We start from the raw sequence: 72,089 nt of genomic DNA on the forward strand, positions 1-72,089 counted from the left end.
CCAAAGCTCTGATACCAAATGTTGTGAAACCAACTCACAAAAAGATAGAAAATATAGGTCAACGACTTCAAAATCAGCCTCTTCGAGGGGGCAACCTCCTTTACATTATAGAAATGAACAATTCTTGGATGATACAAATGATAATACCTCCTTTCTTTATATAGGAGTCTAAGTGGTCCCAATATAATCAAAGCTGACATAACAATAATATTGCAGGGGCACAATAATAATAATAGTGGGCTTCTATGGGGTGCAATAATGACAAAACAGGGACTACATGGGCACAATAATATAATGAGGAGGTTGTACTAATAACAATAATGGATACAGTAGTAGCATAGGGACCTAACATAGTATTTCCACTTTCTCACACTTTGCACCAATGCATACAATTCCTTGTCATATGTAGGATAATTAATCATTGCACCATTGAAAGTTTCCGAATGAAAATGGATAGGCCTACCGTGTTGCATGAGGACTGGACCCATGGCGTAGTCACTAGAATTAGTCTAGATCTCAAATGACCATCTCAAGTCTGGAAATGAAAGTATTGTGGTTGAACTGATCTTTTCCTTCAATGCATCAAAGGCCATTTATTTTTTTCCTCCCCAGTGAAAAAACTTCTTCACACTTGTGAATGCATGCAAAGGAGTTGCGACAGAAGAAAAATTAGCAATGCATCTCCTCCAATATTGGGTTGCTCCCAAAAAGATTCTTAGCTCAGTAACTATGTTGGGCCTTGGCCAATTCAAAATGACATCAACCTTGGAGGGATCTATTTTCAACTCACCTCCTCCAATAATATGACCCAAGTACACCAAAGAATTTTTACCAAACTCGCACTTTGACATCTTTAAATAGAACTTTTCTTTCTTTAAGACATCAAGTAATTTTCTCACATGCATGACATATTCATCACGTGACATCCTGTACATGCCAATGTTAGGAAGAGGTTGCTGCAACTGTATTTCATGTTGGATTCCTCTCTTGAGAGGTAATCCTTTCAGTTCCTGAAACATCTCATCATATTGGTGAACAAAATCAACTAATTTAGATTTCAATCTTGAGTCACAACCTTGAAAAGCTTCATTATCAACATCATTCTTGGGTTTGATCATTAGAAGCACAAAATTCTTGCTAGAATTCACTAGTCTTTTCATTTTCCCCACATTTACAAGTGAAAGATTTAGTTTCTTGCTATGGGCTCTTACAATGTATTATACTCCATCTTTGAACAAATGGTATTTATTTTCATGTCTATGGAAGATAGCTTTTCTATCATAAAGATACGGGCTTCCCAAAACTATACCACATAAGTCTAATTACACAACATCAAGTTCCACTTCATCTATGAAATTTGCAGTAATGGTGAATTTCAATCTACACTTTCTAGTTACTTGCAATTGTGCATTGTCACACACCCATCCTAATGGATATGGCTTATGATGTGGAATGATTTCCAAGTTTAAACTTTTGACAATGTTTTCAAAGATGAGATTGGCATGAGAGTCATTACCAAAAATAGTATCAATTTTGTTATGTTTTGAGATTACCCTTATGTGGAAAATTTTGTTGTCACTCACTGCAAAAGAGAGTTCTAGTTTTGGAAAGTGGGAAGAAGAGGTCTAGTCTACCTTGTTTTGGAGAAATTCCCATATTCTCTAAAGTCTCATTTGTTTCAAAAACCCCATTTTACCTTTTATTTTTTAAAACTCTAGCTACGATGACCATTTTTTAACACTAGCCAAAATCCTTTTGTATTTCCAACTCTAGCTATGTTTCCTCATTCCCCTTCGAAAAATATTGAAAACATTCATAAAGCATACCGAAGTCCTTTTAAAAGGTTGGGACACGCAAAACTTTATCGCTATCGGTCCATTTTCCTTTGCAATACATATCCCCTTATCTCCCTTTACCTTTTGTGATTGTGATATCGCATATCGCAAAGTTTCCCGCTTACCGCAATAAAGTTCTTCCCATGGTGATTGTGATATAGAAAAATACGGTGATTTACATATCGTAAGTTCTCTCCCCACCGATTGTGATAAGTCCTCCCCTACTGATTGGGATATTGCAATTGAGGATCGCACTAGTCATGGTCCCTCCTCTACTAAACTCCCTTGTGAATTACGATTGCAATGGACCTAAAGGGTTATGTATTATGATTTTGAGAAATTTCAGGTCCGACGTATTGGGAAATCACCATAAAATCAGTGTTAAAGCCTGGTTTTGCTTTCTGATGGTGATATACGAGTCTTCGTTCTAGATGCGATATTTTACGTGTGTCATGCTTTATTTACATTTCTCATCTAGACAATTGACCAACACTATGAAATATGGTAATAAGGCCCTCTCCCATATTGCAATTGCGATACCAATAGGTCGGGATTAACGACCGAGATTGAATCGACCTAAATCGACAACCCATATCAACGACCATTAAAATCTTTATTTCACTTCCGCTCAGTGGGATGATGAGGGTATTTTTCAGTGTATGGGTCAGCAACTGAGGTATTAAAGGAAGGCATGAAGTAGTTGGAGAGTGATATGGGCTAATCCTATGGAAGCCTCCATAACAAGAAACCCAGAACAACAATGGCCTCAGAAATGAATTTGATTGTTTTGTTGCACACCTTTAGAGAGTAAATTAGGGTATGGGGACTTAAGAATATTAATGGCTCAGCATGGGGCTCCACTGGGGATACACAATGAAGGAATGTTAGGACATTCTCCACTTTTAGTCAGTAATAGGCAACTCATAGGCAACCCACTCACTTCTCTAGAGAATGAGCGATTCAGACAGTTAAGGTGAAAGAGACAAAAACTGGCCAAGCAGCAGGAGGGATACATTATGTTAGAGACATGGCCTAATCAAGGGCCTTCACAAGAACTGCAGGACGATATTTTCCTCAATCATCATTCAGTTTCCTCTTTTCTATTTTTTTTTAATTTCTTTTATTTTGTAATTTCTATTTGTTTTCAAGAAACGAGTCAAATCCTTGGAAATCATTTTGGGCAGCAGAGTTATCATAGGCCTAGACAACTAGTTGATCTAACAACTGGCCCTCAGTGAAGATATTTTGTAAATGTTGATTCAAAGCCCCCCTTATTTGTATAAATAAGTGGGAGAAACACTTAATAGAGTTTCAAGAATTCTGCACCCAAGTGGTCCAATTTATGTGGTTCCATTCGGTTTTAATGGATTTTTCATAAGGGAATTGAGTGAGGCACATGCCGAATGTAATGGATTGGTTATTTGGGCCCTTCAAGTGATTAAAGAAACTATTGCATTGATTCCTACTAGATCAATGTGCAATAGATTTTCTGCTCTATATTCTCATTCCATATAAGTTTTTCTGGCTCTAAAATAGTGTGATGAAGCTATCAATTTCTCCCTTGTTCATGATTGTATATTTGTTACCAAGTAGTAACAGTACTTGTGTTAGCTATAGATTTACTTATGTACCTATAATGTGCACATATTTTCTTAAGCATTTGGATACAAATGTGCCCATGTGTATATGGCCTGAAACACTGACTAGTGCTCCACTATTGCTGCTCTTTCATCTCCTCCGTCTTCCATATTTCTGTTCGAACATTATTGCTTAGGATTCTATTGGTATCCCTATGCATCAAATTCCCTCCCTTCTTTCCTCCTATTCACATTTACTACAACTGCAATATTAAGCTGCCTGTTGTTTTGTGTCAGCCACCAGAACCAGACTTTTCTCTCTGAGGTTGGCCCAATTTACCCCCCCAGCATTTGGACCCATGCATTGGCTAGAGCTTACCTTCATGAAAGCTGATTGAACCAAGCCCACTTTATCCTCTTTTTCCAACTACGTGACAATTGGAGTGCAACTTAAAGCCCCTCTTGAAAATATTCCATGCACTCCTCTATTTAAGATGTCCTAGGCATCGGTATACAATTAACTGAGAGGGTGTCTCTAGGAAGATTTCTATGTCTCCCAAAGCACTCATGTTACAGGTTCCATTAAAAGTGACAACATCTTTTGGGCACCGTTTCTAGGAATGGATTAGAATATTTTTCCCTGCGTATGAGAAATATTTACATTCCCTCTGTTAGGTGAGCAAGGGATGTGTTGATTTAAGATCTCTCACCTTCTCGACTCCAGTGTTTCAATTTTATGGTAAACATCTTGGCGACTCCACTCTCCATATCTCTATTTGATTTCCCTGGCTTTCAAGTAGCCTCATACTCACCTTGATGCTAAAGAAGCCAAAAGTTGTCCCTACCTTTAAAAAAAAGATCACTCACCTAGGTGGATTTCAAAATAGCCATTCTTGCATTCCTAGCCAACCAATTTTCCCCACTAAATTTTTCTTCTATCGCTGGTTATCCTAGTCATGTCCCTTCGTTTCATCAAAGGAATACCTATTTTCATAGATTCAGTGGAAACACAAATAGAGGGCCGGACCAACACCTTAAGGAATTTCATGAATGCATGGAACAACAGGGTATTATTTTTAAAGATGCATGAATGAAATTGTTCATGTACTCTTTAGAAGAATATTTTAGAGTTCGGTACAGAACAATACCTCGCGGAAAGATATCTTCCTTAAAATGTTTTCATATAGCATTCAATCACTATTGAAAAAGATTATATCCACTGAATTCTTTGTTTAAATATTGTTGTGGACATTTTGATGTTGAAAATATCCCCGAGGGTAATGATCCTGATAGAGATGTTTGGGAGACTCCATTCCAAGAAGATATCTACTCACATCAGGAACCACTACCCAGTGATCAAGAAAGAAAAGAAGGAAACTTCATCGAGCTGTGAATAAACCCTCATAGGTCTGATCTAGATGAATTTTATGCTTCTCCTTCTTATGATGAGTATGACTCTGATGGGAAGTTAAGCAATGCTGAACTACAATAGTCCTAGTCATGGGAAGATGCATAGAAAGAAGAGGCGACAAGCCATGATTCCGGGCCTTCACTTGGAGAACAAGTTCAAGAAAATATTCCAGCATATGATTCATATTATTTGGAGGAGGAGGAGATGAGCACAGAGATTCAAAGGCAGTTGTTTACCAGCAAGTGGGGAGAAGACTGTCAACAACAAATTTTTCAAGAATAACCCAAAGTTGAAGGACCAAGCAGTGTTTGTGATTAATTATTGCAGAAAGGTTATTGTCGTGAATTCTCAGTAGGCCCTCCAGTCTATTACTCTTACGGTTCAAAAACTAAATATTTTATTGTAGATTTCCAAGAAGGTTGGTCCATTGGAAAATTGGTAGAAAAATATCAGCAACAAGCTTTTCTTGAAATATCCAAGGCTGAGGAGCTGAACAATGTTTGTGGGTTCCCTGAACAAGAAGATATTGGTCGGTAGACTATTCATGAAAATGAGGCAGATGAAATATTTCCTTGTCAGTTATATAACCCTGCAGCTGATTACATGAACACATTCTTAGGTCAACAACAAAGGTTATTTCTGGAGTATGCATCAATTTCCTTGTCCAAAGATTTTTCATGGTGCATGCTTATTTTAATTTTTAAATTTCAACAATAGGGAGGCATTAGGTCCAGCACCCAAATGTTGGCCTGGCTCCATTGGAGGGTTGAAATCACTTAGGTGAATTGAGCCCTCTACATAGGTAGGAGTTGTACATAAATAAGCTCACTAACTCAACATTTAATTTCCATTTGGTAGAATTTATTTTTCTGCATTTCAGTTTGATGAGGATAGGACTCCTTGCAAACAAATTTTCATGGAGATTTTCTGGTTATGTAAGGTCATTATATTTTTAACTCCATGCCCAATGGTGAAGGCTACTGGTCTACAGGTTCTCAACACCTTACCAGCAAGGCGTTGTCCCCAGTTGGAGCCAATGTTGTCACTCGCTGCAAAAGAGAGTTCTAGTTGTACAAAATGGGAAGAACAGGTCCAGTCTACTTTTTTTTGGATAAATTTCCATATTCTCTAAAGACTCATTTTTTTCACAAACCCCATTTTACCCTTTGCTTTTTCAAGCTCTAGCCACGGTGACACTTTTTTAAAACTAGCCAAAATCCTTTTGTATTTCCAACTCTAGCCGTGTTTACTCATTCCCCTTTGAAATATGTTGAAAACATTCATAAAGCATACCGAAGGCCTTTTAAAAGGCTGGGACTTGCAAAACTTTATCACTATCAGCCCATTTTCCTTTGCAATACATATCTGCTCATCTCCCTTTTCCTTTTGTGATTGCGATATCACATATCACAAAGTTTCTCGCCTGCCGCAATAAAGTTCTTCCCCCACCGATTGTGATATAGAAAAATCTGCAGATATCGCATATTGCAATTTCCCCCACCAATTTTCATATTGTAAGTTATCTTCCCTCCAATTGCGATAAGTCCTCCCTCGCCAATTGCAATATTGGAAACAGGGATTGAACAAGTCATGGTCCCTCCTCCACTGAACTCCCTTCTGACTTGCGATTGAGATGGAATCGAAGGGTTATGTATTATGGTTTTGAGAAATTTTAGGTTTGGCATATTGGGAAATCACCATAAAATCAGTGTTAAAACCCCTTCTCTCTTTTTGATGGTGATATACGAGTCCTAGTTCTGGATGTGATATTTTACGTGTGTCATGCTTTATTGAAGTTCCATGTTGGGACAATCATCCAACACTATGAAATATAGCAAGAAATTCCTCTGCTATATTGTGATTTCAATATCAGTGGTTCCCGATCAACGACCTAGATTGAATCGGCATGGATCAACAACCCAGATCAATGAACATTAAAATGTTTATTTCAGATCCTCTCAGTGGGATAGCAAGGGTATTTTTTGGTGTATGGGTTGGTAATTGAGGTATTACAGGAAGGCATGGATTAGTTGGAGAGAAATATGGGCTAATCCTGTGGAAACCTATGCAACAAGAAACCCAGGACAACAATGGCCTCAGAAATGAATTTGACTTTTTTTTTGCACGTCTTCGGAGAGTAAATGAAGGTATGGGGACTCAAGAAGATTAATGGCTCAACATAGGGCTCCACTGGGGATACACAACAAAGGACTTCCAAGAAATTCTCCACTTCTAGTCGGTAATAGGCAACTCACAGTCGATCCACTCCCTATTTTGGAGAATGAGCGATTCGGGAAATTAAGATGAAAGCGAGAGAAACTGGTCAAGCAGTAGGAGGGATACATTGTGGTAGAGACGTGGCCTAATCAGGGGCCTTCAGAGGAATCGGAGGACGATATTTTCCTCTATCATCATTCAATTTCCTCTTTTCTATTTTTCTATAAGTTCTTTTATTCTGTAATTTATGTTTGTTTTCAAGAAAGGAATAAAATCCTTGGAAATCATTTTGGGTAGTAGAGCTATCACAGGCCTGGATAGCTAGTCAATCTGACAACTAGCTCTGAGCTTAGATATTTTGTAAATGTTGATTGAAAGTCTCCCTTCTCTGTACAAATAAGGGGAAGAAACACTTAATAGAGGTTCCAGAATTCTACCCCAAAGTGGTCCTAATTCTTGGGTTCCATTTTGGTTCTAATTTCATGTTCATGAGGGATCAGAGAGATGCATTTGAATGTAATGGATTGGTTATTTGGACACTTAAAGTATTAATGAAACTATTCTTGTGATTCCAAGTAGATTAATGCACAGTATGTTTTCCCCTTTGTAATCTCATTCCATATATGTTTTTCTTCTTCTAAAATAGTGTGATGAAGTTATTGGTTTCTCCCTTGTTCATGATTATATACTTGTTATCAAGTAGCAAAAGTACCTGTGTTAGCTACATATTTACTTAAGTACCTAAAATGTGCACATATTTACTTAAGATTTTGGATACAAATGTGCCCATGAGTATATGGCCTAAAACCCTGACTATCGCTCCACTCCTTCCAATCTTTCATCTATTCCCTCTTCCATATTTATGCTAGAACATTTTTGCTTAGGATTCTGTTGGCAGCCCTATGTGTCGAATTCCCTCCTTTATTTCCTCCTCTTCACTTTATTACAACGTTAATATTAAGCTTCCTATTGTTGTGTGTTGGCCACTAGAACCAAACATTTCTCTTTGAGGTTGGCCCGATTTACCTCGTGAACATTTGGACCCATGTATTGGCTTGAGTTTACCTTCATGAAGGCCAATTGAACCTAGCCCCCTTTATCTTCTTTTTCAACTACGTGAAAATTGGACTGCAACCGAAAGCCCCTCTTGAAAATCTTTCATGCACTCCTCTATTTAAGATGTCCTAGGCACTTGTCTACAATCAACCTAGAGGCTTTCTCTAGGAATATTTCTATGTCTCCATAAGAAATCATGTTGCAGGTGCCATTAAAAGCAACAACAATTTCTATCCTCTTCTTTTCATTTGGATTTTCATTGTGTAAATTTAAAGTACTTGTGCGCAATGGAGTCCTTACCTTTTATCCCCATGACTGTGATTTTAGTTTGATCACCCAAATTGGATCCCAAATCCTGTTGAATGGTTGTAGCTGCCTTTTGCTTTCCCTTGTTGTTGAATTTCTTTGGCTTCATCTCAGAACAACATAAACTTTGAAATAGGAACTGATACTGTTACCTGTTTCGTAGATATAGCAAAAAATTGACCCGATTTTGAAAAGGGACGATGCAGAACACACATATTTTTTGTAGAGCATAGTTTTTGGCACGTTAAATAGCCAATACGATTACCTGTTTCATAAGGGTAGTAAAAACGTGACTTGATTTTGAAAAGTGGTGACGCAGAATACACTTCTTTTTTTTGGGGAGCATATTTTTGACACTTTAAATTTTCTTATGTATCAAATATAAATATTTGTTTTTAAATGTTAGTGATTTTTATGTTGATTTTGAAACGTGTTGATGTAACATTTTGATGCAACATACCTTTTTTTACAGGACCTATTTTTCACACTTTAAAATTTATTATGCCCATTTTTTTTTGAAATTATGATTATTTAACGAATATTCAAGTTGTATTATTTTTCTTTTTTTTTTTAAATGTTGATTGCTTAAAAAAATATATAAAAGAATATATAAAAAAGGAAAAAAAAATAATAAAAAATGTTAAAAAAAAATTATCTCATAAACCATAAAAGAATTTGGAAAAAAAACATAATTATAATTTTTTAAATTAGAAAAATTAAAAAAAAAAACATTAAAAAAAAATAATAATTAGATTAAAAATATATATATAAAAAAAACAAATATAAAAATATATATAAAAAAATGACAAAAAAAAAAATGTTAAAATGAAAAAATTATGTTATAAACCGTAAAAGAATTTGTAAAAAAAAAAAAAAAAAAAAACAAAATGATATATATATATATATATATATATATATATATATATATATATATATATATATATATATATATATATATATATATATATATATATATATATATATATATATAATTAAGTAAGTAGAAAAAAAAAAAACATTAACAAAAGCTAGAAAAAAAATAAAAAAATAAAATCAAACTAGATTAAAAAAATAGAAAATTAACAAAATAAAAATTAAAAACTAGTAAAATTAATGTTAAAAACATTAAAAAAAAAACTAAAAGAACAAAAATAAACTCGAATTAAATATATATATATATATATATATATATATATATATATATGAAATTTTTTAAAAAATATACATCTTTTCAAATTAAAAAAATAAAGAAACATTTAAAGTTTAAAAAGAAATATTTATTTTTGATTTTTTTTTTAAAAAGAAAAAATGATTAAACCTACCTTTTCTATTTAAAAGCAAAAAAAAAAAAAATTTAAACAAACTTTTTTTTTTATTATAAAAAAAAGAAAAACTTACCTCTGCCTACCTAGCCGCTCATGGTGGCGTGGCACTGGGTGGAGGGTCTGCATGTAGACCCTCCTCCTAGGGTTGCACCAACACCGGTAGGCAGGCGGGTGGAGGTTAAAAAAAAAATTGTTTAAAAATTAAATTAAATTTTTTTAAGTTTTAATTTTTTGTTTTTAAATAAAAAAGGTATTCTTAATATATATATTTTTTTTAAATCAGAAATACATATTTCTTTTTAAACTTTAAATGTCTTTTAATTTTTTTTTCTTTTTAATTTGAAAAGATATATATACTTTTAAAATTTTCATATTTTTTTGGTTTTTTTTTATAATTAGTTAATTTTAGTACTTTTTAATTTTTTTTTCTTAATTTTCTATTTTTTTTTTAATCTAGTTTGTTTTTAATTTTCATTTCTTTTAGTCTTTTGTTAATGTTTTTTTAATTTTTTCTATTTTTACCTACTTAATTTTATAATTTTTTATAATTTTTTTTTTTTTCTTTTCCATATTTTTGTTTTTGTTTTTTCTTTTGACAATTTGTTTATGGTTTACAAGATTTTTTTTTTCCATTTTGTTTTTTAAATATGTTTTTCTTACAATTTATTCTGTTTATAATTTTTAGTTTTTTTTTTTTTTTTTTTTAAGTTTTTTAATTCTCATCTTTTATAGGTTAATTTTGTTTTGTTTTGTTTTGTTTTTCTTTTTCTTTTTTTACATTTTTAGGATTGATTTTTTTTTTGGTGTTCGATTTTTTTGCTTTTATATATATATATATATATATATATATATTTTGTTTTTATATTTATTTTAATTTATGTTTTGTTTTTTTTAACTTTTTTTGTTTTGTGTTTTTTCATTGTTTTATTTTTTTTATTTTTTATTTTATTTTATGTTTTCATTATTTTTTTGAAATTTTGATGTTTTTCGGTGTCATGATAAAATATTTTACGCCATTATTTCGAAATCTTAAAATTTTACCATTGAAAAAAAAAATGTTATCTCAGCATCAACACTTTTTGTTTTAAGGGTGTTTTTGGCAGAAAATTTACCATTGAAAAAAAAAAAGTGTTATTCAAACATCAACACTTTTCATTTTGAGGGTGTTTTTTGGATAGTTGTTGAACAAAAAATTGGTTTTCATCGCCATTTTTAAAACATGTCAAAAATTTACCCTAGAAAAAAAAGATGTTATTCCAGCATCAACATTTGTTGTTTTTAGCACTATTTTTTATGTTTTTACAACGTTTTTTTGCCAGAGTTCCCGTTTTGAGTTTATATTTCCCATTTCAAAGTTTGCATTGCTTCAGGATGAAGCTTCCAACAATGAGCTTCATCGTGACACTCCTTGGAAAAATGCTTTCATGTTAGCTTTTATCCTTCCTTCGTAATGGTTACATTTTTCTTTCCTTTCCCTTTTGAAACTCTTTCCTTTGTCTCCACTTTTGAAAGGATTCCCTCTACCCTCTTGTGGAATGTTCTTCCCTCTTGATTCAAGATGTGTGGCCTACACACAAACCTCATCTAAACTGGTAGGATTAAACATAAGGATAGTATGCTTGAAATAGTTGTGTAAACCCCCAATGTGCTTTAAAAAAGTGTCTTATGACTGCAAATCTACACCTAATATCAAATACCTTCTTCTAAACTCTTGGGTGTAACTTTGAACACTTTGACCCTTTAGTTGTTTAAAATTCTGCTAGGCCATTATGGCCTTTTACATATATGCTAGAGGGAAAAAAATTCTTTTGATTGCAAAAATAACATCAAACTAAGAGATTGAAATCTTGCCATGTTCTTTCATCTCATCTTGTGTCTTGGATTCCCACCATAATAATGTTGCACCCTCTAGTGTCAAGGAAGCTAGCTGAATCTCCGTGTCATCATCTTGAAGGTTTTGAATCCTGTAGTAGACCCCAAGTTGTCCAACCCAATTTTCAAGCTTTTCTGCATTCACTTCACCATTATACATTGGCAATTCGAATTTTACATCTAGTTTCAATAAGGGAGTTTTACCATGTCCCTTTGAGGTATGTACATGAGTTTGACTAAGGGATGTAGTAGCGTAAGAGGATGAAGATGAAGGTGAAGATGGTGTTGAGGATAATGGTGGAGAAGATGGTGGTTTATCACAGTTTCCATTACCTCCTCCTCTTGGAGAGTCCTCACCTCTTGGAAGCCTGGAGCTTTCACCTTGAACCTTGTATTCCTCTCTTCATGGAGGACTTTCACCATTTCTATCATGTGAAAGAAAGCCTTCCTAAAAACCTTCTCATGCTATAAAATATTTCTAGGCTCTCCTTCATGTGACATGCTTGTTGAAGCTTCAACTGCAATTTGGGGTAGAACTAATGGTGGAGATTGTGGAAATCTTTCTCTCCTTATCCTTGTCCCAACTTGAGGACCTACAACGACAATCCTTCCTTCTCCTCTCTTGAGCTTCAACCTTGTAAGCATCACATTCACTTGTAAACAGTTAAATCCTCCTTGCACAAATAAAACCAAGAGCTCTAATACCAAACTTTATCTGAATGGGAAAGTTAGATTTTATTGTGATAAATTCTATTTCAGAATATAAACAAGTGCTTGAGGATAATGAGGTAAATTGCAAGTTAACCATGAGTTTTTCTATTTTTTTATGTAAATTTCATGAGCCAATTAACATAAGTAAAACATTGGACAACAACATATATCAGACATAAACAACACCATAAACAGTAGCACAACAACAAATGATGGAGGAGTTCACCCATCCTGGGCTACTTCTCCCTGGTTTAGCTTCCAATGACTTGGCCCTCTTAAATTATTCTCAAAAGTGTGAATACATACATTTATATTGCTCAAATGGCTCTGAAACATGTTCCAATGGCTTTAGAAGACCCAAAAATGCATGTCTAGCCTCTTCCTACTCTCAAATTGGTCAAAAACTATGAAAGTTATGAGCTTTTCTCTCTTTTACCCAATTCTATAGTTAATCTCCCTACAATTCAGCCCAAACTTAGCATAGGCACTCCGAATGTGGAAACTACCCTCCAAACCTGGAATGATTCCTGCTCAATGGGCAAAATTGTAGGAGCGATAGTTTGGCAAATAAACCCCTGAAATGCATACACCCTTGGGCACATGGGCCTCCATAAGGCCTATGGTTGCCCCTCTAGAGCTAGTCCCCCACAACTGTTCTTTGTTGGCGGTCTTCCTTGATGGTTTAGGAGACCATTCACATGGGCCATCTTAGTGGAAGGTTGGATTAGTGGTTTGTTGACATTGACAGTCTAGCTAACTGAGCACATGGGCAGTTTGGTAGCATTGGCAGTTACGACTGGAGATGGCGATCAAGTAGGCAGTGTTGGTGTAGTGGTTGGGACATGTTCACATGGGGCGGAGTTATGTGTTGATGTTACAGTTTCGTGCAGTGACAAATATGGTTTGGTTTGCGATGTTACTGCCTTTGGTTAAGGTGATCACATGCATTGTTTCTTTTAACATTTAAATAATGTTTGGGGCCGTGGTTAGTTCGTAACCATGGTCCTTGGACCAAGGTTGGAAGTTAACCACAATCCCCACCCCATAATACATGCACCATACACCTTATTTATAATATCTCCACCTCGATATATCAAGTTACAATGTGGTTTGTTTGTAAAGCATGTGATTTGTTTAGAGGTTATGGGTTCGACCCCCAACACTACTGCCTAAACCCTAACCCAATTTTTTGTGGCCCTCGGGGTACCACGTGGCAGTCTCTAGCTGGGCCACGTGGTAGCCTTTGATTGGCCACCATTCGCAATTAAAACGTGTCATATCACACCAGTAAATAGATGCCACTGATCACCATGTGATTCGACAAAGGAACCGAGTCATATGTAAAGTCACCCTGACATGTAGGCATCCCAGTCAGCCTACTATGTAAGTAGTATAGACTGATGACTATGGAGTGCTGCATTTTTTTCACCAATTTCACATGTTTGAAAAAACAGATTTTATAGGCTAGATATTATAGGTGGGTTTATTTTAGTGTTATATATATATATATATATATATATATATATATATATATATATATATATATATATATATATATATATATATAGATATAAGGATGTTGTACTCAGTACATACTTGACAAATAGAAAGACGAACACCCGACTAATTCTCTCACCGAGAGATGTGAACCACGACCACTACTAAGGTCTTCAATTTTTCCTTATACTTTCCAAGGTGTTTTGTGAATTACAAAACTGACCTCAGACAGGCGGCTCAATAGGCTTCTATATTAAATCAAGCAAAAAGTAGATACCATGTGAATAACAACACATAAGAGAGCTCGTTCTAAACCATCCCCCTTCTCTGTTAAAAACACTTATTTATAGACCAGAGAAGGCTCTTCGGATTTGAAATCTGGATTTGAAACCTAAACTAAGCATCTAGAATGATTGAGGGTCATGCCAGGAATTGTACTCGCATAGTGTGTACTCAATCTTTCTTTTACAAAAGTAAATATTCTTATGTACAATTTTATTTTCTACGACTATAGCCACAGATGCACAGATCCATTCCACAGTCATTGAAATCCTTGTCGACATCTTCCGCCTTTTGTCTTTCTAGAGCCTTTAGAATATATTCGATATCCACTTCCTCTAGAATGGGGTCTGGCTAAGCATCTTCGTACAATGGCGGTGCTGGATCAACCTCTTTAGTTTTTGAATATTGTCTGATTTTGATCTTTTTTTGTTTACCCATCATGTCGTATCTTTATTTTTTACATAGGGCATCTGCATGTGCTAGGTTGTCTACTTCGAAACTTTGAATCCAACTTTTATTAGCATTTAGATGTTTGACATGATTGACAGGTAGTCATATTCCAACAAGATCAGAGAAATCGATTTCTTTATCAATTGAGTGTTTTATCTATTGCATACATTGTATATTTATGTATTTTCCTCTAAGCCACTGATTATCAAACATGACATGGCTACAACTTCCTTAGGTTAACATCAAGCAGATTAAACATAATGTATCATCATTCCAATTTCCTGAACAAATTATTAAAGTGATTAAAGATCTGACATTGATAAATAATCTCATCGTTCTATCTTCTCTAATTATTCATTGTTCTTCTTGGATAATTGCATTTTGTGAGATATTGCTTTTTTTGGAAAGGTTCAAAACCATTCAGAAACACCTTTAATTAATTGTTTATTGCAAACCAGTCTGAATTCTCTTACTGATGCTCCTGCTTTTTCCCATAATTGATCAAATGGGTTAAATGATAAATCATCTGTTAAACCAATGGTTTCCCATGGTGTAGATGTCATCCTTAAATATTTCAGAGATCTTTCGATGTTTTTAGATATTCGTATCTCTCTCTTTTTTGTGCATCTTCCATCCTTTATTATCTAGTCGGCATGAGGTTCCACAATATTAAACATTGGAAAGTTGCCATCTGCTTCATAGTCTTCTCCCCAACTTTGATAGAAAGCCCGATTTCAATCTTCCCAAAAATTTGGGATTCTTAATGACCGAAGCCATTTTTCTATTTCTTCTTGGATATGAATATTTTCTTGATCTAAAAATTTCGCCGAATTATATATCCCCATTCCAAAATCTACACATTTGAGTAATTGATAATAGTTGATGATTTTTAGAACATGTATCACTTGTGGTGTCCATGTGATAGACCACATACTTGTAAGTGATATGAATAAGCTTTTTACCTTCATCCCTTCACAATGATAAATTTTTTAGAGTTTGTCCCTGATTCCTAGTTGAGTACTGATGTTCTTTGCTTTATAACCTCTCATTTTGTTAATCCATTCATTTCTTCTCATTCTCATTCCTACCAACCTTTTTATTTCATCTGTAAGTTGTGGTATTTGTTGTTCTAAAAGATGAAGTCTTTGTGCTAGTCTTGTTTGGCTATTTTCTATTCCCAGCATCTCAAAACGAGATTTTGATTGAGTATGAAATCTAAATCTGATCATCTTGTTCATTTCTCTTGTTAATACATCTACTAACCAGTTTGAGTTTCCTGGTATCCAATGAACTTCAAATTCATACTATTGGAACCATATTTTCCAGGATAGTAATCTGTCTCTAGCCATTTGCTGTCCAATTTTTGCATTTAAGAAAAATTAAAAACTATTGCAATCTGTTCTGATTATAAATTTAACAGGTGCAAGATATAATTCAAATTTCTGGATTCCATTGGATATAGCCAAAGTTTTTTTTTTTTTCTATGAAATAATTCTTCTGACTATGAGAAAACTCACCTAATTTATATGCACAGATTTGTTCTTCTTGATTTTCTCCTTTCTCAAGCAATACCGCTCCTCGATATTCATCTAATGCATCTATCTCAAGAATTAATTGTCATGTTCTTGGAGGTTTGAGTTTTCGTAGGCTTTGTGCTTCCTTTTTTTATCTATTGTACTAATTTAGTTGCTAAATTGCTCCATCCGCCATTCAAGTGTTTTCTAAAAGCTTCTATTTTTTTTAGATAATTTAGGAATATATTTATGTACATAATTTAGAGTTCCCAAAAGTCTTTGGATTTGATTTTTTTCTTGTAATTCATCTGGGAAACTAGTTATCTTCTGTACAATGTGGGGTTGCATCTGAATTTGTCCATTGATGATGATTATTCCTAGAAACTCAATAGTTTCTTTGAATAGTTCTATTTTTCAATCTGATAACACAATCCCGTGTGCTTCTACTTCTTTTATGAATATATATAGATGGAGAATATGTTCTTCAATATTTTCACTATGAATTAATATGTCATCAATATATACAATTATGAAATCATACCTGCTAAAGATGTTGTCCATTCGTCGTTGAAAGAAAGCAGGTGCATTTTTTACACCAAATGGAACTACATTTCATTGGAAGAAACTGGCCAGGCAAGTGAAAGCTATTTTGTGCCGATCTTCTAATTTAATCTGTATTTGATAATATCCACTCTTCATATCAAATTTTGAGAAGATTTTTGACTTCTGTATCTTTTGCATTATAACCTCTTGCCTTGGTAGTGGATATTTGAAGTCCTTTGTGATTGCATTAAGTGGTTTATAATTAATTACCATTCTGGCTTTCCCCCTTACCACTTCTGCATGATTTCTAACAAAGAAAGATGAGCACAAATATTGAGATGTAGATTCTTTAATTAAATTTCATTTAATAAGTTCCTTTATATGAGATTTCATTTCTTGTCCATCTTGAGGTGTGCATGGAATAACATCTCCTTGTACTCCGTTATCATGGAGTGTTTTAATGTCCTGCATTGGACTTGTTTTGTCCCAAAATTCTTGGGGATCATTGGAATAGAATTTGAGTAACTCTCTTTGGATTTCTTTTTGTTCGTCTGACCAACTTTCTCCTCTTATAGCTTTATTAAGATGATGTTGTTTTTCTTTTTCTTCATATGTTTGTAATACTTCATGCCAATCATTGCTATCTTTTTCTGGTTTCCTCATCTTTTGTTTTTTGTTAGTTTTTCTGCTTTTTACCTCTGATTCTTCTAAAGAAATTCTATTTACACAGACTACATTATTCTTGATATTGTAGATAATTTTGTCTTTAACTATTGTCGTTAGGAGGATTGATCTTATAAAGAGCATGCCCTATATCAGACTACTTGACTAATCATAATATTGGATTGCTGATATTTTTATAATGCTCCCTCCTATCTTCACAGGAATATTATCTACATAATGGGTGAGAGTTACATTACCTCCAATGGTTTCCATGAGGATTTGAACAAACTTGGCCTAGCCAAATTGTTTGAACCTCCTGAATCGATGAAGGCATCTACCTCAACGTAATCCTTACATGTTTGAATTTTTACTGTTATGTACAATAGATCATTTTCTCTGACTATTTTCTTCATCAAGTTCACTTTAGCTTCTAAATCATACTATTGGGAAAATTCTGTAGAGTAACCAATGTTCTTGGGAACTAGACAAAAACTTGGAGCTTTTGAATATATGTCATTTGCCTTTTCTTTTCCTTTGAATGTTTCTAGTTCTGCATGTTTCTCCTCTTCCTCTGATTCTTCTGATATGCCATCTGTTTGACTGGATTCTATTTGGCTGTATTCGCTTATGGTTTCTGATCTGATTCTATCTCACAGTCTGATCCAATACAGATATTCATTTTATGGCTTGTATCTAGACCTTCTTCTTCTACATTGTATTCCGTTTCGGATAGAATATATACATCAGAGCATTCATCTTCACTATCTACGACAGACCTATTATCTACAAATTCAACCATTACCATACATTTTTTCAATTTTGATGAAGTATTTTTAGGACATTTAGTAGCAAAGTGTCCTTTTTTCTTAAAGATAAAACAACATCCATCTTTGACTGGAGCATTTCTTCTTTTTATGTATCTGTATTTTGGAAATGGTTTCCTTGGATTTGCTACCCATTTTATCCTGTATGTCCCAAAGTGTCTTTTCTTATGATTTGTTCTTTTCATCAGAGTCCATGGGAGTATTTCTTTACAACATTCTTGTGATGGTTTGGTAGCATTTTCTTGAGCACTTTTCTGCCAGCAAAGATATTTCAGGTTTTGTTTACAATGATTTATGAGATCTACCCAATAGATAGCTTGCAGCTTTCTATCCCTTTCTTCTAGATCTTTCATTAATAAGTCACCTATGCTGTGTGGGAGTTTTGACAAAAATGTGACTTTAGCCATTAAATCATTGCTTAGCTCAGTTTTTATTACCAGCCTGAAATATTTTTTAGAGAAATCTTCTAATATTTTAGCATCTTTTAATTCCATACGGGCCAGATCCACCATTGCTTGTTTCCTAGAGCCCTCTGATTCTATACAGAAATGAGTCCTGAGTAATTGCTCAAACACTTCTAATCCTGCCTTTATGACCTCTTATCTTTCTTCTTGTGGTGGTGTTCTCCACCATGTGTAAACTATTCCAGTCATTTAGTTCTGTAATTCTCAAAAGACCTTGGAGAGTATAAAGTGAAAATGAAGACCTGAGGAGTGGTCGTGGTTCCTGTCTCTCGGTGAGAGAATTAGCTCAGCGTTCGTCTTTCTCTTTGTCAAGTAATTACTAAATCGATTCCAGCATCCTTTTATTGGTATCAGAGCCACGTTCTGTTTCTAGTTACTGTTAACATGAATAGAATGATGAAAGCATTTTCTTTGGTTAATAGAACTCATATAAATGAAGCAAGTAGTAGAGAAGTTGAATATGATATAGAAGAACAACCTTTAATAGACTCGTCCAAGTGGAACATCCCTGAGTTCACAAGCTACCAGGTCTATAATGATACTACTATGTCTGTACTTACAAAGAAAATCATTCTTAAAGAAGTTGAATTAAAAATCCGCATCTCTGGGGAAGCAACCCAAATTATTGGGTTAAAACTTTTTCAAGATAAGGAGCTAGAAAAGTTTAAAGAATATGTAAAAGACAAAAAATATGCATATATTCATTTTGGAGGAGTATGACTTGGTTTAGTTCCATTACTTAGGAATGGAATAAATGCTCCAGTCTTAGCAGAGCTATTCGACTCTAGACATCTAGAATATGAGTAGGCTAGAATTGTGTCCATAACAGGAAACCTGATTGTTGGATGTCAGTATCATATTATTTATCCAAACTACACCATGAGCCTATCAGATAAACATCTAAAAGATGCATGTAAGTTAATGGTGGGATTACAACATCTAAAAATGTTACCGGAGTCTGAATATTTGTCAATAATAATGCAAGCTTCTTTCCAGCTATCAAATACATCTCATCTGAAAATGAAACAACCCATACTTAAAGATTCTGTCAGTATAGGCTTAGTGACCGCAGATGCCCAAGGGGTGACATATGAAGAAGTAGGACTACCGAAAATTGATACTTTGAGTATGAAGCTGCAAATAAAGAACTAAAGGAAGAAAAACATCCGCAAAGTATAGTTTCATTTGAAGGAAAGATTCAAATCGTTCCTTCACATTTAGATCAGATAGAAAGACCTATATTTTGACCCCCTAGGATATATATAGATATCCCACAAAATTTGGTAGACACAAAAAGTTCTAGCAAACCCAGCAACAATAGGTCGAACAGATCTGAAAGTAGCAGCCATCTAATTATTCCCGAAGAAAAACCTTTCATGGCTAAAGCATTCAGATTTAAAGGGATTATATTTCAAGAACAATCATTACCAAAGGGTTACAATTCATTAAAAGATTCTATAAATGAGAAAGCCTTCAGAACTACTAGTTCATCCTCGATAGCCCCAATCGAGGAATAGTAGTTGCAGAACAAAAGGTTTCACAAAGGTGGAAAATTACCACCTAAGACCAAATACCACATAATTAGTGACAATAGATCACATTAGCCAGCTACAAGAGCAGACTATGCTCCTTTGATAGAGCATTCAATGACATCCCTGAATGTTTTAGAAGAATCTTATCAACTTTCAAATCATCTTTTGAATTGTTGTAATCGTGTAGTGGTAGCCATAAATGATTTGGGTTGTCAAGCAGAACAAATTCTGTAGAATCTAAAGTCAGAATCTAACAGATTTGAAAATCTAGGCATATGGCAATCCCATAAAGAAGATTCTGAAGCTACAAGTTCTCAATCTATTGCTGAACCTAGTAGGACAGAATTTTTGTATTTTCTGAGGGGGAGGGGTTAAGTAGAAAGCAACAGGTACTATTTGTATTTTAAAAAGGTGATTTGAAATTAGAAGATGCAACCAAGAAATTTCCAAGCTTTATCAAACCTAGTTTAAACAGAGCACGTGTTTTCCATTCTATACGAAAGTATCCAAAAGTAGAAGAAGATCTAATCGCATCCAATAGAAATGGCTATATTTTAGATTTATATCATACAAACAACCCAGAAGACTCGATCAGGGTATGGATTGGTGCTTTGTGGAAAATGAAAATAACATCCAAACTAGATAATGTTGCAATCTTTAATTTGGCAGAGAAAAGAATGCTGGAATAGTTTACACGTGGTGGAGAACACCACCACAAGAAGAAAGAGAAGAGGTCATAAAGGAAGGATTATAAATGTTCTAGAAATTACTAAGGACTCAATTGTGTATAGAACCACAGGACTCCAAGAAATAGGCAATGGTGGATCTAGCTCGTATGGAATTAAAAGATGCCAAAAGATTAGAAGAGTTCTCCAAAGAATATTTCAGGCTGCTAATAACAACTGAGCTAAGCAATGATTTAATGACTAAAGTGACATTTTTTTCAAAACTCCCACACAATATAAGTGACTTAGTAATGAAAGATCTAGAAGAAAGGATAGAAAGCTGTAAACTATCTATTGGGTAGATCTCATAAATCATTGTAAACAAAAACTAAAATATCTTTGCTGGTAGAAAAATGCTCAAGAAAGTGCTACCAAAACATCACAAGGATGTTGTAAAGAAATACTCACATGGACTTCGATGAAAAGAACAAATCATAAGAAAAGACACTTTGGGAAATACATGATAAAATTGGTAGCAAATCCAAGAAAACCATTTCCAAAATACAAATACATAAAAAGAAGAAATTCTCCAGTCAAAGATGGATGTTGTTTTATCTGTAAGAAAAAAGGAAACTCTACTGCTAAATGTCCTAAAAATACTTCATCCAAATTGAAAAAATGTATGGAAATGGATGAATTTGTAGATAATTGGTCTATTGTAGATAATAAGGATGAATGCTCTGATGTATATATTCTATCTGAAATGGAAGAAACAATAGAAGAAGAAGGTCTAGATACAAGCCAGAAAGTGAATATTTGTATTGGATCAGATTGTGAGATAGAATCAAAATTAGAAACCATAAGCAAATACAACCAAACATAATTCAGTGAAATAGACGATATATCAGAAGAATCAGAGGAAGAGGAGAAGCATGTAGAACTAGAAACAATCAAAGGAAAAGGAAAGGTAAATGCCATATATTCAAAACCTCCAAGTTTTTGTCCAGTTCCCAATAACATTGGTTACTCTACAGAATTATCCCAATAGTATGATTTAGAAGCTAAAGTGAACCTGATGAAGAAAATAGTCAGAGCAAATGATCTATTGTACATAACAGTAGAAATTCAATCAGGTAAGGATTGGGTTGAGGTAAATGCCTTCATCAATTCAGGAGGTTCAACTAATTTGGCTAGGCCAAGTTTGTTCAAATCCTCATGGAAACCGTTAAGGAACATAATCAATTGAGAAACCATTGGAGGTAATGTAACTCTCACCCATTATGTAGATAATATTCCTATGAAGATAGGAGGGAGCATTATAAAAATATAAAAAATCCAGCATTATAATCAGTCAAGTAGTTTGATATTGGGCATGCCCTTTATAACATCAGTCCTCCTAATGACAATAACTAAAGTTAAAATCATCTGCAATATCAAGAATAAGGTAGTCTGTGTAAATAGAATTTCTTTAGTAGAATGAGATGTAAAAAGCAGAAAAACTAACAAAAACAAAAAGATGAGGAAACCAGAAAAGGATAGCAATGATTGGCAAGAAGTATTGCAAACATATGAAGAAAAAGAAAAACAACATCATCTTAATAAAGCTATCAGAGAGGAAATTTTGTCAAATGAACAAAACGAAATCCAAAGAAAGCTACTCAAATTCTGTTCCAGTGATCCCCAAGAATTTTGGAACAAAACAAGTCCAATGCAGGACATTGCAACACTCCATGATAATGGAGTACAAGGAGGTGTTATTCCATGCACACCTCAAGATGAACAAAAAATGAAAGACCAAATAAAGGAACTTCTTAAATTAAATTTAATTGAAGAATCTACATCTCAATATTTGCGCTCAATTTTCATTGTTAGAAATCATGTAGAAGTGGAAAGGGGAAAAGCCAGAATGGTAATTAATTATAAACCACTTAATGCAGTCACAAAGGACTTCAAATATCCTCTACCAAGGCAAGAGGTTATAATGCAAAAGAGAAAAAAGTCAAAAATTTTCTCAAAAGTTCATATGAGGACCGAATATTATCAAATACAGATTAAACCAGAAGATCGGCACAAAACAACTTTCCCTTACACGTACGTTTTCTTCCAATGGAATGTAGTTCCGTTTGGTCTAAAAAATGCATCTTCTTTCTTTCAACGATGAATGGACAACACCTTTAGCAAGTATTATTCCATAATTGTATATATTCATGACATATTAATTCATAGTGAAAATGTTGAAGAACATATTCTCCATCTGTATATATTCATAAAAGAAGTAGAAGCACATGGGATTGTGTTATAAGATCGAAAAATAGAATTTTTCAAAGAAACTATTGATTTTCTAGGAATAATCGTCATCAATGGACAAATTTGGATGCATCCCCACATTGTATAGAAGATAACTAGTTTCCCAAATGAATTAAAAGACAAAAATCAAATACAAAGATTTTTGGAATTCTAAATTATGTACATAAATATATTCCTAAATTATTTGAAAAAACAGAAGCTATTACAAAACACTTGAATGGTGGATGGAGCAGTTTAGTGACTAAATTAGTACAACAGATAAAAAAGGAAGCACAAAGCCTGCCAAAACTCAAACCTCAAGGAACAGGATAATCAATTCTTTAGACAAATGCATCAGATGAATATTGGGGAGCAGTATTGCTTGAAAAAGGAGAAAATGAAGAAGAACAAATCTATGCATATAAATCAAGTGAGTTTTCTCCTAGTCAGAAGAACTATTTCACAATAGAAAAAGAAACTTTGGCTATATTTAATGGAATCTATAAATTTGAATTATATCTTGCACCCATTAAATTTATAATCAGAACAGATTGCAAGAATTTTCAATTTTTCTTAAATGCAAAAATTGGACGGAAAATGGCTAGAGGCAGATTACTACCCTAGAAAATATGGTTCCAACTGTATGAATTTGAAGTTTAATGGATACCAAGGAACTTGAATTGGTTAGCATATGTGTTAACAAGAGAAATGAACAAGATGTTCAGATTCGGATTTCATACTCAATCAAATCCTCCTTTTGAGGTGCCTGGAATAGAAGATAGACAAAAAACATTAGCACAAAGACTTCAGCTTTTAGAACAACAACAAATACCACAGCGTACAGATGAAGTAAAAAGGCTGGTAGGAATGAGAATGAGAATAAATGAATGGATTAACAAAATCAGAGGTTATAAAACAAAGAACATCAATACTCAACGAGGAATCAGGGATGAACTCTACAAAATTTATCCCTATGAAGGGATGAAAGTAAAAATCTTATTCAAATCACTTAGAAGTATGTGGTCTATCACATGGACACCACAAATGATAAAGGTTCTAAAAATCATCAACTATTATCAGTTAGTCAAATGTGTATATTTTGGAATGGGGATATATAATTCAGCCAAATATTTAGATCAAGAAAATATTCCTATGCAAGAAGAAATAGCAAAATGGATTAGGTCATTAAGAATCCAAATTTTTTGGGAAGAATCAAATTGGGATTTCTATCGAGGTTGGGGAGAAGACTATGAAGCAGATGACAACTTTCCCATGTTTAATATTCTGGATAATAAATGATGGAATATGCACAAAAAAAGAGAGATACGAATATCTGAAAACATCAAAAGATCTCTGAAATATTTGAGGATGACAACTACATCATGGGAAACCATTGGTTTAACAAATGATTTATATTTAACCCATTTGATCAATTATGGGAAAAAGCAGGAACATCAGCAAGAGCCTTCAGACTGGTTTACAATAAACAATTAATTCAAGATGTTTCAGAATGGTTTTGAACCTTTCCAGGAAGAGAATTATCTCACAAAAATGCAATTATCCAAGAAGTAGAACGAATAATTTGAAAATACAGAACAATTAGATTAATTATCAATGTCAAATATGTAATCACTTTAATAGTCTGTTCAGGAAATTGGAATGATGATACATTATGTTTAATCTGCTTGATGTTAGCCTGAGGAAGCTATAGCCATGTCATGTTTGATAATCAATGGCTTAGAGAAAAAGCCATAAATTTGCAATGTATGCAATGGATATAACACTCAATTGATAAATAAATCGATTTCACTGATATTGCTAGAATAGAACTACATGTCAATCATGTCAAACATCTAAATTCTGATAAAAGTTGGATTCAAAGTTTCGAAGTAAACAACCTAGCAAATCCAGATGACCTATGCAAAAAGGGAATATATGGCATGATGGGTAAACCCAAAAAGATCGAAATTGGACAATCATGAAAAACTAAAGAGGTTGATCTAGCACTGCCATGGTACGAAGATGCTCAACCAAACCCCATTCTAGAGGAAGTGGATATCGAATATATTCTTGAGGCTCTAGAAAGACAAAAGCTGAAAGATGCCAGTAATACTTGCAATGATTATGGAATGGATTTGTGCGTCTGTGACTGCAGTCACAGTGAATAAAATTGTACATAAGAATATTTACTTTTGTAATAGAAAGATTGAGTAGACACTACACGGGTACGATTCCCGACAAGACCCTCAATCATTCTAGATGCTTAGTTTAGGTTTCAAATACGGATTTCATATCCGAAGAGACTTCTCTGGTCTATAGATAAGTGTTTTTAATAGAGAAGGGGGATGGTTCAGAATGAGCTCTCTTATGTGTTGTTACTCACATGGTATGTACTTTTTGCTTGATATAATATAGAAGCCTGTTGGGCCGCCTGTCTGAGGACAGTTCTGTAATTCTCAAAAGACCTTGGAGAGTATAAGGTGAAAATGAAGACCTGAGGAGTGGTCGTGGTTCGCATCTTTTGGTGAGAGAATTAGCCTAGGGTTTGTCTTTCTATTTTTCAAGTGAGTATAAATAGAAAGAAGAACGTCGGGTTAATTCTCTCACAGATGCGAACCACGACCATTCCTTAGGTCTTCATTTTCACTTTATACTCTCGAAGGTCTTTTGATAGTTACAGAACTATCCTTAGACAGACAGCCCAATAGGATTCTATATTAAATCAAGAAAAAAGTACATACCATGTGAATAAGAACACATAAGAGAGCTCGTTTGGAACCATCTGCCTTCTCTGCTAAAAACACTTATTTATAGACTAGAGAAGTATCTTTGGATCTAAAATCTAGATATGAAACCTAAACTAAGCATCTAGAATGATTGAGGGTCTTCCCGGGAATCATACCTGCACAGTGTCTACTCAATCCTTCTTTTACAAAATTAAATATTTTTATGTGCAATTTTATTCACTACAAATGTAGTCATAGACGCACGGATCTAGAATGGGGTCTGACTGAGCATCTTTGTACCATGGTGGTGCTGGATCAACTTCTCTAGTTTTTTATGATTGTCCGATTTTGATCATTTTTTATTTACCCATCATGTTGTATATTTATTTTTTGCATAGGGAATCTGCATGTGCTAGGCTATCTACTTCAAAACTTTGAATCCAACATTTATCAGCATTTAGATTTTTGACATGATTGACAAGTAGTTTTATTCCAGCAAGATCAGAGAAATCGATTTCTTTATCAATTGAGTGTTTTATCCATTGCATACACTGCAGATTTATGTCTTTTCCTCTAAGCCACTGATTATCAAACATGACATGGCTACAGCTTCGTGAGGTTAACATCAAGCAAATTAAACATAATGTATCATCATTCCAATTTCCTAAACGAATTATTAAAGTGATTAAAGATTTGACATTGATAATAAATATGATTGTTCTATCCTTTCCAATTATTCATTCTTCTTCTTGGATAATTTCCTTTTTGTGAGATAATGCTTTTCCTGGAAAGGTTTGAAACCATTCTAAAACATCTTGAATTAATTGTTTATTGTAAACCAGTCTAAAGTCTCTTGCTGATATTCTTTCTTTTTCCCATAATTGATCAAATGGGTTAAATGATAATTCATCTGTTAAACCAATGGTTTCCAACTGTGTATATGTCATCCTTAAATATTTTAGAGATCTTTCGATGTTTTGAGATATTCCTATCTCTGCCTTTTTTGTGCATCTTCCATCCTTTATTATCTAGTCAACATGAGGTTCCAGAATATTAAACATGGGAATGTTGTCATCTGCTTCATAGTCTTCTCCCCAAATTTGATAGAAAGCCTGATTTAATTCTTCTCAAAAATTTGGGATTATTAATTACCTAATCCATTTTTCTATTTCTTCTTGGATAGGAATATTTTCATGATCTAAAAATTTGGTCGAATTATATATCCCCATTCCAAAATATACACATTTGACTAACTAATAATAGTTGATGATTTTTAGAACCTGTATCATTTGTGGTGTCCATTTGATAGACCACATACTTGTAAGTGATCTAAATAATATTTTTACCTTCATCCCTTCACAGGTATAAATTTTGTAGAGTTCGTCCCTGATTCCTGGTTGAGTAGTGGTGTTATTTGTTTTATAACCACTGACTTTGTTAATCCATTCACTTCTTCTCATTCTCATGCCTACCAGCCTTTTTATTTATATGTAAGTTGTGGTATTTTTTGTTCTAAAAGCTAAAGTCTTTGTGCTAGTGTTGTTTGGCTATCATCTATTCCCGACATCTCAAAAGGAGAATTTGATTGAGTATTAAATCCGAATCTGAACATCTTGTTCATTTCTCTTGTTAACATATCTGCTAACCAATTTAAGTTTCATGGTATCCATTGAGCTTCAAATTCATACTGTTGGAACCATATTTGCTAGGATAGTAATCTACCTCTAGCCATTTTCCCTCCAATTTTTGCATTTAAGAAAAATTGAAAATTCTTGCAATTTGTTCTGATTATAAATTTAACGGTTGCAAGATATAATTCAAATTTCTGGATTCCATTGAATATAGCCATAATTTTTTTTCTGCTATCAAATAATTCTTCTGACTAGGAGATAACTCAACTGATTTATATGCACATATTTGTTCTTCTTGATTTTCTCCTTTTTCAAGCAATACCGCTCTCCAATATTCATCTAATGCATCTGTGTGAAGAATGAATTGTCTTTCTCTTGGAGGTTTGAGTTTTGGCAGGCTCTATGCTTCCATTTTTATCTGTTGTACTGATTTAGTCACTAAACTACTCCATCCGCCATTCAAGTGTTTTCTAATAGCTTCTGTTTTTTCAGATAATGTAGGAATATATTTATGTACATAATTCAGAATTCCCAAAAATCTTTCAATTTGATTTTTGTCTTGTAATTCAACTGGGAAACTAGTTATCTTCTGTAAAATGTGGGGATGCATCTGAATTTTTCCATTGATGATGATTATTCCTAGAAACTCAATAGCTTCTTTGAACAATTCTATTTTTCGATCTGATGACACGATCCCATGTGCTTCTACTTCTTTTACGAATATATATAGATGAAGAATATAATCTTCAATATTTTGACTATGAATTAATATTCCATAAATATATACGATTATGAAATCATACCTACTAAAGATGATGTCCATTCATCATTGAATGAAAGCAGGTGCATTTTCTAGACCAAACAGAACTACATTCCATTGGAAGAAACTGGTGGGGCAATTGAAAGGTTTTTTGTACATATCTTCTGGTTTAATCTGTATTTGATAACATTGCTCTTCATATCAAATTTTAATAAGATTTTTTACTTATGTATCTTATGCATTATAACCTCTTGCCTTGGTAGTGGATATTTGAAGTCCTTTGTGATTGCATTAAGTGGTTTATAATTAATTACCATTCTGGCTTTTCCCCTTACCACTTCTGCATGATTTCTAACAATGAAAGATGAGCAAAAATATTGAGATGTAGATTCTTAAATTAAATTTAATTTAAGAAGTTCTTTTATCTAAGCTTTCATTTCTTGTTCATCTTGAGGTGTGCATGGAATAACACCTCCTTGTACTCCGTTATCATGGAGTGTTTCAATGTCCTACATTGGACTTGTTTTCTCCCAAAATTCTTGGGGATCATTGGAATAGAATTTGAGTAACTTACTTTAACTTCCTTTTGTTCATCTAACAAACTCTCTTCTTTGATAGCTTTATTAAGATGATGTTGTCTTTCTTTTGCTTCATATGCTTGCAATACTTCTTTCCAATCATTGCTATCTTTTTCTAGCTTCCTCATCTTTTGTTTTTTGTTAGTTTTTTTGCTTTTTACATCTGATTCTGCTAGAGAAATTCTATTTACACAGACTGCCTTATTCTTGATATTGCAGATGATTTTATCTTTAGCTATTGTCATTGGGAGGATTGATGTTATAAAGGGCATGCCCAATATCAGACTACTTGACTGATCATAATATTGGATTGCTGATATTTTTATAATGCTCCCTCCTATCTTCATAGGAATATTATCTACATAATGGGTGAGAGTTACATTACCACCAATGGTTTCTGAATTGATTATGTTCCTTAATGGTTTCCATGATAATTTGAAAAAACTTGGCCTGGCCAAATTGTTTGAACCTCCAGAATCGATGAAGGCATCTACCTCAACCCAATCCTTACCTGATTGAATTTCTATTTTTATGTACAATATATCATTTTCTATGAAAATTTTCTTCATCAAGTTTGCTTCAGCTTCTAAATAATATTGTTCGGAGAATTTTGTAGGGTAACCAATGTTCTTGGAAACTGGACAAAAACTTGGAGCTTTCGAATATATGTCGTTTACCATTCCTTTTCCTTTGATTGTTGCCAGTTCTGCATGTTTCTCCTCTTCCTTTGGTTCTTCTGATATGTCTTCTGTTTGACTGAATTCTATTTGGTTGTATTCGCTTATGCTTTCTAATTTCGATTCTATATCATAATCTAATCCAATACAAATATTCATTTTCTAGCTTGTATCTAGACCTTCTTCTTCTATTGTGTCTTCCATTTCAGATAGAATATATACATCAAAGCATTCATCTTCACTATCTACAACAGACCAATTATCTACAAATTCAACCATTTCCATACATTTGTTTAATTTTCATGAAGTATTTTTAGGACATTTAGCAGAAAAGTGTCCTTTTTTCGTAAAGATAAAACAACATCCATCTTTGACTGGAGCATCTCTTCTTTTTATGTATCTGTATTTTGGAAATGGTTTCTATGGATTTTCTACCCGTTTTATCATGTATTTCCCAAAGTATCTTTTATTATGATTTGTTCTTTGCATCGAAGCCCATGGGAGTATTTCTTTACAACATTCTTGTGATGGTTTGGTAGCATTTTCTTGAGCATTTTTTTGCCAGGAAAGATATTTCAGTTTTTGTTTACAATGATTTATGAGATCTACCCAATAGATAGCTTGCAGCTTTCTATCCCTTTCTTCTAGACCTTTCATTACTAAGTCACCTATTTTGTGTGGAAGTTTTGACAGAAATGTGACTTTAGTCATTAAATCATTGCTTAGCTTAGTTGTTATTACCAGCCTTAAATATTCTTTGGAGAACTCTTCTAATATTTTGGCATCTTTTAATTCATACAGGCCAGATCCACCATTGCCTGTTTCTTAGAGTCCTTTAGTTCTATACAGAACTTAGTCCTGAGTAATTTCTCAAACACTTCTAATCCTGCCTTTATGACCTCTTCTCTTTCTTCTTATGGTGGTGTTGTCCACCACGTGTAAACTATTCCAATCATTCTTTTCTCTGTGAAATTAAAGATTGCAGCATTATCTAATTTGGTTGTTATTTTCATTTTCTATAAAGCACCAATCCATACCTTGATCGAGTCTTCTGGGTTGTTTGTATGATCTAAATCTAAAATATAGCCATTACTATTGGATGCCATTAGATCTTCCTCTACTTTTGGATACTTTGGTACAGAATGGAAAACATGTGCTTTGTTTAAACTGGGTCTGATAAAGCTTGAAAATTTCTTGGTTGCGTTTTCTAATTGCAAATCACCTTTTTTAAATCCAAAGAATACCTGTTGCTTTCTACTTAACCCCTCCCCCTCAGTAAAAGAAAAACTTCTGTCCTACTAGGTTCACAACCATGTTGAGAACTTGTAGCTTTGGAATCTTCTTTATGGAATTGCCATATGCCTAGATTTTCAAATCTGTTAGATTCTGACCTTTTTTTTTTTTTTAAGTTACCTTTTCTTCCTTCTCTCATCTTTTGCTTGTTTATCTAAAGCGTGATTATCTTGGATTAACTTTAGATTCTGCAGAATTTGTTCTTCTTGACAACCCAACTCATTTATGACTACCTCTGCATGATTACACCAATTCAAAAGATGATTTGAAAGTTGATAAGATTCTTCTAAATATTTTGGGGATGTTGTTGAATGCTCTATTAGAGGAGCACATTCTACTCTTGTAGATGGCTGATGTGATCTATTGTCACTGGTTGTGCAGTATTTAGTATTAGGTGGCCATTTTCCACCTTTGTGAAACCTTTTATTCTGAAACTGCCATTCCTCGACTGGGGTTATTGAGGATGAACTAGTAGTTATAAAGGCTTTCTGGTTTATAGAATATTTTAATGACTTGTAACCCTTTGGTAATGGTTGTTCTTGAAATATAATCCCTTTAAATATGAATCCTTTAGCCATGAAAGGTTTTTCTTCTGGAATATTTAGATGACTTCTACTTTCAGATCTATTCAACGTACTGCTGTTGGGTCTAGCACTGTGTCTACTAGATTTTGTGGCATATCTATAGATAACCTGGGGGGTCGAAATATAGGTCTTTCTATCTGATCTAAATGTGAATGAACGATTTGAATCTTTCCTTCAGATGAAACTATCCTTTGCAGACGTTTTTCTTTCTTTAGTTCTTTATTTGCAGCTTGATACTCAAAGTAACAATTTTCTGGTAGTCCTACTTCTTCATATGTCACCCCTTGGGCATCTATGGTTGCTAAGCCTGTAGTCACACAATCTTTAAGTATGGGCTATTTCATTTTCGGATGAGCTGTATATGTTAGCTGGAAAGAAGCTTGCATTATTATTGACAAATACTCATATTCTGGTAACATTTTTAGATGTTGTACTCACACCATTAACTTCCATGCATATTTTAAGTGTTTATCTGATAGGGTCATGGTGTAGTTTGGATAAATAGTACATACCGACATCTGGCCATCAGCTTGCCTATTATGGACCCAATTCTAGCCTGCTCATATTCTAGATGTCTAGAGTTGAATAACTCTGCTAAGATTGGAGCATTTATTCCATTGTTGAATAATGGAACTAAACCAAGTCTTATTCATCCAAAATGAATATATGCATATTTTTTGGCTTTTACATATTCTTTAAACTTTTCTAGCTCCTTATCTTGAAACAGTTTTAACCCAACAATTTGGGTTGCTTCCCAAGAGATGCAGATTTTTAATTCAACTTCTTTAAGAATGATTATCTTTGTAAGTACAGACATAGTAGTATCTTCATAGACCTCGTAGCTTGTCAGCTTAGGGGGGTTCCACTTGGATGGGTCTATTAAAGGTTGTTCTTCTATATCATATTCATCTTCTCTACTACTTACTTCATCTGTACGAGTTCTATTAACCAAAGAAAATGCTTTCACCATTATATCCATGTTAACAGTAACCAGAAACAGAATGGGGCTCTAATACCAATAAAAGGATACTAGACTCAAGGATGTTGGACTCAGTACATACTTGACAAATAGAAAGACGAATGCTGGGCTAATTCTCTCACCGAGAGATGTGAATCATGACCACTCCTAAGGTCGTCATTTTCACCATATACACTCCAAGGCCTTTTGAGAATTACAGAACTATCCTTAGACAGGCAGCCCAACAGGCTTCTATATTAAATCAAACAAAAAGTAGATAGCATGCGAATAATAATACATAAGATATCTCATTCTGAACCATCCCCCTTCTCTATTAAAAACACTTATTTCTAGACCAGAGAAGTCTCTTCGGATTTGAAACCTCAACTAAGCATCTAGAATGATTTAGGGTCTTGCCGGGAATCGTACCCGCTCAGTGTGTACTCAATCTTTCTTTTACAAAAGTAAATATTCTTATGTACAATTTTATTCACTGTGATTGTAGTAAAAAACACACGGATTCATTCCACAAACATTGCAAGTCTTATCGGCATCTTCCGCTTTTTGTCTTTCTAGAGCCTCTAGAATATATTCAATATACACTTCCTCTAGAATGGGGTCTGACTGAGCATCTTGGTACCACGGTGGCACTGGATCAACCTCTTTAGATTTTTATGATTGTCTGATTTCGATCTTTTTTTATTTACCCATCATGTTGTATCTTTCTTTTTTGCATAGGGTATCTACATGTGCTAGGTTGTCTACTTCAAAACTTTGAATCCAACTTTTATCAACATTTAGATGTTTGACATGATTGACAGGTAGTTCTATTCCAGCAAGATTAGAGAAATTGATTTCCTTATCAATTGAGTGTTTTATCCATTGCATACATTAGAGATTTATGTCTTTTCCTCTAAACCACTGATTATCAAACATGACATGGCTACAACTTTCTGAGGTTAACATCAAGTAGATTAAACATAATGTATCATCATTCCAATTTCTTGAACAAATTATTAAAGTGATTAAATATTTGACATTGATAATTAATCTGATTGTCCTATATTTTCTGCTTCTTGATAATTTCCTTTTTGTGAGATAATTCTTTTTCTAGAAAGGTTCGAAACCATTCTGAAAGATCTTGAATTAATTGTTTATTGTAAACAAGTCTAAACGCTCTTGTTGATGTTCCTTCTTTTTCCCATAATTGATCAAATGGGTAAAATGATAAATCATCAATTAAACCAATGGTTTCCCACGGTGTAGATGTCATCCTTAAATATTTCTGATATCTTTTGATGTTTTTAGATATTCATATCTCTCTCTTTTTTGTGCATCTTCCATCCTTTATTATCTAGTTGGCATGAGGTTCCAGAATATTAAACATGGGAAATTTGTCATCTACTTCATAGCCTTATGCCCAACTTTGATAGAAAGCTTGATTTAATTCTTCCCAAAATTTTGGGATTCTTAATGACCTAAGCCATTTTGCTATTTCCTCTTGGATAGGAATATTTTCTTGATCTAAAAAATTGGGTGAATTATATATCCCCATTCCAAAATATACACATTTGACTAACTAATAATAGTTGATGATTTTTAGAACCTATATCATTTGTGGTGTCCATGTGATAGACCACATACTTATAAGTGATCTGAATAAGATTTTTACCTTCATCCCTTCATAGGGATAAATTTTTCAAAGTTTGTCCCTAATTCGTAGTTGAGTACTAATGTTCTTTGTTTTATAACCTTTGATTTTGTTAATCCATTCATTTCTTCTCATTCTCAATCCTACCAGCCTTTGTATTTCATCTGTAAGATGTGGTATTTGTTGTTCTAAAAGCTGAAGTCTTTGTGCTAATGTTGTTTGGCTATCTTCTATTCTCGACATCTCAAAAGGAGAATTTGATTGAGTATGAAAATCGAATCTAAACATCTTGTTCATTTCTCTTGTTAACACATCTACTAACCAATTTGAGTTTCCTAGTATCCATTGAACTTCAAATTCATACTATTGGAACCATATTTTCCAAGATAGTAATCTGCCTCTAGCTATTTGCCTTGCAATTTTTTCATTTAAGAAAAATTGAAAATTCTTGCAATCTATTCAGATTATAAATTTAATGGGTGCAAGATATAATTCAAATTTCTAGATTCCATTGAATATAACTGAAGTTTCTTTTTCTGCTGTGAAATAATTCTTTTGACTAGGAGAAAACTCACCTGATTTATATGCACAGATTTGTTCTTCTTGATTTTATCCCTTTTCAAGCAATATCGCTCCCCAGTATTCATCTGATCCATCTGTCTGAAGAATTAATTGTCCTGTTCTCAGAGATTTGAGTTTTGGAAGCCTCTTTGCTTCATTTTTTATCTGTTGTACTGATTTAGTTGCTAAACTACTCCATCCACCATTCAAGTGTTTTCTAATAGCTTCAGCTTTTCCAGATAATTTAGGAATATATTTATGTATATAATTCAGAATTCCCAAAAATCTTTGGATTTGATTTTTGTCTTGTAACTGATCTGGGAAACTAGTTATCTTTTGTACAATGTGGTGTTGCATCTGAGTTTATCCATTGATGCCGATTATTCCTAGAAACTCAATAGTTTCTTTGAACAATTATATTTTTCGATCTCATAACACAATCCCATGTGCTTCTACTTCTTTTATGAATATATATACAAATGGAGAATATGTTCTTCAATATTTTCACTATGAATTAATATGTCATCAATATATACAATTATGAGATCATACCTACTAAATATGTTGTCCATTTGTCATTGAAAGAAAGCAAGTGCATTTTCTAGACCAAACGGAACTACATTCCATTGGAAGAAACCAGCCTGCCAAGTGAGAACTGTTTTGTGTCGATCTTCTAGTTCATACTATATTTGATAATATCCACTCTTCATATCAAATTTTGATAAGATTTTTGACTTCTGTGTCTTATCCATTATAACCTCTTGCCTTGGTAGTGGATATTTGAAGTCCTTTGTGATTGCATTAAGTGGTTTATAATTAATTACCATTCTGGCTTTTCCCCTTACCACTTCTGCATGATTTCTAATAATGAAAGTTGAGCACGAATATTGATATGTAGATTCTTCAATTAAATTTAATTTAACAAGTTCCTTTATCCAATATTTCATTACTTATTCATCTTGAGGTGTGCATGGAATAACACCTCCTTGTACTCCGTTATCATGGAGTGTTTCAATGTCCTGCATTGGACTTGTTTTGTCCCAAAATTCTTAGGGATCACTGGGATAGAATTTGAGTAACTTTCTTTGGATTTATTTTTGTTCATCTGACCAACTTTCTTCTCTGATAGCTTTATTAAGATGATGTTGTTTTTCTTTTGCTTCATATGTTTGCAATACTTCTTGCCAATCATTGTTATCTTTTTCTAGTTTCCTCATCTTTTTTTTTTGTTAGTTTTTCTGCTTTTTACATCTGATAACGCTAAAGAAATTCTATTTACATAGGCTGCCTTATTCTTGATATTGCAGATGATTTTATGTTTAGATATTGTCATTGGGAGGACTGATGTTATAAAGGGCATGCCCAATATCAGACTACTTGACTAAGCATAATATTGGATTGATGATATTTTTATAATGCTCCCTCCTATCTTCATAGGAATATTATCTACATAATGGGTGAGACTTACATTGCCTCCAATGGTTTCTGAATTGATTATGTTTTTTAATGGTTTCCATGAGGATTTGAACAAACTTGGCTTGGCCAAATTTTTTGAACCTCCTAAATTGATGAAGGAATCTACCTCAACCCAATCCTTACCTGATTGAATTTCTACTGTTATGTACAATAGATCATTTTCTCTAACTATTTTCTTCATCAGGTTTGCTTTGACTTCTAAATCATATTTTTGGGGGAATTCTATAGAGTAACCAATGTTCTTGGGAACTGAAAAAAACTTGGAGCTTTTAAATATATGTTGTTTACCTTTCCTTTTCCTTTGATTGTTGCTAGTTATGCATGTTTCTCTTATTCCTCTGATTGTTCTGATATGTCGTCTGTTTCACTGAATTCTATTTGGCTGTATTCACTTATGGTTTCTGATTCTAATTCTATCTCACAATCTAATCCAATACAAATATTTATTTTATGGCTTGTATCTAGACCTTCTTCTTTTACTATTTCTTCTATTTTAGTTAGAATATATACATCAGAGCATTCATCTTCACTATCTACAACAGACCAATTATCTACAAATTCATCCATTTCCATACATTTTTTCAATTTTGATGAAGTATTTTTAGGACATTTAGCAGCAAAGTGTCATTTTTTCTTATAGATAAAACAACATCCATCTCTCACTGGAGCATTTCTTCTTTTTATGTATATGTATTTTGGAAATGGTTTCCTTGGATTTGCTACCCGTTTTATCCTGTATTTCCCAGAGTGTCTTTTCTTATGATTTGTTCTTTTCATTGGAGTCCATGGGAGTATTTCTTTACAACATTCCTGTGATGGTTTGGTAGCATTTTATTGAGAATTTTTATGCCAGCAAAGATATTTTAGTTTTTGTTTACAATGATTCATGAGATCTACCCAATAGATAGCTTCCAACATTCTATCACTTTCTTCTAGATCTTTCATTGCTAAGTCACCTATGTTGTGTGGGAGTTTTGACAGAAATGTTACTTTAGTCATTAAATCATTGCTTAGCTCAATTGTTATTACCAGCCTGAAATATTGCTTGGAGAACTCCTCTAATCTTTTGGCATCTTTTAATTCCATAGAGGCCAGATCCACCATTTCCTGTTTCTTAGAGTCCTTTGGTTCTATACAGAACTGAGTCCTGAGTAGTTGCTCAAACACTTCTAATCCTCCCTTTATGACCTCTTCTCATTTTTCCTATGGTGATGTTCTCCACCACGTGTAAACTATTACAGTCATTCTTTTCTCTGCGAAATTAAAGATTCGAGCATTATCTAATTTGGCTGTCATTTTCATTTTCCATAAAGCACCAATCCATACCTTGATCGAGTCTTCTGGGTTGTTTGTATGATATAAATTTAAAATACAGCCATTTCTATTGGATGCCATTAGATCCTTCTACTTTTGGATACTTTGGTACGGAATGGAAAACATGTGCTTTGTTTAAACTAGGTTTGATAAAGCTTGGAAATTTCTTAGTTGCATATTCTAATTTCAAATCAACTTTTTTAAATCCAAATAATACCTGTTGCTTTCTACTTAACCCCTCCCCCTCAGAAAAAGGAAAAACTTCTGTCCTACTGGGCTCAACAACAGATTGAGAACTTGTAGCTTCGAAATCTTTTTCATGGGATTGCCATATGCCTAGATTTTCAAATCTGTTAGATTTTGACTTTTTCTTCTTCTTTTTTAAGTTCTCTTTTCTTCCTTCTCTCCTCTTTTGCTTGTTTATCTAAAGTTTGATTATCTTGGATTAACTTTAGATTCTGTGAATTTGTTCTTCTTCACAACCCAAATCATCTATGGCTACCTCTACATGATTAAACCAATTTGAAAGATGATTTGAAAGTTGATAAGATTCTTCTAAATCTTTCGGGGATGTCGTTGAATGCTCTATTGGAGGAGCACAGTCTGCTCTTGTAGCTGGGTGATGTGATCTATTGTCACTGGTTGTGGAGTATTTGGTCTTAGGTGGCCATTTTCCACCTTTGTGAAACCTTTTGTTCTGAAACTGCCATTCCTCGACTGTGGGTATTGAGGATGAACTAGTAGTTCTGAAGGATTTATAGTTTATAGAATATCTTAATGACTTGTAACCCTTTTGTAATGATTGTTCTTGAAATATAATCCGTTTAAAGCTGAATTCTTTAGCAATGAAAGGCTTTTCTTCGAGAATAATTAGACAGCTGCTACTTTCAGATATGTTCAACTTACTACTGTTGGGTCTTCTACACCTTTCTGTGTCTACCAGATTTTGTGGGATATCTATAGATAACCTGGGGGGTCGAAATATAGGTCTTTCTATCTGATCTAAATGTGAAGGAATGATTTGAATCTTTCCTTCAGATGAAACTACCCTTTGCAGACGTTTTTCTTTCTTTAGTTCTTTATTTGCCGCTTGATACTCAAAGTAATAATTTTCTGGTAGTCCTACTTCTTCATACGTCACCCCTTGGGAATCTGTGGATGCTAAGCCTGTAGTCACACAATATTTAAGTATGGGCTATTTCATTTTCGGATGAGCTATATATGTTAGCTGGAAAGAAGCTTGCAATATTATTGACAAATATTCATATTCTGGTAACATTTTTAGATGTTGTACTCCCACCATTAACTTCCATGCATATTTTAGATGTTTATCTGATAGGCTCATGGTGTAGTTTGGATAAATAGTACATACTGACATCTCTCCATTAGCTTGCCTATTATGGACCCAATTCTAGCTCGCTCATATTCTAGATGTCTAGAGTCGAATAGCTCTGCTAAGACTGGAGCATTTATTCCATTCCTGAATAAGGCAACTAAACCAAGTCTTATTCCTCCAAAATGAATATATGCATATTTTTTGGCTTTTAGATATTCTTTAAACTTTTCTATCTCCTTATCTTGAAATATTTTTAACCCAACAATTTGGGTTGCTTCCCCAGAGATGCAGATTTTTAATTCAACTGCTTTAAGAATGATTTTCTTTGTAAGTACAAACATAGTAGTACCTTAATAGACCTCGTAGCTTGTGAGCTTAGGGGGGTTCCACTTGGACGGGTCTATTAAAGGTTGCTCTTCTATATCATATTCAACTTCTCTACTACTTACTTCATCTATACAAGTTCTATTAACCAAAGAAAATGCTTTCATCATTATATCCATGTTAACAGTAACCAGAAACATAACGGGGCTCTGATACCAAAAAGGATGATGGACTCAATACTTACTTGACAAATAGAAAGATGAGCATTGACCTAATTCTCTCACCAAGAGACGTGAACCACGACCACTCCTCAGGTCTTCATTTTTGCCTTATACTCTCCAAGTTCTTTTGAGAATTACAGAAATGTCCTCAGACAAGCAACCCAACAGGCTTCTATATTAAATCAGGTAAAAAGGACATACCATGTGAATAACAACACATAAGAGAGCTTATTCTGAACCATGCCCTTCTCTGCTAAAAACACTTATTTATAGACCAGAGAACTCTCTTTGGATCTGAAATCCGGATTTGAAACCGAAAATAAGCATCTAAAATGATTGAGGGTCTTTCCAGGAATCGTACTTGCACAACGTCTACTCAATCTTTCTTTTACAAAAGTAAATATTCTTATGTACAATTTTATTCATTGTGACTGTAGTCACAGACGCACGGATCCATTCCACATTCATTGCAACTCTTATCGGCATCTTTCACCTTTTCTCTTTCTAGAGCCTCTAGAATATATTCGATATCCACTTCCTCTAGAATGGGGTCCAACTGAGCATCTTCGTACCATGGCGGTGTTGGATCAACCTCTTTAGTTTTTTATGATTGTTTGATTTTGATCTTTTTTTATTTACCCATCATGTCGTATCTTTATTTTTTGCATAGGGCATATGCATGTGCTAGGCTGTCTACTTCGAAACTTTGAATCCAACTTTTATCAACATTTAGATGTTTGAAATGATTGACAGGTATTTCTATTCCAGTAAGATCAAAGAAATCGATTTCTTTATCAATTGAGTGTTTTATCCATTGCATACATTGCAGATTTATGTCTTTTCCTCTAAGCCATTGATTATCAAACATGAAATGGCTACAACTTCCTGAGGTTAACATCAAGTCGATTAACCATAATGTATCATCATTCCAATTTCCTGAACAAATTATTAAAGTGATTAAATATTTGACGTTGAGAAAACTCACCTTATTTATATGCATAGATTTGTTCTTCCTGATTTTCTCCTTTTTCAAGCAATACTGCTCCCCAGTATTCATTTGATGCATCTGTCTGAAGAATTAATTGTCCTATAACTCTAGGAGGTTTGAGTTTTGGTAGTCTTTATGCTTCCTTTTTTATTTGTTGTACTGATTTAGTCGCTAAATTACACTATCTGCCATTCAAGTGTTTTCTAATAGCTTTTGTTTTTTCAGATAATTTAGGAATATATTTTTGTACATAATTCAGAATTCCCAAAAATCTTTGGATTTGATTTTTGTCTTGTAATTCATCTAGGAGGATAGTTATCTTCTGTACAATGTGGGGCTGCATCTGAATTTGTCCATTGATGACGATTATTCCTAGAAACTCAATAGTTTCTTTGAACAATTTTATTTTTCGATCTGATAACACAATCCCATGCGCTTCTATTTCTTTTATGAAATATACAGATGGAGAATATGTTCTTCAATATTTTCACTATGAATTAATATGTCATCAATATATAAAATTATGAAGTAATATTTTCTAAAGATGTTGTCCATTCATCATTGAAAGAAAGTAGGTGCATTTTTTAGACCAAACGGAACTACATTCCATTGGAAGAAACTGGTCGGGCAAGTGAAAGTTGTTTTGTGCCGATCTTCTGGTTTAATCTCTATTTGATAATATCTTCTCTTCATATCAAATTTTGAGAAGATTTTTGACTTCTGTATCTTTTGCATTATAACCTTTTGCCTTGGTAGTGGATATTTGAAGCCCTTTGTGATTGCATTAAGTGGTTTATAATTAATTACCATTATGGATTTTCCCCTTACCACTTCTACACGATTTCTAGCAATGAAAGCTGAGCATGAATATTGAGATGTAGATTCTTCAATTAAATTTAATTTAAGAAGTTCCTTTATTTGAGCTTTCATTACTTGTTCATCTTGAGGTGTGCATGAAATAACGCCTCCTTGTACTTCGTTATCATGGAGTGTTTCAATGTCCCGCATTGGACTTTTTTTGTCCCAAAATTCTTGGGGATCACTGGAACAAAATTTGAGTAACTTTCTTTAGATTTCTTTTTGTTCGCCTGCCAGCTTTCTTCTCTCATAGATTTATTAAGATGATGTTGTTTTTCTTTTGCTTCGTAAATTTTCAATAATTCTTGCCAATTAGTGCTATTTTTTTCTGGTTTCCTCATCTCTTTTGTTTGTTAGTTTTTCTACTTTTTACATCTGATTCTACTAAAGAAATTCTATTTACATAGACTACCTTATTCTTGATATTGCAGATGATTTTATCTTTATCTATTGTCATTAGGAGGACCAATGTTATAAAGGGCATGCCCAATATCAGTCTACTTGACTGTGCCTAATACTGGATTGCTGATATTTTTATAATTCTCCCTCCTATCTTCATAGGAATATTACCTACATAATGGGTGAGAGTTACATTACCTCCAATGGTTTATGAATCGATTATGTTCCACAATGGTTTCCATGAGGATTTGAACAAACTTGGCCTAGCCAAATTGTTTGAACCTCCTGAATCGATGAAGGCATCTACCTCAACCCAATCATTAGATGATTGAATTTCTACTGTTATGTACAATAGAACATTTGCTCTGACTATTTTCTTCATCAAGTTCGCTTCAGCTTCTAAATCATATTGTTGGGAACTAGACAAAAACTTGGAGCTTTTCAATATATGTTGTTGACCTTTCCTTTTCCTTTGATTGTTGTCAGTTATGCATGTTTCTCCTCTTTCTCTGATTCTTCTGATATGTTGTTTGTTTCATTGAATTCTGTTTGGTTGTATTTGCTTATGGTTTCTGATTTTGATTCTATCTCACAATCTGATCCAATACAAATATTCATTTTCTGTCTTGTATCTAGACCTTCTTCTTCTGTTGTGTCTTTTGTTTCAAATAGAATATATACATCATAGCATTCATCTTGACTATCTACAACCAACCAATTATCTAAAAATTCATCCATTTCCATACATTTTTTCAATTTTGATGAAGTATTTTTAGGAAATTTAGTAGCAAAGTGTCATTTTTTCTTACAGATAAAACAACACCCATCTTTGACTAGAGCATTTCTTCTTTTTATGTATCTTTATTTTGGAAATGGTTTCCTTGGATTTGCTACCCGTTTTATCCTGTATTTCCCAAAGTGTCTTTTCTTATCATTTGTTATTTTCATCGGAGTCCATGGGAGTATTTCTTTACAACATTCTTGTGATGGTTTGGTAGCATTTTCTTGAGCATTTTCTGCCAGCAAAGATATTTCAGTTTTTGTTTACAATGATTTATGAGATCTATCCAATAGATAGCTTCCAGCTTTCTATCCCTTTATTCTAGACTTTTCTTTACTAATTCACCTATGTTGTGTGGGAGTTTTCACAGAAATGTGACTTTAGTCAATAAATCACTACTTATATCAGTTGTTATTACCAGCCTGAAATATGCTTTGGAGAACTCTTCTAATCTGTTGGCATCTTTTAATTCCATATGAGCTAGATCCACCATTGCCTGTTTCTTAGAGTCCTCTGATTCTACACAGAACCGAGTCCTGAGTAATTTCTCAAACACTTCTAATCCTTCCTCTCTGACCTGTTCTCTTTCCTCTTGTGGTGGTGTTCTCCACCACATGTAAACTATTCCAGTCATTCTTTTCTATGCCAAATTAAAGATTGCAGCATTATCTAATTTGGTTGTTATTTTCATTTGCCATAAAGCACCAATCCATACCCTAATCGAGTCTTCTGTGTTGTTTGTATGATCTAAATCTAAAATATAGCCATTTCTATTTAATGCCATTAGACCTTCTTCTAATTTTGGCTACTTTGGTATAGAATAGAAAACATGTGCTTTGTTTAAACTAGGTCTCATAAAGCTTTGAAATTTGTTGGCTGCATATTCTAACTTCAAATCACCTTTTTTAAATCCAAATGATAGTTGTTGCTTTCTACTTAACCCCTCCCCCTCATAAAAAGACAAAACTTCTGTCCTACTGGGTTCAGCAACAGATTGAGAACTTGTAGCTTCAGAATCTTCTTTATGGGATTGCCATATGCCTATATTTTCAAATATGTTTATATTATGACTTTTTTTTTTTTTTTAAGTTCTCTTTCCTTCTTTCTCTCGTATTTTGCTTCTTCATCTAAAGTTTGATTATCTTGGATTAACTTTAGATTCTGTAGAATTTGTTCTTCTTGACAAGCCAAATCATCTATGGCTACCTCTGCATGATTACACCAATTCAAAAGATATTTGAAAGTTGATAAGATTCTTCTAAATATTTCGGGGATGTTGTTGAATGCTCTATCAGAGGAGCATAGTGTGCTCTTATAGCTGGCTGATGTGATATATTGTCATTGGTTATGTAGTATTTTGTCTTAGGTGGAGATTTTCCACCTTCGTGAAACCCTTTGTTCTAAAATTGCCATTCCTTGACTGGGGGCATTGACGATGAACTAATAGTTCTGAAGGCTTTCTGGTTTATAGAATATTTTAATGACTTGTTGTTAGCCCCTGTCATGCGGAAAGAGTCAATTTTGCGGACAAAACCGACCTCCCTAGAAGCTAAGGCTTTCTAGTGACAAACAAGACAAGTAAACACTACCTTTCTCTAAATATGCATTTAGAATACAAGTAATCAGGTGTTCATAACATACCTTTAGTCCAACGCTTTGTAGTAGTCCAGCCTCGCCGATCCGGATGAGCTCCTCCTTCTCTTCGAAACCTGCATTCACTAACAAGTCAAAAGATTACATAGCACCTGAATAACTTATAAAATAAAACATATTCATCATACATACCAAGGAGTATATGAAACAAATCATGTATAACAACCTGTTGAGAAAAGTGAGCTTAATTGTATTAAGTGGAAACAAAAGAATCCATTACAACCTGAGCCTTGGTGTTGTGCAAGTCCCTCCTAGGGTCCAGCAAGAGTTCTCATTTACTTTGATCAGCTCACCCACTTCCAAATAAGGCTAGGAAAGGATGGGAATCTCTCCTCTCAAGCTCTATAAGGGAGTCCTAATTCCAGTAGCATCTACCCTTAGGAATATTCAGCTTTCAACCTCCCCTCCTTCTGGCCCAATGCCTATATTTATAGTGCTCTAGAGGAAGTTAATCAGGTCCACCATCAATGGGATAAGCCCCTCTTTGAATGGGATAGTTACCCTCTTGATGGGATAAGTTCCTCTTTCATAGGGATACATGAACCATCTGGAGGCGCTCAATACACATCAAACAAGCTTCTAGAATGCTCTAAAAATGACCACAAGTAACTTTTTTGAAGTGAAACTTGCGCCTTTTGACCTTTACAGGAGTACGCACCCACCCCTTTACAGACAGAGCGTACAAGTACGCAGGTATTGTGAACTTGGGGTGCGTACACACAGGTAAGGCTAAGAGAAACTGCGTACCTAGAGTTATTTGACTTTTTAAGGATTTTCTCTCTTTCTTCGAGTTTGACATGAAGAGTAGAGGTATAAGACTTGCCAAGGAGGATAGTATGACAGTTGATGGAGCCATACTAACTGCAAATAGTCATGGTGACAAATTTTAGTGTAATAGATTGCCCCCTAAAGTGCGAAGCCTGTAGTAGATTAGGGTTTCATATCATCTAGGAAGGGTGAAGTACTTTATCATTTCAAGGATCATCTTGTGGAGAGCCCAGTCGGAAGCTGCAAGTATTCAACACAAAATACATATATAAGATCATATCATCGTTGAGGTAGGCATTCCCATACTCAGATCAAAAACTTTAACTAACAAACTAACTACTGCTCTGATACAGGAAGGATTTCGCAGTACATCATAATCATAGACTTTTGTAGATACAGTATGGACGCAGCCATCTGTTTATGATTAGTCTACTATATAATGAATACAAAACTCCTCGCAGCCTGGATGGTGGAAACTAGATCCAGGGTCTTCATTTCTACTTCCCGAAATAGTACGATTCTATCCATGCGAATAAATGAGTTGATGTCAAGCATGGTAGAAACCACTTGATTACCAGTTGATGATGTAAACTGTTAACAAGTGTGAGAGAGACCACCAGTGATGTAAATGGTTCTCAAAGTACCCAGTACAAACCATGAGATGTGAGTGAATGAGTTGATGTCGAACATTTCATGGAGTCCTTCGATCGAAAGTCAATGATGTAAACCGTCGTCAAAGGCGAGAAACTTGCCATTGATGCATGCAGATTTCAAGGTACTGACGATTTCTAGGTCATCTTTCTAGATAATGTGCTGATGTCGATAGAAATCGACCCGTTGCAGGCAAGCCCACAACACGAAATCATAGATCAAGTTGAAGAAACATAGCTGTAAGGACTGACTCAGGGATGGTCGAGATGGATGACGGGTATTTTGCAGATGAATGGTTTATTTGTAGTGACCTCTTGAACACATAACGACACAACAGATGACTTGGTGACATTTGACCCAAAGTTAATACCCGGCTGAAGACTTTCAATGTGATTCGATCAACTGTGAGGCAAAGGATTTCCCAACCCAGGTGAATGGAAAGTGTCGTGTTCAAGAGTGGTGATAAGGCTTCTTTTGAGACAAAAGATAACAAATAGGCTCATTTTTCTCTCTTTTCCCCCACCATTTCTGGCAAGTACCTCTTTATTTTTTACAAGCTTGAGGAGGATAACATATGCTTGATTATAAGCTCATCCTTCGGATGAGTCCAACTTAGTTTTGATTTGAACCCTAAGAAGGAGTGGTATGTTCCTGTTTGTAATCGAACAAGTCCTTTACTGTGAAATTTTAACGAGTCCAGTATAGGAGAAACTCGGCGTTTTTCAATTTTAGAGAGTCTGAAAAAACTTAAGAAGACTCCAGGGTTGAACTTTTTCGTAAATTTGTGTCTCCCAAGCCCGAAAAAGTATAAAATAATACTTGAGAGAACCGCTTGATCTTGTGACCAAGGAGTACTTTCATGATTAGTGTCTTTGACCTGAAAAGTAAAAAGCGATCAAGGAAACGTCGTTTTATTTCCAGTATCGAATTTGAAACGACAAAAATCTGGCAATCTTTTCCTGTTTTTACGGTCAGAAAAGGGCTATAAGGGGACCGTCTTTTAATTCCATTTTAACGAGTGTAAAAGAAACACTCGGCAATCTTTTCATGTTTTAGGAGTCAGAAAAGGGCTTAAAAGATGACTCTGATTTTTTTTTGTTTGTGAAAAATGACAATTTTCCCTGAAAATCCTTTTATCCTGCACAAAAACCAACACATTACTCATACCTGTTTAAAGATAGATAAAAATACTTTGAAAAATACCTTTTCACGGTGGAAAATAAACAAATTTAACATTTATTTACTCAAAAAACCTATAAAAAGGGCTTTTACCATTTCATTTTTACCATTTTACTGTTGAGGAGAGAAAAAGGGCTTTTGGCAAGAAACTTCCCGTGGTCATTGCGGAGAATCCGACCGTCGGAATCAAACGCCGTCTCATCAGGTATTCTACAACATCCTCCCTTGCATTTCCAATCGTTTAGAATTTGTTTTTAAGCTTTAGTTTCACTTTTTGGAGGCCTTGGGGTTTCAAGGTCCGCTTTTCGGGGTACGTAGGTGCTCCATTGGTGACCTGCGTACCCCGACATTTTCTCAGTTGGGAAAATGTTGGGCGTATGCAGCTTGCCTTAAGAGAGCCTGCGTACACACGCTCTGTCTCTAAAGGTGGGCTGCGTACACCGCGGAAAGGATTTTCAAACCCCCATTTCTCCAAAATGAACCAAAAAATTTTAATTTTATGGACTCTAACAGATGTTTTATGGTGTGTAGATTGCCCACCATGCTTGATTGGCGCGAGAGAGAACACGAAGATGTTGATTTGGCTGCCATTAATCACCAACCTTCCATTGATACTTTGAAGGCATGCAGTCTTTACAAATACTGGGCTATACCTGGCATGAGGGCCCAGGTGCGCTTTCTAGAGTGGCTGGTTGAAAGGTGGAACGTTCAGGATCAGTGCTTTTACATTGGAGGGCACCAGCTCGAGATAGAGCCCTCAGATATTTACTTTCTCACTGGTTTGCCCAAGAGGGGCGAACAATTGACTCTGTCCGGGACTATGTTATGTACCTAGGGGGGGTAATATGGGGTACCAAGGGAGGTACCCAAGGTAATAATGTAATAATGGGATGGGCCATAGTAATAAATAAGGTGGTTAACCCATGTCATGTAAGGGACCACAAGTAGTTAATAATAATGTAAGGGGCCCATGGTATTAGTTGATGGCATAAGGAAACCATGGTAATGGTACATGGTATTGTATGTATGAGGCCTATATAAAGGCTAGAGACTCCACATGGAGGGATATGAAGATGAAGATGAAGTGAAGTATTCTTGTATGAACAAGCATATGGCTTGTGGAGTGTTCTCCTTCCTTAAGGAGTGAATGTATGGTGTTGCCCTACCATAAGGGTTTGATCAATAAAGAAGCTTTTCTATCTATTTCTATCTTACCAAAAGTATATGATAATAGAAATAAACCCAAGAAATATCAAGATAGAAATAGATAGAAATGCTTCTTTATTATCAAACCCTTAGGGTAGGGCAACACCATACATTCACTCCTTATGGAAGGAGAACACTCCACAAGCCATATGCCTGTTCATACAAGAATACTTCTCTTCATCTTCATCTTCATATCCCTCCATGTGGAGTCTCTAGCCTTTATATAGACCTCATACATACAATACCATGCATCATTACCATGGTTCCGTCATACCATCAACTAATACCATGGGCCCATTACATTATTATTAACTACTTGTGGTCCCTTACATGACATGGGTTAACCACCTTATTTATTACTATGGCCCATCCCATTATTACATTATTACCTTGGGTACCTCCCTTAGTAACCCATATTATCCCCCCTAGGTACATAACAGACTAGGCCGGGTGGCCAGTCCATTGCTAGTCTCCGACTAGAGTGGTGCAATAATCAGAACCAGGAGAAGGGGATAGAGATCAAAAAGATATCCCGACCTGAACTTATGGTAATTGCCTTTACAGTTACCAGACTTTGCGGGGCTGCCGCTTTGCACATTGCCACTGGATCCCAGATGCGGATGGTGATTGACTGCTATCGGGGCACCATTTTCAACTGGTGCGATGCTGTGTTGGCCAACTTAAAGGGCCAACTGACTAGGACCAAAAACGGACAGCTGAAGACTTTTGGTTATGGGCCTTTAGTTGTGAGTTTTGCCCTAGAGAGGGTTCTGATGCTGATCCCACAGTAGCTCATTGTTGAGGTTGGGCCTCCCCGAGAGCCTAAGTTGACGTGATGGGTTGCGGTGATGGCCCGTCATCCTGACGAGGGCACGGAGGTTGTCCGATTTAGACCGAAGTATTTTCACTGGTTGGAGAACCAGATCTTCTCGATACAGGATTTTCCTTATGCCGGAGTTGATTTTCGTGGAGATTCGGACATGATTCTTCCACCGGGAGAACAGTGGGATGACACAGGTACTTCATTTTTCACAAGTTTTTAAATTATCTATTTTTTTGTTTTTATATCGTCTCAAAACTGACAGTGACAATTTTCAAAATGCAGATGTAGGCCCACAGCGTCCAGCCAATCTCCGGCCTTTCGAGAGGAGAGTACCAGTTGCACCGGCACCGGCCCCACAGGACGCAGCTGCAGAGACCTTAGCTGAGTTGGAACAAGACCTAGAGCGTCTTACGGCAGACATACCAGAGACTACTATAGATGATATTCCTATCAGGCTTCAGCGCTATGTCGTTGCAGTCCCGGGACCTTTTAGGAGGTTCTTGTGTAGGGTGGCGCGTGCAGTGGTGTCGTATAGAGAGCATCACCAGTGATTGGATGGTCGCTTTTGTAGACACATGTGACATTTTGGTTTTTTGTACTTATCATTTTTGCCGATCATAAGGTGTTTTTCGACCTATGATCGAAGACGATGTATTTTTTTTTTGACACACTCCTATCTATATATATCATTATTACCGACTTATCTTGTTAAACATGTGTGATGAAATGTTTTTAAATTTACATGTATGATTATCGCAAATGTCTGTCTAACATTCGAGAAGCAATTGCATCTGCTAATGTATTTAAAGACCTTGGAATATGTTGATATTCAATATAATCAAATTCACGTTCCAAGAGACGCACTCTCAAAAATAACCTTAATAACACTGGATTTCTAATGGCATATACACTATTAAGCTGCAATACAACGAGTTCAGAATCTAACCTCACTATCAAACTCCGAATCCCAAACGAAATAGATTCAGACAATAATTCAATCACTGCACTGTATTCTGCAATGTTGTTTGTTGTTTGACTGAGGCTCACCCCATGCATAGAAACTAACTCGTCAGAGGGCGAATAGATAACCCAAGCTGCGGAAGAGATATTCCGTGTACTACGACAAGCACCATCAGCGAATCCAATGTACGTTTGGAGAGGCATCGACATCTGCAATATCAAGAGTAAAACCAAGATAAGCCATAATAACGACGAAAAACACACTTTCTAAGCTAAGCACACTGTCTATACTAACAAACACACCTGCTAGAAAGAAAAAACCTAACCTAACTAAAAATCTCCATACCCATCATTTAAGCATAATACCTCTTTAGGTAAAGTCCATTTATGGGTTTACCCAAAGAGTCCCCTTCAAAATCTACCAGCTCATAGGCTCCTTTTGCTAGCTTTCGCTTGACAATGTAGGGCCCATGCCACATAGGAACGAATTTTCCAGCACCTAATTTATCGTTAGCTTGATCATATAATAGCACTAGGTCTCCTTCCGAAAAATTTCGAGGGGTCACATTTCGATCATACTGAGCTTTCATACGTTTTGCGTGAGTCTCGATTGCCAATGCAGCATCACGTCGAGTCTCATCTAATTGAGCTAAGTATAATAAACGCTTCTCCTCTTCAGAAGTAGCTGGAAGTAATTCGACAGCCATTTGAAGTGACGGGATTTCGCATTCAATGGGCAGCACAGCTTCCAAACCATAAACTAGTTGGAAAGGAGTGAACCCTATTGATGTTTTCACTGAGGTTCGGTATGCCCAAAGCGCGGAAAATAACATGTTGTGCCAATTCGACCGATGAATACCAATGATTCGTCGGATCATGATAACTAAAACTTTGTTGATGGACTCAACCAGACCGTTTGCTTGGGGATAATAAGGAGTTGAGCTATCATGACGCAAACCAAGCTGGCCTGTAAGTTCTGTCATCATAATGTTTCGAAAATGGCGCCCATGGTCAGTGATTATCGCTTGTGGGACACCAAACCTAGCAATAATGTGATTGAATACGAAAATTGCAGCTGTCTTGCCATCTGCCTCGAATGTAGGCATCGCCTCAGCCCACTTAGTAAAATAATCAACCGCAAGGATGATATACGCATGCCCCCCGGCCGAGTGAGGGTTACATGTAATAAAATCGATACCCCATTTGGCAAAAGGACCAACGGCAATTATAGGGTGGAGAGGAGCAGGTGGTGTGCGCATCTTGCGATCAAACACTTGACAGTTGTGGCATTTCCGGACCGCAATAATACAGTCTTTAAACATGGACGGCCAGAAGTAGCCAGCGCGCAATATCTTTTGGGCTGTGGCATACCCAGACATATGACCGCCACACGCTCCAGAGTGACAGTCATTCAAAACTCTTTCAGCTTCTTCATGAGTTAAGCAACGTCGGAAAACCAAGTCTGCCCCACGGCGATAAAGAGTATCTCCAATAATTTTGTACTGTTGGGACTGGAATCGAATTTTCCGACGTTCCGACTTTGAAACTTCGGGCCGAAAGGATTGGGTTTGGAGATAGACGATTATATCCCCATACCATGGATCTAAAGTGCTGATGAGAAACAAAGATTCGTCCGCAATGGGTTCCTCTGCCACAGTTTCCATATCAGCACGCGGGAAATCACACATCAACTCTGCAAAAACTAAAGATTTCTTAGACTTAGATTTTTTAAATTCCAAGTCGAACACCTGCAGGATAACGATCCATTTAGAGTACTTGCCCCCTATCAATTGTTTAGTCAAAATGTAGATCATAGGGTTGCAATCTGAAATGACTGTAGTTTTACGGAGAAGAATGTAGTGACGAAAACGCTGGATAGCTTGAACGGCTGCCAAGGCCAATTTCTCCACATGTGAATATTTGAGCTCAGTTGGATTTAACGTCCGACTAAGGTAATAGATCACATGTTGCGTTCTGAATTCGTCTTCCTGTACTAAGACCATTCTAATGGTGGAATGAGCAGCGGCAAGGTACAAAAAGTAATCCTGGTTGTAGTTGGGAGGATGCAGCAATGGTGCATGGGTCAATGCGTGCTTGAGTGCATCAAAAGATTTCTGAGCTATCTCATCCCAAGAGAATTGAGCGTTCTGTTTCAACAACCGGGTAAAACCTTTTGTAATCTTGGCGTAGTTAGGAATGAATCGGCGTAAAAAGTTTTCTTTCCCCTGCAAACTTTGGAGTTGGCGAAGACTCGAAGGAGGAGGCAACTTGCTGATAGCTTCTACCTTCGAGGGATCGACGCGAATGCCGGCTTTTGAAACTACAAATCCCAACAATCGTCCCACTTCTATACAGAAGACACATTTGTGTGGGTTCAACCGTATACGATAATGCCTACACCTCATGAAAATTGCTCGTAAATGGACAAGGTGATCAGCTCGATGGAATGAATGAGCGGGCAAATCATCGAGATACGGTTGCACAATGTGTTTGATGTCATGAAACGCATAAGACATCACCCTTTGAAAAGTGGCTCCGGCATTCTTAAGCCCAAAAGGTAATTTACAATAAGCAAATGTCCCCCATGGACAAATGAAAGCCGTTTTTGGTTGATCGGCAGGTAGAATATTGATTTGATTGTAACCAGAAAAACCGTCCATAAAGGAAAATATTTCACTGCCGGCACAATCGTCAATTATTTGATCGATATAGGGTGTTGGGTAGTTGTCCTTGGGACAAGCACGACTGATATCCCTATAGTCGATGCATATTCTTATTGTTCCTTGTTTTTTGTTAACCGGAACAATATTCGATACCCAATCCGTTAACGGGATTGGATAAATGAAACCTGCTTTCAACAGCTTCTCAACTTCTGCTTTAATTGCAGCCGCTTTTCGTGGGTGAATCTGACGCAAACGTTGCCGAATAGGTTTAGCGTCCGAGTAAGTCTTGATCTCATGGACAACAATGGAGGGATCAATTCCTGGCATTTACTCATAGGACCAGGGAAACACGTCACGAAATTCTTGAAATAGGGCCTTGTATATCTGAATTTCGTCATCTAAACACGAGGCACCTATATGAATGTTTTCAATGATTCCGGGCTTGACTGAAATGTCAATGGGAACAGTGCGAGAAATGTTTCCCAAATTCAGCTCTGAATGAGGATGTTTCATTGGACTCTGAGCTTCTTTGACATATTCAGCTGTAAAGATTGATGAGAAATCGTTTTCAAAACGATCATCCTCAGGTAAAAACGAAGATCTATAATGGAGATCTTCCCATGGTAAATCGTCTACACACAGGACTTCACAAAGTTGTTCGTCAAATGACACAACTTTGGGAAACACTATTAACTCCAAGGTTGACGCGAAAAGTGATTCCTCACGGACCACATTCATTTGGTCGATTTTGGTTGAACGCGGGTCGGTAAAAGACTGCACGGCTTCATAGGCAATTTCATATGGACTCAAAGGCATAGCATCACCAAATGAGTCTATCTCAGATTCAGAAGGGACGATCCAAGGATTGTCATAAACAATGGTATCTGATGTAATCATATGAATGGATGCAAATGAAGACACGGCGTTGATTGGAGGAAAAGGAAAAGTTCCCAGTAAACCGACATCTTTAACTAATCCTACGCCAACATCCTTATAAGGGATAGTCGTTTTACCGACATGCTGGATACTCTTTGAAGAGGCTGGGTCGGATGAAAAGTAAGCCAGCTGGTCTATGGTTACGATCTTGCCATTATGTGGAAACTTTATTACTCTGAAGACCGATGAAACGACCGCTGTCATAGCATAAGACCAACTTCGACCCAAGAGAAGGTTGTAGTCTAGAGGGGCATCAACCACCTCCACATCCAGACTAACGGCTTTTCCTTCAACCCCTATAGGCAAATCCTGTAGAATGCCAAACGGATGAAACCCACAGCCATCAAAGGCCTTAAGAATTGTAGGGGATTGATTTAGTGAAGGAGAACCAAGTGATCTCCAGCACTGTATCGACATAATACACGTGGAAGCTCCCTCATCAATTACAGTCCGATGAATAGGCCTGTTTTTGACTATCACTGGAATCTGGAAAGCCATCTGATGAGGTAAACACGGTGTACTACTTTCTAGATCAAAGATTATTATGTTCAGGTCCTGAATATCAACAGCTCCTATAGCCGACAAAAGTAATTTACGTTGTGCTAGGCACGATTGCAGCACATCCAAAGCCGACATTGCTGAGGGTGAAACAGCTAAGTCCTCAACAATGTTGTAATTCTGGGCCGCTCTCGCATGTGGATTGAAAGCAGACCTTCGAAGTACACCCTTGGCGGGCAGTTTGATTACTAAGTCAGGGTTAGGTTTCTCGATCTGTAGTGGATCGGAACCGGGAGCTGAGGTTGATGGATTTGAATGAGAAGATTCCGCTTCTTTCGATCCATCAACAGGACTTTTACTACCATAATCTTGCGATCGAGTCGCAATCCTTACATGAGACATCATCAATATGGGTTCTTCACTGGCACTCGAGGAAGAACCTATCATCTTACTCTCCTGCTTTGGAAATGGATCTTTCAAAACAGCAGGAGTTGGGGAACCCTTGACGATTTTCACAACCTCGGCCCGATGAGGGCAATCTCTTGTAAAATGATCCTCTTCACAAATAAGACAAGGATATCGAGGTTTGCGCTTTTCGTCATTGGTTTCCGACTTTTCTGTTTTCTCCTTTGGAGTCTTGTCTGCTTTATTCTTCTTCTTACCTTTCTTCTTCCCACCATTTTTTGATTTAGCCGTAGATGACTCTACAGCGTGAATATCAGCGGAAACTTCAGCAGAAGATTCTCCTGTCAGGGAGTCTGGTAGGGTTATAATAGGAGAAGAATTCTTTGAAGACTTCTTCTTGCTTTTAGTATTCACCGTACCAATCATGCCATCAGCAGCATGAGATCCCGAAGGAGCAACAGCGATTTGATTTGACTTTGGAAGATCTGGGATCTTTTCGTGTAACGTACCTGACTGAGTGTAAACTAAGTCAAGGTACTGCGCTTGAGCAATCACTTGCTCCTCAGTAACTACGCCGGCCTTAGCTACGTCTTCAGTAATCTTCGGTAATAATGATTTAACAAACCTTTCAGCTAAGATTTGGTCCAGGATAAAAACTTTCACTAACCGTCTTCGACGTCTCCATTCATGAATATGATCGGAAATATAAGTGGACGTCGATTGTTTTAATGAAGTTAGTAGCTTCGTGCCATTATCATATCTGACCGGCAACTGAAAATGAGTTAGGAATGAGGTAGCTAACTGACTAAAATTATAAAAAGAGGCCCGTGGTAACTCAATGTACCACTTGGCCGCGAGACCAATGAGCGTACGCTGGAAAAGACGTAAGAAGATCGAATCATCCGAGATGGAATTTGAAGCACACCAGAGGTGGTAAGTCATCACATGATTTGACGGATCCTCTCCAAACTTACCTTCGAACTTGGGAATGTCACTGGGCAACTTATTCGGCATTGGCGGCCAAAACATAAGATAATTGATCGGATCGTTCGTTAGGCGCAACAAGTCTGGTAAATCCAAAGTTGTGATAAACGGTAATTGCCGATTAGGATCCCTAAAACTTTGGGTCACAAGACCAGTCCCAGGAGGAGGATATCCAGGATAACTTGGAATAGGAATTGCATTCGGGATATTGTATCCTCCCGGAAAACCAGGATTAACCGGACCGTACTGGGGTGGTTGTGGTTGTTGATAAGTTTACCCAGGATACGGTTGATACTGGTAAACTGGTTGATGGACAGTAGGCCCATATTGGTACTGTCCCTGGTACGGTTGATAAGCGAATTGTGGTTGACTTATGACAACCGTACTTAAACCAGGTTGTCCTACAGGCATCTGAACCGTAGTTTGAATCGTAGATCCAGACAATGGTAAAGATGTCTGAGGAGTAGTTACAGAGACAGTAGAAATCGGAGCTGTCGATACTCCAGAAGTAAGTGTGGTAGACTGAACAGATGTTGCGGTAGTTGCAGTAGTCGTTTGAGATGGACTACTAGGTGCAATGGGCGACTGAGTAACTACCGAAGGTACAGAAGTTTGAACATTAGACTGGACTGGTTGCTGGGGTGAACGAGAAACTAAGGGTTGTCCAGTCTGGGATGACAACTATACGCTTGGCTGCAACACATGTTGAACTTGCGATGGATCCCACACTATGTTCATTCCGGGGTATTGACCCATGACAGGTTGAGGATATTGAGACCCATAACCGGATTGAGGGTAGGATTGATAATTGAAAGGTACATTTCCCATACCTTGAACATAAGATTGACCTTGGGGTGGTTGATAACCTTGACTCGAGTACTGACCTTGGGGTAGATACCCTTGACCTTAAGGCATATATTGATCCTGAGGTTGTCCTTGGGGTACATATTGAGGCTGGGGTTGACCTTGAGGAATGTACTGTACCATGGGTACATACTGTCCTTGAGGTTGCCCCCCAGACGCAATTTGTGTACCTTGAGGTTGCCCCCCAGGCGTTAATTGAGACTGCCCCCAAGGCGGTAACTGGCCACCTTGAGGTTGAGAACCGGGAATTGAACCTGACATCATGTAAATGTCTCCTACACCCAACAGTTTATTACCATTGTTTCCAGTTAATAACCCATGTTCAATGGGTTGAGGAGATGCTCCCGCAAAAGTACCAGAAAGTGACTGATACCCAGAGGGAATAGAAGGACCACCGTACAAGAAAGATTCAGGAGATTGAGTGAACACGGACGACTGACCAGACATATTTACAGGAGTATAAATACCTCTGGGTGGATAAGGAGTACGAGGTGGAGAAAAACTTGACCCTGAGTTGTCCAAATAATTAGTTAACGAAAGATACCAAGTAGTACTTCTAGGAGGATTGTAAAAAATGGATTCACGCTCCCTTAGATCAATAGTAGGTTGATCTTCAGGGATAGGGACGCCTATTTCTTCTTCTGGAGCAAGTTCTTCAATAGCTATCAAACCAGAAGGAAGATTTTCGGTGATGACTCTTTCTACCCTAGGTGAATCAGGAACACTAGAAGTTGGAGTAACAGGTTCAGATATTTCAGGTTCTTCGCCTATATCACTAGTAGATGAAAAACTACCAGCAAGCTCGGAAACTACAACAGCTTCAGGATTATAACCTGTTTCTAGACTTTGGTAATCTGGATGGACTACCAACAAAGACTCTCCTTCTTCAGGTGAACCTACTTTACTGCCACTAGGAGTTACAAGGACCTTCAAACCTTCGTAATGACCTGGGACGTCTTCAGGAGGTTCGCCCCGAAGTCTACGGGACTTCCTCAACAAATCGGCCACGGTAACAATCTTAGGAGACTTGCCCCGAAGTCTACGGGACTGTCTCGGTAATTCAACCACAGTTAAAAACTTTTAACTACTGCACACGCAATCAAAGTAAAATCTCAAAGAAAACCGCCTAAAGTCTCTAAAGAACCAAACAAATTCGAATCACACGCCTAAAGAATCTAGGGCGTCAAACCATACACAAACATTAGCCTTCCGGACCGAAAACACTAGTTGGTGATGAAGCCCAACATCACCGAATTCAGTACAGAAGTGGTGGGTGGAACAGTTACCCCGGCAACCTGCTTAATGAATAGACTGGACCAAGTTCCTCCACTTTAACCGTCTCGAGTGAAGTGAACCCCCCAGAAAATCCAAGTGAGTCTAGCCGACGTCTGCTCCAGGTACAGTGGGATCTTCCCTCCACCGTCACCTTGGGTAGAATCCTAAAGATAATGGTCACTAAGGTCACCAACAGCAACAAATACACCTGGGGGAACAGTCTACGACCCGATCGCACGCAAGGGCAGAGTAACAAGCTCAATCCCCTTGTCGGCTACTTGACAATAATCCAAGGTTTACCGACAAGTGACCCCAGGCTCCTTGACAATAATCCGAGGTTTACCGTTTGTAGTATGTGCGTATCTGGCGTCTTTCCCAATGAAGGAGGATTGATCCCCTCACTGGTTCGGACACGGTCTCGTGCTTCTCCTTTAAGAGGAGCTTTCCCAGAGCATAAATGTAACAGCTGGATTTATCCTACCACAAGATGAGCTAATTGTTTGGTTTTGTTGTCTTGGAGAGTTAATTACTCTCCTACTCCAAGACACTAGCCTGATCTATATTGGTGTTTCAGAGCCCTAGTAAATAAAAAGTTACTAAGTTGATTTTACTTTAAGCGTTAATTTTTTATGGCTTTTCTTTAGGACAAAAGGTAGTGGAGATGAAACCGATGGTGTGTAGACTCGACTGAAATCCACTAAAAAGATGCACTTAGGATGATTTATACTAATCTTCTTTTTCAATGAATTCCCTAGCTAAGAGAGTTGGAGAATGCAAAATTGATATAAAAACAACTTTCTTGGCAATGAAAATCAAAGAAACAAACTCTTTATCTTTTCCAAAGCATACAACACATGACCACTAATTACTTCACGAAAATTCCTTTTCTTTTCAAAGACTCAAATGCTACTAAAGCAAACTTTTCTTCAAAAGAGTTTTTTTTTTTTTTTGTATTTTTCCCTATATTAACAAAGCATGTAAAACTTACTTTAACAGAAATCAAAGTTAAAAAATCTATGGCAATCAAATCAACTCAATTTCACCCAAAAGCAAATCTAAGAGAAATTCACCTAAAAGTAAATCTAATGAGGCGAAAGCCTAGCAAGCATGATTCCAGGATGTTTTACTTAGTCAAAATTTAACTAAGGACTAGTTAATGCAGAATAAAAATCCAGTCAAAAACAAAAATCAAAATCTTTTGTTCTTTTTCTTAAGAATAAAATTCAAAGTTTAATCAACAAACTTTTTCGAGATTCGGTAAAGAGACAACACAAAGGTAGGTTTCTCACAAGGGTAGATTCTATGAAGGGTCCGACTCCTAAGAAGACTGAAAAGACCAGGGAGATCCAAGGTTTTACAACTTCTAAAGCCAAAGTCACTACAGGACCAATGCAAAAATCAAACCCTAGAGCAAAATCTCTATGAATTTCACTAAAACTCTTGACACTGATGAAACAAGCTTAGGTGAAGATTTATGACAGGTAACCAGTGGATCTGGGTAGTAAAAACAAATTAAAAACAAAATCTAAGAGGCAAAAAGGAAAAAATTGAAATTTTCTCAATTTTGACAGGGTACGCAGGCAACCTGTTTGCACAGGTGCATGTACGCTCTGTGCACAAAGCCGCAGTGCATACAGGTACGCACTGTGCTTAACTCAGAGGGTGCGTACTACTAGCAAAACCAAGAAAAACTAAAATCTAATTTAACCCTAAGCTATCCCACCCAAATACACAGTCAAACAGCCAAAAACCAAAAAACAAACGACTTTTCTCAAATCAAAGTTTCACACAAAGGAAAAATCATTCACATCAATGGAGTCCCCAGCGGAGTCGCCATTTTGTCATGCGGAAAGAGTCAATTTTGCGGACAAAACCGACCTCCCTAGAAGCTAAGGCTTTCTAGTGACAAACAAGACAAGTAAACACTACCTTTCTCTAAGTATGCATTTAGAATACAAGTAATCAGGTGTTCATAACATACCTTTAGTCCAACGCTTTGTAGTAGTCCAGCCTCGCCGATCCGGATGAGCTCCTCCTTCTCTTCGAAACCTGCATTCACTAACAAGTCAAAAGATTACATAGCACCTGAATAACTTATAAAATAAAACGTATTCATCATACAGACCAAGGAGTATATGAAACAAATCATGTATAACAACCTGTTGAGAAAATTGAGCTTAATTGTATTAAGTGGAAACAAAAGAAACCATTACAACCTGAGCCTTGGTGTTGTGCAAGTCCCTCCTAGGGTCCAGCAAGAGTTCTCCTTTACTTTGATCAACTCACCCACTTCCAAATAAGGCTAGGAAAGGATGGGAATCTCTCCTCTCAAGCTCTATAAGGGAGTCCTAATTCCAGCAGCATCTACCCTTAGGAATATTCAGCTTTCAACCTCCCCTCCTTTTGGCCCAATGCCTGTATTTATAGTGCTCTAGAGGAAGTTAATCAGGTCCACCATCAATGGGATAAGCCCCTCTTTGAATGGGATAGCTCCCCTCTTGATGGGATAAGTTCCTCTTTCATAGGGATACATGAACCATCTGGAGGCGCTCAATACACGTCAAACAAGCTTCTAGAATGCTCTAGAAATTACCACAAGTAACTTTTTTGAAGTGAAACTTGCGCCTTTTGACCTTTACAGGAGTACGCACCCACCCCTTTACAGACAGAGCGTACAAATACGCAGGTATTGTGAACTTGGGGTGCGTACACGCAGGTAAGGCTAAGAGAAACTGCGTACCCAGAGTTATTTGACTTTTTAAGGATTTTCTCTCTTTCTTGGAGTTTGACATGAAGAGCAGAGGTATAAGACTTGCCAAGGAGGATAGTATGACAGTTGATGGAGCCATACTAACTGCAAATAGTCATGGTGACAAATTTTAGTGTAACAGCCCCCTAATTTTCTCTCTGTTTTCCATTTTCCCCTTCCTAAATCATAACCATTTACCGTTGTTTTACCTCTCTTATACAACCTCATCTTGCACCAGTCCAAGCACAGTGACATATTTTGTATAAACTTTATTTTTCATACTTTTAATTTAACTTAGCATTAATTAATCATCTATTATATTATTTATTACTTTTAATCACTCTTTGTAGCTTATCGATATCTCCAATGTTTACTTCGTATTTAGAGTACTTACTGTCACTGTTGATCCTATTGTAGGATCAGATCTTGCACTGTTGCCAACACAACAAATCCTTGCAGCAGATCCAAACCTCCTTGATCACTGCCTTGTTTTGAGAAGCTTCAACCACGACAGCAAGATCAATCCAAAGGCAGCCGAAATTGAATCTATGAAGAACGAAAGCTGAAGATTGGCTATGGCCAGTTTTGCTAACTATCTAAGTTTAAAGGTCGAAAAGGTAAATTCTGTGGTTGGTTATGTAATCAATTGAATGACCTATTTTGGCCTTCGGCCAAAGATCTATATAATGTAGAATGTAAATAGGACTAAGAGAGTTTTTTGATAGAACAGAGACACAACTAGAGAGGTGGTAACAGGTTGTTGTATTTTGTTATCACCCGAATCTGGGCTGGACGATGTATTAACATATGTACTCACCTCAATGAATTAATAAAAGGGAGCTCTGCCTCATGTTTCACAAATTGCATTTCTATATTTGAGTCGATGAATTGATTAAATTATCGAGCAACATTTTTATTTAAAGGAAAAACACCCTGGTTAGCTAGGGCTCAGCCAACCCAGCACGTTTACCCCATTTCCTATTTCCTGTACTTTTTGTTTATATTGTCAAGTGTGATTTAATTTTAAGCACATGCATTCATGTCTGAGTGAAAGCAGATCAGTTGTGTGAAGTAGATAAAATTCCTTTCCTGCAATTGATTTCATATTAGTTTTCCTCCGCCTAGTCCAAGCAAGAGAAATAACCTTGCACCAGTGCACGTTGGTGTGATATCTCCTTTTCTGCAATTCTGTTTGATTGGTTTTCACCACCTAGTCCAAGTAAGAGAAATGAACCTGCACCAGTGCACATTGGTGTGATGTAGCAAGCCTTCTTAGTCTATTTCCCATAATCTTCTTTCTTTCGTTAAATGCTTATGTCAGGATAAATGTATATTGATTGTTTCCTTATTCTTGCACTCTGTCAAGATCAGAAACATTCACTTTTTATGCGTGTAATTTGATTTAACAGTATAATAGCACTTGCAATAATTGAGCACTCATTTTAAGAATTAAATGCTAAGTGCAAGAAGCTCTGATCCGGTCCAAGAATGAGTTTCTTGCCACGGGATATGAGTGCTTTGAACCTGCAAAAGTTCAAGCCCTTGTAGGAAGTAAAAAGCCTTTAGTAAAATACACCATTTATACCTTCTGCATAAATCTCTGTTCTTGCATTAGTGCAAGTAGACTACGATAGTACAGGACAGATTAGTGCAAGAAGGAAATATCTAAAGGAGTAGGTTTAAGGGCCCATCTGATGACACTGCTAAGTGTCTCTGCTAAAGAAAAACACACACTTAGTAGTTAAACACTAATTGGCCAGAGTGATTGCCCTTTATCTTTAATTCTCTCTTGCAAATTTATTCTTCCTTGTTCCAGTCTTAGATTATCTTGATGGTTCAAGTTGCCTTTTTCTCTTTTTAATTTTATTATGCAATCTTTCCTTTAAATAAAGTAGGGATTTATATTAGAAATATTCATACCATCTCTAGCATTGCCTATGATTCATCTCAAAGTTTACGATTCCCCCGGGTTGAAAAATTAAGTGTTGAGGAGTTTTCTTAAGTGTAATTCCCACACCCAACATTTTGGCATCTTTGCCGGGGAGGCGATTTGATTTGGCAAGAATTTTCTAATTATATAATAGAGGTAATTTTTCCTTTATTTTTGCAGTATTGTTTGAAAAAGCTTCTTTGAAGGAATTTTACTGGTGCTAATTGATTTATGAGAGCATTTTTTATTAGAAGCTGTTTGTTATTTTCTTTCTTTTTTGAAATGAATGCCTAGAAAATGTAAGGGTTCAAAGCCCATTAAGGGCTGAACGAATTTTGAAAACAATTCTCATATTGGGTCTCCTTATGTAAGCAGGAAGCCCAATCCAATTCAAACACATCACGCAAGAATAGTGCACCTAGATTCTGGTGACAACAGCTCAGGTGTGGTTCAGCATGTTAAGAGTGGTTGAAGTAAAAGGGAAACATTGGCAGACCATGAAGATCATGTGGAAGGGACTCGTGAAAACTAGGTAAGTAGAGAATAATCCACTTTTGTGTTTCCAATTGTGGACCCTGATACTGTGGTGCAAATGAAGAATATTCCACCATCAGCTCTCCCTCATTTCCATGGAAAAGTTCATGAAGATCCTGACTCTTTTCTATTCAAGTTTGATATTCTATGTAGAAGTTATTATTATTCAATTGACACTCAGAAGTTAAGATTATTTACTGTTACTCTTAAGGACTCAGCTCTACACTGGTTTTTGGGGTTAGGAGGAAACACTATAACCTCTTGGGATCAGATGAAGAGAGTGTTTTTGTCTAAATATCAAGAATATTACAAAACTTGGGACATGCATGATGAAATTTTTACAATCATACAGGATGATGATCAAACTCTTGAAGATTACCTAGAAAGATTTATGTATATTTTACAAAGGTCAAAACTTAAGCTTGATCCCAGTACTATTAGAACCTTGTTCTTAAGAGGAATTATTGATAATGCTAGAAATATTTTAAATCTATTAGGACAAGGTGATATTTCTCAGCAAACTTTTGAAAATATTTGTGAACTATGCAGGAAACTTTCTAGAAATCAATATAGATCCAGTAGAGGAACTCGAAATAGAAATATAAAAACTGAATCTACTGATGCTATGATTATTGGACTAGAAAATAAAATGGAAAACATGAAAATTGATATAATGAATACAGTTACCAAACAGTTGGACTCTTTAAAATTTCAGCAAAAACTCATGAAGGAACGAGAGTCATTATGTATTTTCTGTTCTAAATGTAGAGACAAGCATCCTCCTAAAGAGTGTCCTCTTAATTTGAAAGAAACTAATAAGTCTGCTATTTGTGCAGAAGACCATGTCACATAAAAATGTCCCTATATACCAGGACTTAAAGCTGTATTTACATGGGGACAAAGTAAACATGAATAATTGTATGCTATGGGAGCAAGAAGGAATTAGCCTCAGGTAGGTGCATGTATGGATCCTGAATATCCTCCACACTGTTTTGGTTATAATTCACATGAATATTCTTATCCTAACACTAATCAACAGTGGCAGTATGGGAATCAATATCAGCATGGGTAACCTTCTCAACCATGGCAACAAGATTGGAGAGGGCCAACTCATTCTCCATATTCCTACTAGTCACCCATGTAGTCATATCCATCTACGCATACACCTTATTCAATGCCTCGACTTCTGAGCCCGTATACTCCACCTTTTCAACCTCCTCAGTTGCCTGCTCAAACTATGCCCAATCCTAACAATAATAAAGTAGTGCAAATGATCTATGTAACAAACCCACCTTTACCATTCGAGTACCAGTCTATTCCAGTTGGGATTCATGATATTCAGTTAATATCGGGAAGGACTGTAACATCACAAAATCAAAAGCAACCTGCAGTGATTGTTGAAGAGAAAGGAGAAGAGGAAACTCTTAACCATTCTCCAAAATTTGTCACTAAGCAACCCTTACCCTTTGAATCCTTGCCATCTTCTTCCAACCAGCGTCCCTTCTTAGAGAGGCTAGTAATCAAAAGAAGTGAGCCTATTTCTGAGACAAGCTTGGCATCAGAGCTTCAGAATCGTTTCATTAAGATACCTTTGCTTCAAGCCATCAAAGAGATCCCCATTTGTACCAAGATTATTAAGGAACTTTGTTTCAAGAAACCCAGGAGGAAGAGATTGGAACCCCAAACCATTCAATTTGTTGGTAGGTGTTGTGGTAAAAACACAAGCCCCCATTATTGATTTGTTCACTTCAAATAATGGGGACCCTTTCTATAAAAAATTTGGCTAAACACTTTTTAGGATTTTTATCTACTTGTTTATCCTACGCTTTTGTTAATTTTTCATTTTCTTTGGATTCTTGTTTTGATTGCTTTATTAGAATCGATTTTTTATAAGCTTCCCATTGACATTTGTTTTGCCTCATTTGGCCAACTGGTTTGAAAATGGTACTCCTTTGAAGTCTCATCATTTATCTAGCCTAGGTTAAAAATGCATAAAATGTAAAATATTGCATTTTGTAAATAAATTAGTTCAATAATGCATTTATTTTAAATATTAACCCCTAGTGAATTTTTACTAACATTTTTCATTTTTACTTATACTCCAATTTCCAAATTTATTACTAATCTCGAAAACCCAGAATTTCGAAGTGGCTGTAGTTTATTTTATTTTTTATTTTCGAAGTGGTTGTAGTTTAAAAATTAATGTTAAATTTTAAATCAATTAAATTAATTATTATATAAAATATAATTAATTTAATTAAAATAAAATAAAATGCATAATAAAAAATAAAAATAAAAATTAATTTGGATCACATCGGGGATTTGGATCGGATCGGAGATTTATATTGGCACATATCATTCCATACCCTCGATCACCGATACCTCCATACCCTGATCGCCGATTAAACAAAAGGTAAAGGGGCATAAGGTACTAACCAAAGTTCCTTAACTCATTTGTTTTTGAGTTTTCAAACTCATTCATACGAATGAGTTAAAAGTAGAATGGTAGGATAGTTTAATTGATATTATAATAAATATTTCATATTATATATTTAAAATAATTAATTTTAAATTAATTAATATATAAAATATATAATTAATTTAATTAAATTATAATTAGTTATTAATTATATTAATTAGTTAGATTAAAATTAAATAATAATAGTTTATTAATTAATTAGTTTAGTTCATAATTAATAATTAAATTAGAATTAATTATTAGATAATTAGAATTCTAATTTAAGGTTAAATTTTTAATTAAAAATTCTGATTTTTAGCCCAACAACAGAAATTCCAAAATTGTGTCAGATTTGACTCATCAACTTTGAAGGCTCATAGATTGAGTTATACCTAGCCAAATGAGGCCCAGGATGGCTCATTGGAAAAATAAAATCAAGGAGAACATCTCTGAGGAAGTTTCACTAACAGATTTGGACATTTATTAGGTCAAAAGTTAGGCAGAAGATAAAGCTACGAATTTCTAAAACAAAATCAATTTTCTGAGTTTTATTTTCTGCATTTTCATTTGTCCAAGCCTCTTCTAAATATAGATCCATTCGTCAATGATATCCTTGGCCAATTAAACCATCCCATTTTATTTTTTATTATTCATTTAAATTGAATTCGATTGGATTTGTTTTAGATGCCAGAAATGATATTTTAATTTTATTGATTGCATCTTAATTTATTTTGATTCCTTTTTGCAGGAAAACAATGGAAGAGATATGGAGAAAATGATCTCAATCAATGAGAATGCTCCAGCAATTGAAGATTGGAACTTTTGAGAAAATAAAATTGGATTGGACAGATTGTTCTTCAACAAACTTTCCTTTTAAAAATACCTTTGCAAATATTATAAATAGCAGATTGCAAAACGTAATAAGAGGCTGCTCTCCTCTGCAATTTTGGACTTCTAAAAGCACTTCTGTAATAGGAATTTAGAGTTGTAGGAGGGAGGAGAGAAAATCTTAGATCTGGGGATTATTGAATATTTTTCCTTTGTATCTTGAATTATGTGTGAGGGGAAGAGTTTGCACTATTGTAGCTCTAGTTTTGAAAGCAGAAGTTCAAGCAATGTAAAGAACTAGTGGAGCCCAAGGTCAAAGAAATGGATGCAATAAATTGATATTTCTAATACTACTGTTTCAAATACTAGTTTCATTTTTACGATAACATGAATGTGTCATTTTATTCATTTTTGTGCACTTTTGTCAATATGGATAATTTGTTTCAATGTTGTTATTACGTATCTCTGTCATTATGGATTAAATTTTGATTTCTGAGTAACTACTTACTCTTGTCTTAGGTAAAGTTTAATGGTAAGAGAAATTCTTTTGCTTTTAATCATGTCTTTCAATTTATTCAAAATGTTTCAAATTATGATTTTCAAGGAATTGATGAAGGCATATTATGCATAATTTTTACTCTCACATTTGCAGCAAAAGCCAGAAACTGGTGTAGAACTCTTCCAGTTGCCTCAATTCACAATTGGGATCAATTTGTTACAATTTTCATTGGTAAATTTGACAGTTATGATTATGAATAGGTATGTAATGAAATTAAATATTTGCAAAGATTTGAAAATGAGTCTGTTAGATATTTTAATATTCAATTTCATTTGAATTACTTAAGATTTAAAATAGAAGATAAACCTATGGAAGAAGAGTCACTAGATTGGTTTGAATATATTTGCTCTCTTCCTCCCATTCCCAATCCATATGAAATTAGTTCAAGCTCTGTTCGATCCCCTTCTAATATAAATGAGAATTCCAATATGAATGTGAAAATAAATTGTGATGAAGTGGTTTCACAAAGCTTGGAAAATATTTCTATTCAAATGCAAGAAAACAATAGCAGCAATTTTGGAGAAAAAGCTGCCTTGGAATCTGAAAATTACTCTGCATTAAATTTACAAAATCAAATTGCAAATCATCAAGTACAAGCAGCAATCAAAGTAAATAATAGTATGCAAACTACTGTACAAATTTCTGAATTTTTCCATGATGAACAAATTCTGAAATCAGAGCAGCAAAGCAACCTTGTTCAAGAAAGCATAAGTACACAAAGAAATGATCTACAATCTGAAATTTACAATCAACATAATGTACAAGAGTTATCAAACAGAGACATTTTTAATTTCATTAGTTCAGATTCACATTTTTTCTTTTATCTTGATATTTTTAATGTTGGTAATTTTTCCCCTCTTGGTATTAATGATATTTCATAAATTAAAGAGAATGATTTTTATCAAGATACAGAAACAATAATTGATTATTCTTTTGCCATTAATGAACATGAAATTCTTGTTCCTCCTTGTTTGGATATATTGGATGAGATTGAAGGGAATTTCAAAGAATATTGTGAAGTCATTTATGATAATTACTCTGACATTGAGGATATTGATTTCTATCCTCATGATAAAATTCAAATAACATCTATGAATGAAGAACATGTTAATTTAGAAATTATTCCAACCAATCTTCATTCTAAAGCAAAAAATTATCTTCATAATTTCACTATTCGAGAAAGCATTCCAATTTATGATTTATATCATGATCAAGCTCTCATTCCTACTTATAATCATAATTCTCTTTCTAATTCACAAGTTGGAATTGGCAATCAAATTCCATAATCTTTGCCAATCCTTATGAAAAAAAAAATATTTCAAAACAATCTCAATTGTGCTGTAACATTAGTTGTACAAATAGTGATTTCATTTTATTTTTGTTTCCTCACTTATTTTGTTTAAATTTAGATTTATTTTCTGATTTTATTTTTCAGATTTTTGATATTTTACGCTCGCATATTGGGCACTTTGCTATCAAACACTCAATTGATGCATTGCCCTATTGGGAAATTGAAGTTTCATATTATAACCATGAACATCAAAAGCTATTAATATTTGAATTTTAATCGATATTCATCTCTTATCAAAAGCTTCTATCTTCTCAAAGGCAATGTCAACAAGAGAATGTATTTTTACAATTTGGCCAGCAATCCAATTCAATTAATAATCTTCCATTATATCTAACAGACTTCCATCCATTTTTCATTAACTCATTTGAAAAATATTTGGAAAGTTTTTCTTCATGTAATATTGTTAATAGTTTAACATTTGTAAATAACACTAACAATTTTTTCTAGACCTTTGAATTTAAAAGCTCATATCCACAATATGGCCTGTCATCTCTTCTTTTGAACATTTTCCAATCCTTAATGGTAACCCATCTAGATTTTTATGATCCAATTGGAATTTAGTTGGAAAAAACATTTCAAAAGAAGGTGATTGTAAATAAGCTTCTAACAATAGCTGTACATTCTAATTACAGATTTAATTTTCTTAGTTTAATTAGATTTGTATTTCTATTACTAATGTTTGAATTGTACATACATGCAAGAATTGAAATGAGAGAATGGTTACATTAGAAATATGACTATACCTCGCCATTTTCCTACATATGGTTAGAATAGGAGTAGAATTAATGTAGTTAATTTATTTTCAACAGTTCTGAAGATATAAATAAAGCAAACAATCAACCCTTCTCATACCATATACATGTTCAATAAAACATTTTCTCATCATCGAAAACTTTTTGATTCTTGCTTCCCATTTTTAAATAAAAAATAATTCTTGCAGCAATACATCTTCTCTGCCTATTTGGAATAATGTCTTGACTAAATTCAATTGAGGTTGCACTTGGCACCAGTTACCTCAAAGACAATTTTTTCCATTTCGAGATGTCCTTATAATATTTTCTTCTGAAATTTATTTGTTAAAGGTTTTGAGGATATAAATATTCATGACCTCACTATCCCATGAAATGTATGATTGTTTATTATAAGCCTAATTCCAGTTCAATCATTATTAGTCAGTCTAATCTTTCGCTGTAATCACATGAAGTTCATATTATCTTCCTCAAAAATTGTTAAAATGATCTTAAGGGTGTATATTTTGCTATGTGCACACATTTAAATCTGTGTTGATATTCTTCCAAATTTAGTGGCTTTATCCCATTCGAATCTTTAGTTTATTATCTGATACTATAATACGCATCATATTTATTTACCAAAGGCATTATTGAACAGTCACTATAACAATACAAATTCTTCTCAAGTTATTCAGAATAAGCAGAGGTAATAAATTGTTGTTTCAATTCAAAAGGGAAGACTATTTTAATATTTATTTCTGGTAAATTTTATATTTCCTAAACATGAATAAACATATTTTATTTAGGCTGATTGCACATCCAATTTAGAATAAATAATAAGATGATTTTGAACAAATTCATAATTTTGATAAATCAAAGGAAGAATTTGAAGATTCATGAGGTAAAATCTACAGACAATTTCCTTCTAGGTATGCATTTAAAAGTTCATTTTCATCTATTATTAGTTTTTCTTTTCCTTAGTTTATTTTTTATTCTTGTTCTATTTTATTTGCAGGTTTTCATTTGTTTTTAAAACTTGAAGTAAGCAGCAAACCCATTTCAAATTTGCGACAGGTTCAGTGAAATTTTATTTGTGATTCATTAGAATTTGAACATTTTTTAGCTTTGCTTTCATTCATTAGAAAACCCAAGTGAAATTTAAAACATTATCGCAAGATTCATGTCTGAAACGTTTCAACTTGATTTTCATATTGCTGATACAAGACCTTCGATGTGTTACCTCATTCAGTTTCTCATAAAATTTCAAATTGCATTTCACATCTTCGAGTTTCTTTTCAGTTGAATATACTTCCATTATCTTGAATCATTGATATCTGATAATCGACTTACCAATATTGTGATGTACACATAATTCTAGACCCGATATAAAAGTCAAATCAAGTTCATAAGGAATATCGCATCCGTTCAATTGCAATAATGATAGGAGCATAATTTTAAAGAGTCGATGTCTCGGATCCGATATGTTATTAAAATCCCATCATAAAGTTATTGGGTCCACTCTTCATCGCATATCGACGTATCAAGAATTGTTACATCATGTGCTTAAGATTTCCGATCGTCGATTAGCCACGTCATTTATCGCATATCGGCATCGCAAAAATTATATTGTGTTTCATTCTGCACTTAAAGTTCGTTGATCGTCGATTAGCCATGTCATCCATTGCATCGCCGATATTGAAATCACTTCATCGCATTTTTATTTATGCTCACATCACAATTCTGAATCTGCAATGTGCATTGTGTAATGTGGGAAGCACAATGTAAATATTCCCTGATCCTTGATATAATATTTCTTCAATGATGTGATTGCTCCATCTCATCGCACATCTTCTCATTGCATGTTTTCATATTGGCAATTTTCCATTGCAACTTTCGATGTGATAGCTTCCAATGCATGCCTCTAAGACATTAACATTTAATCGATATAAGGCATAGCAACAAAGGTAAAGTCTTGCAGATTAAACTTGAAGCATGGTGAAGAAACATGTGATGTGAATCATCCGATATGGTGATGTGTTATTTTAAAAGAGAGCTTGGGTAACCACTATGGTAAGAAAGCAGTTAATGACCAATTTGCAACATATTTAAATCATTTCGATTTCTCATATATTTCAGTTTTAAATATATAATTCCATAGTTAAATATGGAATTCAAGACCTCTCTATCTTCATATTTAAATTTTATTATCTTTGATTTGGTCTTGATTTTGGACAATTTATAAAATCATGAAGTTTATATGAAACTTATAATATTTTAAGAGACAGTCATTACTGCAAATTCCCATTCTCATTTCTGATGCATTTGTTTTCCCTTGAACACTAAGCATTCCATTTTTACATTTTACTACTTACTTTAGTTTAAATAAAATAAATAATGATTTTGGGTTATAGGATTTTGGTCAGTTTGTGTTCTTCATGTTTTAATGTTAACTAAAAGAATAAGTCAGTTAGCATTGGAGAAACTGATACCTTTGAGGTAAGATCAAATGCAATTATCCAATGGTAAGATCCATGTACCCACTTTCATTAATTTCCATTTCATTACTTTAGTTTTTTTTTTAAAGTATGCTAATATAAAAAATCTGTTTTGCAGTTCTCCATTTGAAGCTTGCAATCTTCTGCCAGATCATATTTTCGAAGTCCTATACTCTTCTCCTGGCTTTATTTCAATAAGCAGCTATAATCTTCGTCAAAACAGCTATGCTAGGAAGTTTCTAAACTTTTAAACTGTTTCTTTAAGCATTCTTTTTTTAGAAAATGATTAAGATGATGCTTTGAAACAAGCAAATTGACATTACACAAAAAATTTTCATTATGGCTGAATTTCATCATCACTGCTATCTAAAGTTTAAAACACTTACAACCCTGCAAGGTATTATTTTTCTAAATCTTGACATAAGAAGGAATGGTTACACGATTATTTTCTTTTACTTCATGTTGTTGAGACATTGGTATAACCATTCTTGTTAGAGTTTGTATTTCAAAACTTGGATTTTCCTTTCACTTTTCAAATTTCTTCATTTTTATTTTTGTTTGTTGATTTCTTTTCTCACTTTGGCTTAAGAATTATTTTCCTTTGATTTTCAATTTCTATTTTGGTGACTTTGTCGTGATTTATATGGAAGGTCTTCTTGTTACCTAACAATGGTTAGCATACATAAGGAAAAATTATTAATGGTCACCTATTAGCTTTTTCTTAAATCTCTTAGTAAAGTTTGATTTTCTTATTATAAAGGTAGACATACTTAAGGAAGAGATTATAGAACAACAGAAGTTGACAAAGTATCATAAAATCTGAAAAAATTCTTGTTCATCAAATTTGTAATCATTTTGAGATTTCGGTATTTTATTAAGATCTTTCAAAGTTCTATTATCAATCAAGAAAAGTTATTTTTAACCAAGTAAAGACACTTTACAGCAAAGCACCTTTAACTCTGAAATTGTCGTTCTTAACTCTTAAGGAGTCAATGATTCTCCCTGTCCAAAAAGTCTTATTTTTCTAGAGTATAATCCAGAAATATATTTAAACTTAAAAGATAAGAGGTCTCATTCTGAGCCTGCTTACCATGATCATAGGGAAAAAATAGGCTGACATTACCAATACTGCAAAAAAAACCAGGGTAATGGCTTATGATTGCAAACAATTATAAGACAAGGGGTCTCATCACGAGCTAGTTTGTTAAGTCCAATTATAACCAGTGAATGGCATTGTCAACTATATGGCTACCAAATCAGGATAATGACTTTTAAGAACTAAAAATAAAAGATAAAAAAAAATAAACGTATATAAATGGATTTATCTCAAGGTTAATAATTCTTAAATAGATGGGATTTTGAATCATTGATGATTAGAAGGTAACCCTGTCCAGACTATAGATGTTTGTTGGCAGCAGTGGCTCTACCTGTGACAAATGAGTA

This window comes from Pinus tabuliformis, chromosome 3_2, assembly GCF_031772625.1.
Source record: "Pinus tabuliformis cultivar Carrire ecotype Pingquan chromosome 3_2, CPIR1, whole genome shotgun sequence".
Lineage (NCBI taxonomy): Eukaryota > Viridiplantae > Streptophyta > Pinopsida > Pinales > Pinaceae > Pinus > Pinus tabuliformis.